We start from the raw sequence: 72,089 nt of genomic DNA on the forward strand, positions 1-72,089 counted from the left end.
CAGCACAAGCTTTTCAACAAATCCAGGGTAGTATTTAATAAAATTCTACACACATTTATAATTAAAATAATCTTTGAAAAGCAGGAATAGAAGAAAGCTTTCTTAAGATGATAAGGTCTATAAAATAGATTTTTATAGCAAATATCAAACAAAATGGAGACATTTCAGTCTTTAAAATCAGAAAGAAAACAAGAATTCCAACTACCATAGTAACCTTCAACATTGTACTGAAAAATCTGAGCAACATAAGACAAGAAAAACAAATAAAAAGAAAAAGAATAAGAACGGATGAGACAAAATTATCATTATTTGTAGATGATATGATTATCTACATACAAATTCAATGAAATCAAAAGACAAGCTCTACGAACTGAGGAATTCAGCAAGCTTGATGAACAATATCAACTTTACAAAAACCAGTATCATGTGTCTACACTAATAATTACCAAGTATGAAACATGACAAGATATAGTTCACAATAGTAACAAAAACTGTGAAATTTTCAAAAGTTAACTCAGTATATGATACTTGTATGAAAAAAATTAAACTCTATTAAAAGATAAAAAGAAAGACTTGAATAAATGGAGAAATCTAACATTGTAAAGATGTAAGTTCTTCCTAAATTGATTTATATATTGGATACAATGCTACTGAAATTTAAGCAAGATATTTAAAGAAACTTGACGAACTTATTTTAAAATTTATAGGGAAGAATAAAGTCTGTGAATAAATAAATCAGTTGGAAAAAATATCAAAAAGCAAAGACCTATACCACCAGATTCTATGAATAACACAAAGAAATAATGATACAAAGTGTTAAAGTCTTGGTGCAGAAATGGAAGGCACAGACTAGATCTATTGATACGTGGGAATCTGTCATTTGCTGGAGGTGGCTTCACGAAGTATTAGAGAAAGTATATGCTATTTAACAGATGATGTCAAGGAAGAATGGCTCACTATATGGAGATAAAGTTGGACTTCTATCTCACTCACATTGCATGTATACTTACATATGTGTGAGTGTAAATACCTGAGGGATTGAAGATACTTGCTGTGAACAGTACACTTACGAAGTTAATAAAAAGAAAATATTATATAATGTCCTTGTCCTTGTAAACCGAGGACAGGTGGAATTTTCTTTTAAAAAGACCCAAAAAGCACGAATTTTAAAATGGCTGAATTTGACAACATCGAAATTTAGGATTTTGGTTAAAGCATTTCATAGTAAAAATTAACAAGTGATAGATAGGAAGTAGATATTTGCATATTTGCAATTTTTTTAAAAAAAGTTTTCTTCCAAATCACAAAGATGAGACACTCAACTTTAAAAATGGGCAACGGATACGACAGGCAATTTGCAGAATGGAAAACTCCAAAACTATCACATGTATGAAAAGGTACTTACCCTCATCGGTGAGCAGAAAATACAAACTGAAAAAAAAATTATTGTTTGATGCCACCCAATACACATAAGATTGGTAAAAATGAAAAAGCTGGATAATGCCAAATTTGGGGGTGGGGGTGGAAGTAATGGGAAGAAAAAGGAAGTCCTGCACAGGCCCACGTGCTCGCGCCAACCCCTACGCCCCAGCGCGCCTTCTCCACCCACGCACGGGCCCCGGACGCATTTCCAGCCCCTGCGTCGGTTGTGGATGCTGGACATCCACCGCCTGCAGGCAGTTTCGCCGTCACACCGTCGCCATCTGTAGCCAAAGCAAAACATATCCTAACTGAGACTTTGCAGCTCTTGTGGCCACTCTGGGCTCACCGGGAACATGAGTGGAAGGGCCCGAGTGAAGGCCAGAGGCATCGCCCGCAGCCCCAGGGCCACAGAAGTGGGGCGCATCCAAGCCTCGCCATTGGTGTGTAGAATGCTTATTGCGCATGGTTTCGTTTTCTCCTACCTCTGTCTCTAGCCTGAACAATGCCTTCCTCTGCATGTATCTCCTCCTCTCTGTTACGAAGTAGTGCGTTATCTTTTCTCTCAAGTTTGAGTCTTTCCAAGGTTTCTTCTAACAGTTTTCTCCTTCTAGGGATCTTGTCTGAGTAAGATATTAACGTAGGTATATTAGCCAGTAAAGAGGACTGAAGATTGGGGACAAATATGTCATTCTCTTCTACTTTCTGAGTTTTAATTTCATGATTTCGTTTTAAATTGCCTTGTAAAAAGTGATGTGCTTTCATAACATTACACGGCATATAATCTAATGCAGTTTTTCTGGCTAATTAGTATATAAAAATAAGTACTCTCACACATGTGGTTTAGATTAAACTACTGTTTCTTGAGCAACCACTATAGAGAAAGCTCCTTGCTGGATTTAGGCAACTAGATTGACCTGCCAATAAGCAAGTTTGGAGTGATGTTATTAATACAACTACATATTCTTAGCATTTGGAGCAAGTATCCAAATGAATAGTTTGTGGTCCTTATGCCTTTATTCTCATGAAGTGGTCTTCTCTGGACTTTGTTCATTTTTTAGCAGGCCAAGATAGAGTAACTTCTTGAACAAAGAGAAGTAGTTACTATGAAAAGAGAAAATACTAATGGTTCCCTTGGCCTATTTTGTGAACCTGTTTTGGCCCTGTTTATTCATGCAGAGTCATGATCTGAGCTGCTGACCCGGGGCCTCTGTTCATTTTATGTCCGTGGGCCATGGAAGCATGAGGTCCATGTGCATCTGTGCGGCATGCCCTCTGGTGAGCTCCCTGGGCAGAAGGATCTCATCTCTGCTTCTTTACACCTCCAGCTATATCTGGCGACAGTTGGTACTAAAATCAAAGTTTGACGAGTGAGGAAAACTATAGCGTGTCCTTATCCTCTTTTCTAGAATGGGCAGTCTGTTCTCATCTCTCAAGGGTTTTACCTGTTAACATTTTCTTTGCCTAGTTCATGGTAATCTAAAGACCTGACACTGTTCTTAGGATAATCTTTTGGTTTGTGACTTACCATTGTAAATCTGAACAAAACTTTTTTTTGCCATTTTAGCCTAGATCTGTTGATCTTAGTAACAATGAAGCATCCTCTAGCAGTGGCTTCTTGGGAACAAGCAGGCTCTCAACCAATGGTAAGTGCAGCTCAGCCTGTTCATTTAGTACCATTCAACCTGAATGGAGCAAGAGGAGCCCTGCCAGGCCTTACAGCAGTAGGCTTACCTCTTGCACATCCTGATTTCCTTTCCTTGAAGGATCCCCTTTGTCATGTTCCTTTGGGACTCTTTAACATAGAAGCACGTGCTGAATTTCCTGACAGTGTTTGGTAGACGGGACTCCATAGATATTAGGAAGCCAGTTTCTGTTTCTTTCTATTCACTGAAGGATTTTGAAAAAATGCTTTAAAAATCTTTATGGTGTTATATACGAATACCATTTGATCCAGCAACCCCACTGCTGGGTATCTACCCAAAGGAAAATAAATCATTATATCAAAAATTTATCAGCACTTGTATGTTTATTGCAGCACTATTCACAATAGCAAAGATATAAAATCAACTTAAGCATCCATCGATGGATAATTAGATAAAGAAAATGTGGTAACATATATAAGAGAATACTACTCAGCCATAAAAAGAATGAAAGCATGTCTTGTAGCAACATGGATGGAATTGGAGGCCATTATCTTTTGTTTTTTTTGTTTTTTTTTTTTTTTTTGAGATGGAGTTTTGCTCTTGTTGTCCAGGCTGGAGTGCAATGGCGCAATCTCAGCTCACCACAACCTCCACCTCCCAGGTTCAAGTGATTCTCCTGCCTCGACCTCCCAAGTAGCTGGGATTACAGGCATGTGCCACCACGCCCAGCTAATTTTGTATTTTTAGTAGAGACGGGGTTTCTCCATGTTGGTCAGGCTGGTCTTGAACTCCTGACCTCAGGCGATCTGCCCACCTTGGCTTCCCAAAGTGCTGGGATTACAGGTATGAGCCACCGCCCCCGGGCGGCGGCCATTATCTTAACTGAAATAACTCAGAAACAGAAAGTCAAATCCTGCATGTTCTTACTTATAAGTGGAAGCTAAATAATGTGTACACATGGACATAGAGTGTGGAATAATAGACATTGGAGACTCGGAAGGTTGGGAGGGTGGGAGGGGAGTGAGAAATTGCTTAATGGCTGCAATGTACATTATTCAGATGATGGTTACACTAAAAGCCCAGACTTCACACTATGCAATATATCCATGTAACAAAACTATGCTCTTATGCCTTAAATGTATACGCATTTTTAAAAAAGCAGAAAAAAAAATCTGAACGGCATATAAATGCCAATGCCATTGCTTGGAAGGATGGTAGAAACCTGGTATGCATGTAGCCACTGCTCTCTTTCTTCCCCTCCTGTGGTAAACATCACCATTCAATGGTAGCTCTCTTCACAGCAAAGCCAGATTTGGTCTCAGGATACTTGTCAACATGCTACTCCAAGTCACCACAATCACACGCTGTGAGTTGGCATGCCCCATGTGTTAGTCTGCTAGGGCTGCCCTGACAAAGTAGTACTAACTAGGAGGCTTAATCAGCAGAAATTTATTTTCTCACAAATCTGGATGCTTAAAGTCTGAGATAAGGTGGGGACAGGGCTGGTTTCTTCTGAGGACCCTCTCCTTAGTTTATACATGGCCGTCTTCTCCTTGTGTTCACATGATCTTTCCTTTGCATTTCTATGTCCTGATTCCTCTTCTTATGACAACAGTCATACTGGATTAGGAACCACCATAATGACCTCACTTTAACTTAATCACCTATTTAAAGACCCTGTCACCAAATATGATCACATTCTGAGGCACTGGGGGTTAAGACATCAGCATATGAATTTTGGGGGAACACAGAATAGCCTGTGACCCTGAATAAAACCAGTTAGCCAGGCCGGGCGTGATGGCTCACGCCTGTAATCCCAGCACTTTGAGAGGCCAAGGCGGGCGGATCACCTGAGGTCAGGAGTTCGAGACCAGCCTGGCTAACATGGTGAAACCCTGTTCCTACTAAAAATACAAAAAATTAGCCAGGCATGGTGGCGCACACCTGTAATCCCAGCTGCTTGGGAGGCTGAGGCAGAAGAATCGCTTGAACCTGGGAAGTGGCGGTTGCAGTAAACTGAGATTGCGCCATTGCACTCCAGCTTGGGCAACAAGAGGGAAATTTCATCTCAAAAACAAAAACAAAAACAAACAAACAAAAAAACCAATTTAGCCATCTCTTTTGTTCTGACCCTGGTGTTTTTTATTTTCACAAGCAATTGATTTCTAATAAATGTGGAAGCTCTAAGCATTAGGTTCTCCCAGACTCTGAGGGTCTGGTCCCCCGACCCATCTCATGTCTGACTCTGCTGTTCCTCACTGGGAGTTTTCCAGTCCTGTGTATGTACCCCTGTGATCCAGACACACGAATGTGCAGCCTCTGAGCACAGAAGCCCTACTCTGACCGGCCCAGTGCCCTCCATTATTTTCAAACATTATTCTATCCTTGCAAATGTTTTTTCACATCTGCCACACATTTTTTTTGTTATTAGTTTTTTCTATTTAAAAAATTTTTATTATCATTTATTTTTTATTATACTTTAAGTTCAAGGGTACATATGCACAACGTGCGGGTTTGTTACATATGTATACATGTGCCATGTTGGTGTGCTGCACCCATTAACTCGTCATTTACATTAGGTATATCTCCTAATACTATCCCTCCCCCCTTCCCCCACCCCACGACAGGCCCCGGTGTGTGATGTTCCCCACCCTGCGTCCAAGTGTTCTCATTGTTTAATTCCCACCTATAAGTGAGAACATGCGGTGTTTGGTTTTCTGTCCTTGGGATAGTTTGCTCAGAATGACGGTTTCTAGCTTCATCCATGTCTCTACAAAGGACATGAACTCATCCTTTTTTATGGCAGCATGGTATTCCATGGTGTATATGTGCCACATTTTCTTAATCCAGTCTATCATTGTTGGACATTTGGGTTGGTTCCAAGTCTTTGCTATTGTGAATAGTGCCACAATAAACATACGCGTGCATGTGTCTTTATAGTAGGATGACTTATAATCTTTTGGGTATATATCCAGTAATGGGATGGCTGGGTCAAATGGTATTTCTAGTTCGAGATCCTTGAGGAATTGCCACACTGTCTTCCACAATGGTTGAACTAGTGTACAGTCCCACCAACAGTGTAAAAGTGTTCCTATATTTCCCCACATCCTCTCCAGCACCTGTGGTTTCCTGACTTTTTAATGATTGCCATTCTAACTGGTGTGAGATGGTATCTCATTGTGGTTTTGATTTGCATTTCTCTGATGGCCAGTGATGATGAGCATTTTTTCATGTGCCTGTTGGCTGCATAAATGTCTTCTTTTGAGAAGTCTCTGTTCATATCCTTTGCCCACTTTTTGATGGGGTTGATTTTTTCTTGTAAATTTGTTTAAGTTCTTTGTAGATTCTGGATAGTAGCCCTTTGTCAGATGGGTAGATTGCAAAAATTTTCTCCCATTCTGTAGGTTGCCTGTTCACTCTGATGGTAGTTTCTTTTGCTGTGCAGAAGCTCTTTAGTTTAATTAGATCCCATTTGTCAATTTTGGCTTTTGTTGCCATTGCTTTTGGTGTTTTAGACATGAAGTCCTTGCCCATGCCTATGTCCTGAATGGTATTGCCTGGGTTTCCTTCTAGGGTTTTTATGGTTTTAGGTCTAACATTTAAGTCTTTAATCCATCTTGAATTAATTTTTGTGTGAGGTGTAAGGAAGGGATCCAGTTTCAGCTTTCTACATATGGCTAGCCAGTTTTCCCAGCACCACTTATTAAATAGGGAATCCTTTCCCCATTTCTTGTTAATGTCAGGTTTGTCAAAGATCAGATGGTTGTAGATGTGTGGTGTTATTTCTGAGGACTCTGTTCTGTTCCATTGATCTATATCTCTGTTTTGGTACCAGTACCATGCTGTTTTGGTTACTGTAGACTTGTAGTATAATTTGAAGTCAGGTAGCGTGATGCTGCCAGCTTTGTTCTTTTGGCTTAGGATTGTCTTGGCAATGTGGGTTCTTTTTTGGTTCCATATGAGCTATAAAGTAGTTTTTTCCAATTCTGTGAAGAAAGTCATTGGTAGCTTGATGGGGATGGCATTGAATCTATAAATTACTTTGGGCAGTATGGCCATTTTCACGATATTGATTCTTCCTATCCATGAGCGTGGAATGTTCTTCCATTTGTTTGTATCCTCTTTTATTTCGTTGAGCAGTGGTTTGTAGTTCTCCTTGAAGAGGTCAGTCACATCTCTGTAAGTTGGATTCCTAGGTATTTTATTCCCTTTGAAGGAATTGTGAATGGGAGTTCACTCATGATTTGGCTCTCTGTTATTGGTGTGTAGGAATGCTTGTGATTTTTGCACATTGGTTTTGTGTCCTGAGACTTTGCTGAAGTTGCTTATCAGCTTAAGGAGATTTTGGGCTGAGACGATGCGGTGTTCTAGATATACAGTCATGTCATCTGCAAACAGAGACAATTTGACTTCCTCTTTTCCTAATTGAATACCCTTTATTTCTTTCTCCTGCCTGATTGCCCTGGCCAGAACTTCCAACACTAGGTTGAATAGGATTGGTGAGAGAGGGCATCCCTGTCTTGTGCCAGTTTTCAAAGGGAATGCTTCCAGTTTTTGCCCCTTCAATATGATATTGGCTGTGGGTTTGTCATAGATAGCTCTTATTATTTTGAGATATGTTCCATCAATACCTAATTTATTGAGAGTTTTTAGCATGAAGGGCTGTTGAATTTTGTTGAAGGCCTTTTCTGCATCTACTGAGATAATCATGTGGTTTTTGCCTTTGGTTCTGTTTATGTGATGGATTACGTTTATTGATTTGCGTGTGTTGAACCAGCCTTGCATCCCAGGAATGAAGCCAACTTGATCGTGGTGGATAAGCTTTTTGATATGCACACATTGTTATGAACAGTGAATGATGAAAATCCTTCATCCTTGGAGGGAAAATTGGAGTTTTATTTATTTATCTTAAAATATATATAACATAAAATTTACCATTTAAATTACTTTTAAATGTGCAGTCTTGGGAGATGAACTTCATTTATGTTGTTGTGCAATCATCACCACCATCCAACTGTAGATCTTTTTTCACCGTGCAAAATGGAAACTCTGTACTCATTAATTAATAACTCCCATTCCCCCCTCCCTCCAGCTCCTGGTAACTGCCATACTATGGTAGCTTGAATTTTCAGAAACCACCTAACATCTTTTGAAACCACGAGCAATGGCTTATATGGACAATTTAGTGAGGGTAATAGAATTAAGGATTAAATACATTTTGTGATTGTCCTTGGAAACTTAGACTCCCCTGAGCAGGGGATGGACAGCATTTGAGCCGGTAGCAGTTCCATGTAGGGTGGTTTCATACAGTGACTATGTCAAAGGCAGTGGTCATATAGAGTTCTGGAAATTCATATTACTTTGCAGTAACATTTTGTATTTTTATAAAGTTATTTTCAACATGCCAGAAAGTCAGCATCTCCCGTACTAATTTAAACAGAAAATACTCATTTGGAAACAGATTTTAATTTCATGTTTTCTAGAAGCTGTCAGTAAGTGATATGCCCTGAGGTGAAACACTGGCTTTTATTCTTATGGGGAATGACCTAGAATAAAAACTGATGGCAATGTTCTGGGCAATTTCTCTTCTTTTCTTTGGGAAATGTCAGATTCATCTTCTTTCTGGGCAGAAGTTGCTGAGGACAGAAGTTAGTCTGTAATCCTTCAGGCTGTTACACAAGAGCTAACGGCAGGAGAGCTGCCCTCCCTAAATAGGTATGGAGAAGGGAATGGGGAGGGAGGGCTTTCTCCTTAGCCAAGAAGTGAAAGTCTACAATATTACAAGGGCAAGAACTAACTCAAGATCTGTTTTTGTTTTCGTGAGACAGGGTCTCGCCCTGTCGCCCAGGCTGGAGTGCGGGCGTGAGTATGGCTCACTGCTACCCCCACCTTCTGGGCTTAAGTGATCCTCCCACCTCAGCCTAGGCACATGTCACCATGCCCAGCTGATTTTTTGTGTTTTTGGTAGAGACAGGGTTTCAACACGTTGACCAGGCTGGTCTCTAACTCCTGAGCTCAAGCGATCCGCCCGCCATGACCTCCTAAAGTGCTGGGACTACAAGCATGAGTCACAACATCTGGCCAAGATCTGTTATTTTTAACAAAACGTTCTGTGTTTTCTTCACGATTTTCCGTTTTTAGGCTGAAGACTTCTGTAATAGTCATGAATGGTTTCAGCAATATGGGCAAACTGTATTCAAAACCACAAGTTTGGATTGCAATGCATTTTTGACATAGTAGTTGCAAACAGTATCACTAGAATGAAATATTAGCTGTTACCACATTCTCTTCATGTTTTAGATAAATATGGGATATCTTCTGGTGATGCTGGAAGTACCTTCATGGAAAGAGGTGTGAAAAACAAACAGGACTTTATGGATTTGAGTATCTGTACCAGAGAAAAATTGGCACATGTGAGAAATTGTAAAACAGGTACCCAGTTTTATGTTACTTACTTTTTTAATGTTACCAAATCTTGCTTAAGGACTTCCAAATTCTAGGTCTAAAATAAATAAGTTCATATGTTTGCTTAACAGATATTTACTGATTGTCTTCTATGTTCAAGGCACTGTTAGACGCTTTAATTTTCTAGCCTTCATTTTCTCTTTTATTAATAGAAATAATATCTTCCCCCAAATGACATCTCACTTTTGGAAAAGATTTTCTTCATATACTGGGGTAGGAGTTAAAAAGATGTTTCTTCTCTTTCCCAACATGGGAAGTAATAATCTTTCTGGACTTCAGCTGTAAAAAGAAAGACATAACCTATTTGGGGGATTCTTTACCCAGATTCCAGGCTCACCCATAAAATTGCATGCAAATTGTCAGTATATGTATCTTCTGGGAAGTAGGTCTGTTGTTTTCATTGGATTCTCAAAAGTCTTTGTGGCCACCTCACGAAAGTTAAAACTCACTGATGCAGATCAGTGTTTTCCAAACTTTTTAAACCAAAATAAGAAATATATTATTATCCAGCATACACACACTGTCCACACACAATTAAAGCAAAAGTTTCATGAAACAATGCATCTCTTCCTTTCTGTTTTATTCTGGACTTTTCATTAAACATGCGATTCACCTCACCTGATTTCATAACTGCAGCACTAATGGGACCCAGCTGCCGTTTGAAAACTATCATATGTAGACGATCTTGAAGGGTCTTTCCGGCTCTGACAGTCTAGGTTGACTACTCTTTATTTATATGAGCAGCTAAAATATGTTGCTTTCTTATTTCCTCAGGATCTGGGAGAACAAAAGAGATCTGTTATTTAACTAAAATAGCACAGAGATTTCTTGCTCCTACCAGATATATACCCCAGGTTGAAGCTGAGGAAATACTGAAGCACAGCTGATACCTTGCATTCCTTACCACCTTGGAGTCTCTGGGTTGCTTTCCTCCATGAGAAAAGCAAAATAGCATCTATTCTATATCATTCTTTTCTTTTCTTTTTTTGGAGACAGCGTCTCACTCTGTTGCCCAGGCTGGAGTGTAATGGTGCGATCTTGGTTCACTGCAGCCTCTGCCTTCCAGGTTCAAGCGATTCTTGTGCCTTAGCCTCCCGAGTAGCTGGAATTACAGGCGTGGGCCACCATGCCCAGTTAATTTTTGTATTTTTTGTAGAGACAGGGTCTTGCCAGGTTGGCCAGGCTGGTCTTGAACTCCTGGCCTCAAGCAATCCACCTGCCTTGGCCTCCCAAACTGCTGAGATTACAGGTGTGAGCCACCGTGCCCAGCCTCTATATCATTCTTTTCTATAAGACCAAAACTGGATGATTCTCTGTAAGGGGAAGTGAGAAGAACCTCCTTTGTACCTTCCTGGATTCTACCCTGGGGGGAGCTTACACCATCCTGATCACTAACTATATTGTGGCCATCTCTGATTTTGTCCTATAGACTTTTAAGATGTGAATAAAAATGTCTGTAAGGGGCTGGAAGTCCCGGAAGCACACATGGCCTCCATGTGTCTGCAGAAAACAGAAGCCCAGAAACCCTGTCTGTTTTAACGTCGGAAAAATGACAGTTCCTTCCTCTCTCCCCAGCCTTCCCCTTAATCTCTGAGGGTCTTCTCTGAGATTGTTTGGTCTAACCACTGATATAACTTTTTCAGAATTTTCAGAAATATGATTAACTTTTGATTATCTGGATTTCCCAGAGGTTGGGGGTTGTATATTCATAGTAAGAACCAGACTGTTTCTTTATAATATGAGAGCAGTATAATTTCAGAGCAACATCTGAAAATATTACTTGAGCCGATTTGAATTGCAGAGAATGAGAGCAGGAAGGCAAACTTTGAAAGGTGTCCTGGAATGGTTGAGTTCAGATGCTTCTCGTCTCACAAGGACAGGAATGTCAGTGTCTGCTCGTATGTTCTTAAGAGGCCTGTTTCATGCATGATCCCATTTTAGCTCCCAAAGGTGTTATTAGGCTGCAAGTTTTAGGATTTATCCTGTGTCACTGTGCAAAAATCCTTGCTTTAAAGCAACTACTATGCATAGGCAAATACATTTTTAAATGGTGTGATTAATATTAACATGATGTGATTTCCTGATTAAAAAATTGTTTTTTGTTTGTCTTCTTCAGGTTCCAGTGGAATACCTGTGAAACTGGTTACAAACCTCTTTAACTTAGATTTTCCCCAAGACTGGCAGCTATACCAGTACCATGTGACATATATTCCAGATTTAGCATCTAGAAGGCTGAGAATTGCTTTACTTTATAGTCATAGTGAACTTTCCAACAAAGCAAAAGCATTCGACGGTGCCATCCTTTTTCTGTCACAAAAGCTAGAAGAAAAGGTATAGTATGATTAGTTTTTTTACTGTATATGTGGGTGTGTGTTTATTATATGTGTATACACACACACACACACATATATATGCATATGCAAGGAGATTCCAAAAGGTTTGTGGAAAAATAGAATTAAAAGGTAAGAATTTAAAAAACTACCTTTATTTCTTACCAAGAGTTTTACCAAGGTCAAGACACTTTTATAAGCAATGATATCAGCCATTTAGTCCATCCCTAGAGAACTAAGGGTCCTGGGAATTTAACCACATCAGTGCAGTCTTTTTTAGCTTATTAACGAAAGAAAAATGGGTGCCCTTTACAGATATTTTAAGATTATAAAACAAAAAAGTCAGAAGGAGCCAAATCAGCAGTAAAGTGTATGCCTAATGATTTCCCATTGAAACTTTTGCAAACTTACCCTTGTTTGTTGAGAAGAATGAGTAGAAGCATTGTTGTGGTGCTCTCCAGGGAAGCTTTCCTGGCCATTTTTCTGCTCAAGCTTTGGCAAAATTTCTCAAAACACTTTCATAATAAGCAGATGTTACCATTCTTTGGCCCTCCAGAAAGTCAACAAGCAGAATGCCTTGAGCATCTCAAGAAACTATTGCCATGACCTTTGCTCTTGATGGGTTGGCTTTTCCTTTGACTGGACTACTTCCACCTCTCGGTAGCGATTGCTCTGATTGTGCTTTGTCTTCAGGATCGTACTGGTAAAGCCAGGTTTCATCTCCTCTTACAATTTTTTGAAGAAATGCTTCAGGATCTTAATACCATTTATTTAAAATTTTTATTGACGGCTCTGCTCTTATCTGCAGCTGATCTGAATGCAATGAATTTGGCAAGTGTTGAATGGAAAGTTTGCTCAACTTTAATTTTTTAGTCAGAATTGTATAAGCTAAACAAATTGAGATGTCTGTGGTGTTGGCTATTGTTTCTGCTATTAATCTTTGGTCTTCTCAATTAGGGCATGAACAAGATGAATTTTTTTTCCTTGCAAATCTGTATAGATGGTCTGCAGCAGGCTTCATCTTCAACATTGTCTCATCCCTTCTTAAGATGAGTTATCCATTCGTAAACTGCTGATTTCTTTGGGGCATTGTTCCCATAAACTTTTCATTATACATCAGTTATTTTGCCATTCTTCTACCCAAGTATCGCCAAAAATTTGATGTCTGTTCTGGCTTCAATCTTAGCAGAATTCATATTGCTCTGACAGGGGCTCTTTTCAAATTGAGGTCTTATTCTTAGTGTCTCACACTGGATCCTGTTAGTATGAGTTTATTTTGGTGCAAAATTTTTGAAATCCATGCATAGTTTTTTCATAATATATATTTTCCATGAACTTTTTGAGGTCTCCTCATATATACTTATATATTTAAGAGATTAGTTGATTTTCATGACAATTGGAATGAGTGAATCACTCCTTTCCTTTTTCCTGTTCCCTTGCCTGAGAGCTAAAAAAAGACTTCCTAATTAAGATTTCACTAGCAATTGATTTCTTAATTATGAAGCTGGTGGTCTGGTATTTTTAAAATAAGAGCTGTAAGTGTCCTTGAAATTGGCACCTTAAAAAATAATTCCCAAAGTAGGCAAGACTAAGAAACACCATTTGGCCTATGGCTTCAGAACTTTAAATTAATTCTACCTTTTTTTGCTCCTGCACCCTTGTGCCTGTATGTCCAAATAATTTTACATCAATTTTTGATTCTAGAATTGCCATTTATTTAACTACTTGCTCGATCATAAGAAATTATGAGTTATTTATATCAATTTTTAAAGTTTTTTTAATGCAACCATTGGAAATAGCTATTGTGTATTTCATATTCCTGTATCCACCTTTTTACACATTTGACATCTTCAGTCCTAAAATAAAGATGGTATGGATGTTTTTAACATATGTTTTGTTCTAAAACAATGTTACAATTACTACAAGAAAAAAAGAACCAATTTCTGTGTGAAAAATTAAAACAGAGCATTGGATTAAAATTTTATGCTCCTATCCCTTAGAAATCTTAGTCCCTTAGTTCAGCTGTTTTTTTGCACAGTATGGTACCAATAGCTTAGATTTAAATTTTTAGACTCTAGGTAAGTCTTTGTGAATTTCCCCATGAAATGTGTTTCTTAGCACTCTTGGGCCTTTTGCCTTTTATGAGACCCTGAGATCTATAGGAGCTGCTTGAGTGATTGTTGCATTGGATATGGAACATTAAAATTATACCATATGATTAAATTTAATGGCTTAGAAAATATAGATCTGTAAATTAAGAAACATTTTTATTCACCATAATTTTTTATTGATCCTTCAATTCTTTGTCCTATGACCAGATGTTGATAGCACGCTAATATGGCTTCTCATACTTAAATGATATATTTCAAGTCTGTTGTTACCATTAAAAATGTTCTTGTAGATACATTTCTAGCACTAGTTTAGAAATTTAGATACGTTGAAATTATTAAATACTACCCTTGAAGTGTCCAGCTTACTTCCATTGTACCTAAACAGAATGAAGAACGTATACGCTACAAATGCTAAGAATATGTTACTGCTACTCATTTCTCATTCAAAATGAGCATGTAGTATGTGTCAAACACCTTTCTGTTGCTGGGAATGGAGCCTAATAAGGGGACAAGTGAGAAAATAGACCATAAAAACATGGTGTGACAAATCAGCCCTGTTTATTTTATTTCCCAGATATAGGGGATACTAGGTTTAAACAGAATAGTGTTGTCTTATTTCTTATAAACATATGACCTGTCACCCAGTTACAGTGCAACAGAAAGTGTCCTAATGAAGATACTGCTACTCTCACCATTTTATTCTGATCTTGGTATTGACTGAAGCTTAATTCTGCATCCTCATCATCCCCTACACATGCCCTAGGATGCTTATTTAAGTTGAAACATCTCAGCCACTAGTTGACGCAATGAACTCCTAGGAGTTCCAGGATTCCTGTTCAGCTGCCTCCTAGCTGTCCACTGTCCAGGCCCTATCTGTGCACCTGCAGCCAGACTGGTGTTGCTATTCATGTCCACATCTATTTGCCACTCTCATATACTTATAAAGAGCCTACTCTGAACCTGGCAGGGTGTTGCGACCATGGAGCAAACAAAGATAAATAAAACAGAGTACTTGTTCTCCAAAATTTCAATTACGAATAAAAGTTCTTTACAAATAAATACTATGTAAGGTAGAATGAAATAAGTGTCATAATAATTAGTATCTTTATTATGCTAGCATTTATTGAGCACTTACTAGGTGTTAAGTACTGTCCTTCTTTGTTCTCCAGGTTATCCTCAACATCTCTCTCTTGAGCAGATCTATACTTTGTGTCCCACAAGTAGCTGCTACCACCACTGCTACTACCAGTTACACCTATCAGATTACATGTGTTGATCACTTACTCTGCCAGGCTCTTTTTTTTTTTTTTTTTTTTTGAGAAGGAGTTTTTTGCTCTTGTCGCCCAGGCTGGAGTGCAATGGCATGATCTTGGTTCACTGCAACCTCCACCTCCTGGGTTTCAAGCAATTCTCCTGCCTCAGCCTCCTGAGTAGCTGGGATTATAGGCACCTGCCACCACACCCGGCTAATTTTTGTATTTTTAGTAGAGACACGGTTTCACCACATTGGACAGGCTGGGCTCAAACTTCTGACCTCAGGTGATCCACCCGCCTCAGCCTCCCAAAGTGCTGGGATTACAGGTGTGAGCCACCACGCCCGGCCTGCCAGGCTCTTTATAGCATGATCTCATTTAATCCTGTCATCACCCTTGGGGCCTAGTGAGGCTAAATATATTGCCCAAGGTTGTCAGAGAGAGCTTGATGAAAGGCAAGATTATTTCTAGCAGGACACCTGAGCGAGAGTGATAGTTCCTTGTTTAGGATTTTGATCAGTGAGGTGTACAATGGGAGATTTGGGATTCCTAGGCAGAAGAGGCAAACATGCAATGATGGGAAGTGAGGGCCATATTTTAGAAACTTTTGCTCATTCAGGTTTAGCTAGGAAGGTGTGGAAGTTGTGATTTCAAAGGTAAAGAGAACTTTAAATGTCCTGCCAAGGAACAGAGACTCTTCCATGGATCACTGAAGACGTTGGAGAGCATTTCCATGGCAGCTGTGTTAAATTACGGTTACTCTGATCACATCCTATTGAATGGTTTACAGAAGGAGGTGGGAAGAGTAGTAAAGTGCCACTGAAAAAGTGTGGGCAGGGTGTCGAAAGGGCTTGAAAAGAGATACAAAGTGCTGCTATTTATTTGAATTCCTGAGTGCCTGTGCAATGGATGGAAATAAAATCAATGCATTATCTCATTTAATCGTCACAACCCTGTGACTTTAGTTAGACTCAGTACCAGAAAGGTGTTCCACATCACAGCAGCTGTAAGAGGCAGAAGACCAGGGTCCATCCAATTCCACATCATGTGCTCTTAAGCACTGTGGTAAATAATGGTATTGGAACAGCTGAGATAGATCAGAGACATTCCTAATGTAGATACAGTAAGACTTGCCATCTGATTAGATTGTGAATTGAGGAGGAGAAGTGAAAGTTTACTCTGAGGTTAGCAGCCTGGGGACTGGAGGGTCTGAGGTCCAATAAGAGATGTAGGAAGTGAAGGAGGAGTGGGTGTTTGGTGGGAGAGGTACAAGGGGGGCTGAAGAGTTTGATCTTAGGTGGTTGTTGAAAATGCAGTTCCTGAGACCATCTGCTGCCACCTCCCCTCAACCACTCACCCCAAAGGATTAAGACATCCTTTGTTGTCTTAATCCTTTGTTCCAAAGCCCCTGCAGCAGTTTGAGAGGTGGGCATCCGTTCTGTCTGCCAGAGTTTTCCCCATGTTGATGAGCTCTTTCTATAGCTGTCCACCTCTGATTTCTGTACAATTTTATCTGAAGCAAGAAATTATCTCGATGAAATCTTACATCCCTGTGAAAAGATCAGTTTCTCTTTGTTTCCATGCAGTGACTGGTTCCTGCCTTACATTCTTGATGCAATCTAAAAGTGGTTAAAACCATACTGTAGCTGTAGAAAGTAGAGGCAGAATACATAAATGCTTGCTAATTAGCTGACTTTATCTAATTGCTTATCACTTTGAAAAATCCATGATCATTGATTGATATTTATTGACTGATTTGTATATTCCTTTATTTCAAGAACCTATTCTGAGTCCTTTCTGGTTCAAGAAGCTTTAAATTTAGTGGGAGCTGTTATAGAATCATATTCATGTGTTCATTATATTGCTAGAACATTGTTCCAGGTTATAAGGACTCTAGGTTTCTCTAGACCTTTCAGCAATTTATAAAATCAGATTTCTGATCTGTTCTAATTTCCACCACTTATTCCTCTCTCTCCCCATGTTTACTTTCCCTCTCATTTATCCTCTCTCCTTTCTTTCCTTCTCTCTTGTTCTCTGCTCTTCTACATTATAAACAGACTTTGGGAGGCTGTCCTCTGGAATCCATGAACTTGGGATGGGCAGGACAGTCCACTAGTGGGCTTCTGAGTATCAGTGAATACCCTGAAAATGGGTACAATTATGTACACTGTTGTGGTGTGTGTATATATATGTGTGTGTGTGTGTGAAATTTTATTGAGAAATATCTGTAACTTTTATCAGACTCTCAGAATAATTTGTGACCCATCTCCCTCCCGCTCCCTAGAAAAATCAAGAACCACTGCTCTGGAACTCTCTTTGGACCAAACTTTGAACCATGAGTCTGGCTTTAATTCTCCCTTAAGAAGTTAGAGAGTAGAGAGATGTGTTGTTTTTTTAGGATTGGCAAGATACAGAGAAAAAAAGCCCTCTGAACATAATGTGATGATTAGATTATTACTCATATACTAACACCTGCAGTTTTGTTTTTGTTAATGCATATTACATTGTGATGGCTTTATAATCTGCATTCTGCACACTTGGGGATAATTTGTAGGGTGCATATTAAGTACCTCTTTTTCCCAGGTCACAGAGTTGTCAAGTGAAACTCAAAGAGGTGAGACTATAAAGATGACTATCACCCTGAAGAGGGAGCTGCCATCAAGTTCTCCCGTGTGCATCCAGGTCTTCAATATCATCTTCAGAAAGTAAGGCACTGGAAATGTGAATTTAATTTGGGCTAATGATACCTTTCAGCATAGAGCCTGGGTATTAAAATAATCGACCATTTTGTAGGCAGTGTGCCAGCAGTGACGCCACCGTTAGGGCAATTTCTCGAGTACCTTCTCCTACATGAACCGTAATGTGCAATGCAGCCCATTACAGCCACTCAGTGGCACAGACTGTTAATATCCAGTATTGTCCTAAGTTGAGACAAATAATACGGGGATTATTGCTGTCTCACTGGTAGCAGGGAGGGTACCCTTTTCCTTTTCTTCTTTTTCTGTGTCTTTTCCCAGACTTAAAAGTTCATTTAGCAAACTTAGTTGAGTTTGGCTTAATAAACTGAAGAATTTGTTTTTCTCCTAGCCGATTGATTTAGGAAAGAAGATCACTGTCTGCTTTCTGCCCTGGCTCCACCCCCAGCCCATTTCTTTCCCCCACATCTACATGGTTGTAGCTCAGCTCTTCAGTGTTCTGCAGATTGGTCTAAGGATCACATACTCCAGTGTCTTCTTAGGGGTGGAGTGGAGCTCCATAAAAGGCATATTCCCTGGACTTTCACTGAATCTAGTTAGTAAACAGAAGTTCACAGATAGGCCTGAAAATTCACATTTTTAGGATACACTGAAGCTTGAGAACCACTGTTTTACATGCTGCTAGTGTGGATCATTAAGATGATCTGTTAGAAACCTTACAGGCAAGTCCTTTGTTCAACAGTGACCTCTGGAAGGCATGAAGATGGGGAAGTTTGGGGATTTCCTGAGTCGTATGAGCACATCAGGAACTTCCCCCACCCAGATGTCCTAATTCCTAATTCCAGTCAGACGTCTTGTCCAGCACCTTTTGGTCATATTTGAGCCTCAGCTTACTGCATATCAGCTCTTCAGAAGCCAGTCTTGCATGCTGACATTTGGAATATGCTTTCAGTGAGAAAGTTCTTTCACTTGTCTTTTATCTTACTTTACCCTCACTAGAGCACCCCGAGGCAAGTGCTATTAAAATCTTTATTTTTAAGAGAAAGGGGCTTAGGCTCAGTGACATTTGGCAGCCCAAATCACAGTTGGAACTCTTGTTTCCTGACTTGAAACCCCCCATGTAGGTCAAATTCCTAAGGTGACCAGGATTACTTGCTGAAGACACAGTCTTGGTCATTTGGCGGTACCTGGGGAGCCTGAACAGCCTCATTAGAAATAAGATCCTCGGCTGGGCCGGTGGCTCACACCTGTAATCCCAGCACTTTGGGAGGCAGAGGCGGGCAGATCACCTGAGGTCAGGAGTTCGAGACCAGCCTGACCAACATGGAGAAACCTCGTCTCTACCAAAAATACAAAATTAGCCCGGCGTGGTGGCGCTCTTGCCTGTAATCCCAGCTACTGCAGAGGCAGAGGTGGGCAGATCACCTGAGGTCAGGAGTTCGAGACCAGCCTGACCAACATGAAGAAACCTCGTCTCTACCAAAAATACAAAATTAGCCGGGCGTGGTGGCGCTCTTGCCTGTAATCCCAGCTACTGCGGAGGCTGAGGCAAGAGAATCGCTTAACCCGGGAGGCGGAGGTTGCAGTGAGCTGAGATCACGCCATTGCACTCCAGCCTAGGCAACAAGAGTGAAACTCCATTTCAAAAAAAGAAAAAGAAATAAGGTCCTCATCCCCAAGTAGGGAAGAGGTCAAAAAGGCCTGCAGGCATGGCTTATCTCACCCCATCCAAGCTAACCAGAATGTTACTACTGCAGCCATCCATAATGGCTAATTGACCACGTATTTGTCACTGCAGCTAAACCCAGACAGATAAAAATAATTTCAGTTTTAGTATTCTCAAATATGAAGAAGTGATATTTCTTTATAGACATTCATATGTATATTTAGTATCTAAACCTTGCAGTCCTGTGAGAATGAGAGGTCTGTATTTCCTATATATTTTTAACATTATGTTCAGTAAGGGTATGAACTTAGAATTACACTGTTACTGACTGATATTTACCAAAAATTCCAAAAAATATACTTGCAGGATCCTCAAAAAGTTGTCCATGTACCAAATTGGACGGAACTTCTATAATCCTTCAGAGCCAATGGAAATTCCCCAGCACAAGTAGGTTTATTTATATTTTCTATTACTCCGAAATTATTATAATGTGAGCAACATAATTTATGATGCAATATTATACCATTATGCCTCCTGTGAGAGACTCTGTGATATGAAATGTAATGAATTTTTTATAATTTTCAAGTTTTTTTAATAAAATGGTGCATGTGAACGTGAAGCTAGCAGCTTTGTTTTCTTATATTAGTGTGATAGATAATTATCACAAATCCTAGAAGGAATTCAGAAACTGAATTTTCTGTGTGTAATAAGTAATAATGAAAGCAGGATGAGCTGTATTTTGTTGTTGAAAGGTTGTTAGCACAGCCAGAGTGGTTGACATGAAATCGTCAGGGCAGTGCGGGTCAGAAAGAGAAGCCAACCAAATAACTCTGGTGAAGGATAGAATCCTTATGAACACCTGCAGAATTTCTACCTAAACTGGGAATTCGAGGCTTCAGGGAAAGTGGTCAGCTATGTCTTGAACTGGTTGTTACTTAGCTCTCAAAAATACTGTGGTCAAACTATAGACAGAGAGGCAACTGGTAGCCCAAACGTAGATTCATAAAGGGAGAAGTGCATAAAAGATAGAAAATGGGAGTGGGGTGTTTGGCCTTCTGCCTGGTGGAGGAAAAATGACGGAGTTTCCATATGTTCATTCAGAGTGTCAGCGTGCTCTCTATAAAGCACCCAATTCGTCCTTGTCACTAATCTGTCCACCCGGATTAGAAAATCTCATAGGTGCTGATTGTACTAAACTGCCCTAGGTGCTCAGCACATATGCCTGTCCTGGAGGCTGGCTTAGTATCACAGTGACTACTTAATAGTCCACAAAATATAAACTGGAATTATCTTTTAAAATAGTAGTCTATTATTTCATGCCATTTCTGTAACTTCTTATTCAAGATTTTTAAGTTTATGTGGGAAGAAACTGTAGGCTGTGTTCCGGTTTCTCTTGTATATCTGTTTGTGGTATCACTTTTGTATTTTTTAATCTCGTCATTAAATCTATCCACTGCCCTCACCTTTGAATTGGGGTGCTTTTCTGAACCTAGATGTTTTCCTGCGGGGACAGATCACTCCATAAATGTATTATTCCTATAGTTACGGTTTTCAGGCAGGGACATTTCCCCCCCTCTTCAGGGAACATTTTGTATTGTCTGGAGGCGTTTTTGGTTGTCACAGCTGGGAGGCTGCTACTGGCATCTAGTGGGTAGAGGCCAGGGAAATGCTGCTAAACATCCTACAGTACACAGGACGGTCCCTAACAAAGAATTACCCAGTTCAAAATGTCAGTGGTGCCAAAGCTGAGAAACTGCTTTACAGTAAGGTATTTTATCCTAAATGTATGCTTAAAGACACTGCAGCTGAAAAAAAGTTTTCAGTCAACAACTGGAAGAAATCAGACTAAAGAAAAAAATTATCTTGTTAAGATCTCGAGAATTAGAACAGAAAATCACCATTTAAAAATCTTTATTGTGTTTCCGGTATAACATTGACAATATTCCTTTTTTTCTTTTTTGTTTTTAAAGATTATCCCTTTGGCCTGGGTTTGCCATTTCTGTATCATATTTTGAAAGGAAGCTCCTGTTTAGTGCTGATGTGAGTTACAAAGTCCTCCGGAATGAGACGGTTCTGGAATTCATGACTGCTCTCTGTGAAAGAACTGGCTTGTCCTGTTTCACCCAGACGTGTGAGAAGCAGCTAATAGGGCTCATTGTCCTTACAAGGTACAAGCCTGCGTCTAAATAAACTTTTCTTCAGAAATCAATCATTGATGGTATTTGGGAATAGGAATAGTGTTGGAGTATTGGCCCAATATCACAGATCTAATCCGTTTACTCATCTGTTTAGAAGACCTGGTTGTTTTGCTGTCTGGAGTTCACATGTCCTTGTGTGGCATTCTGGACTGTCCACAAGCTCCAAATTCTCGCTTGCTGTACCCTCCTTTCCCCTAATGCCACTCTCTATTCTAACCCCCAGCGGTCTGCACTTTTCATGCTTCAGTTCAGTTCAATTCAGTTCACTTCAGTTGCCTGGATTCCCTACCCCAAATTCTGCCTTTTAAACTTCAGTTTTCACAAAGCTCAATTCTAATGTCCTGGCTTTTCTGACACCTCCATTTGCCTACTTAGTTGGAATTATTCAGTTTCTTCCCCTGGGCGGCGCCCATAGCACTTTGCTTATGGCTACCTTGTTGTGGCCATCTTATTTCATTTTACAGGACAGAAGGTTAGTTCCATGTCTCACCTTCTTTATTAGATTCAGGAGTCTTTTAAGTTGAGACCACATTTTACTTCTTTGCAACCTCTAGGTTTATGTATATAAAATTTGCCCTCATTGCACATTGAGCTGAGTTAAACATGGAAAATTTAGATGACTTCCTGAGTACTAAAAAGCTCACCATATACTGCTACTAGTCCAAGAATACTTTTTAAAAATTTTTTATTTTAAGTTTTGGGATATATGTGCAGGATGTGCAGGTTTGTTACGTAGGTAAAAGTGTGCCATGGTGGTTTGCTGCAGCTATCAACCATCACCTAGGTATTAAATCCAGCATGCATTAGCTATTTTTCAGAATGCTCTCCCTCCCCCCGACCCTATCACCTGAGAGGCCCCAGCGTGTGTTTTTCCCCTCCTCGTGTCCATTTGTTCTCATTGTTCAGCTCCCACTTATAAGTGAGAACATGCGGTGTTTGGTTTTCTGTTCCTGCCTTGGTTTGCTGAGGATAATGGCTTCCAGCACCATCCATGTCCCTGCAAAGCACATGATCCTGCTCCTTTTTATGGCTGCAAAAATACTTCTTTTAGGGGACTTGTTAGCCTTCTATTCTGGCTTAGAATTTCCACTTAAACTTGTTTTTCTGGGATATATAGCAGAGGGGTGGGACTGGCTGGATTCCACACTACTCGGTATGAGAAGGCTACCCTCTTATCCTCCTGTCATGATGTTGATGGATTAGCTTATCACATTTCAAAGTCATCTTGGAAAGAATCAAAAGCTCTAGAGAAACCTGCTGTGGTAGTTTCTGCCCCTAGGCTAGGTCATCCTGAGAGGACAGTCCAGGCTACACAGTGCTGAAGGGGAGAAGGAGCTTAGAGTAATCTTAGCTAACCTGTTTTGTAGTTTTGCCAAGGGCCAGCCCTAGCGGGGAGGTTAAGCAAGACGCCAGCATTGTGGGTTGATTGGCCTTCTTTTGGTGCTTTTTTTAATCAGAAAAACTACCTGCGAGGTCAGAAACTCTTGAGTGACACCAGAAGATAATGGGAAAGTTTTGAGCAATGCTTCAGCCTCTGAACAGTTAAGAATGATTTACCTGAAGTTAGAGTATCTATCAGTGAGAAAACTAGACTGTGGTCTAAGGACTTTCCCACAGGTTTTGTTGGAATGTGGACAGAAGTCTTCCTGTATATGAAATTATTAAGGAATGCCCTTTTCAGATAAGAGCTGAGTATTTTTTAAAAAGTGAATATTCTTGTTTTATTGTTTTCATAATTTCTGACATTCTGGAGTCTATCTTATGTGTTGAATTAAAAGTGTGGTGAAGTAGCTGCTTATGTTAGATGATTAAAAAACAATTTAAAGACTTTTTATATTTGGCAGATACAATAACAGAACCTACTCCATTGATGACATTGACTGGTCAGTGAAGCCCACACACACCTTTCAGAAGCGGGATGGCACCGAGATCACCTATGTGGATTACTACAAGCAGGTAGGACTTTTCTTCATGCATCTCTATCTCCTTTCCTTTTACCTCAGAGAAGTCTCCTTATTCCAAGTCTCAGAGGTCCCCCAGATTGTAGGCTGAGTCTGCCTCCGACCTGATTCTCTGACTTGTCTCTCTCCTTCATCCCCACCCTCCCAGTCTCCTGTTGACCCTCATCCTATCTCCTGTTTCCTTCTTCCTGTAGTCTGAGTAATCTCCCTTTAAAGCATATCTGATCACACTGCTCGCAACGCTAATACATTTCCATGTCTCCTTATTGCCTTAGGACCACACGTAAGCCCCTTAGCAGAGTTTCCAAGTCTCCTTATGATGTGGCCAATTCCTGCCTTTAAAGCCTCATCTCTTCCCATTCCCCTGCTCCCTTACCTGGCTCTGATGTAATTGCCTCTTGTGATTCCATGACTCAGTTTCTCCCCTGTGCATTTTCACACGTTGCTTCCTTTTCCTGGATACCCCTTAACAGCCAGACGAACACTAGACACCCTTGCATACTCAGCTCAGCCATCAAGTCTCAAGGGAGCCCCAAAGCATTCCCCCAGAATCCCCTCCCTGTCTCAGGTCATCACAGGCACCACACGAATGGTATGAGCCCCATCCTAGACATTGAGCTCTGGGAAGGGGGCTCCTTATTTTTGGATTCCCAGGACTAGCTCAGTGCTTTGCGCATATTAGATACTCAAGAAACTATTGATGGAATCTGTTGCTGCCTCTAGAAGCTCTAGTCACATTTGCAACAGTTATCCTTACCCCTCATCTTCCATGTTCAATTCTTTTTGAAAGCACCTTCTCTTTAATGTATAGTAATATTCAGGTTAAAACAAACAAACAACAACAAAAATCCTTTCTTGATCATTGTACACTTTCAGGAAAAGCTTTCTCCTTAGCTAACTTTAGAAAGTCATTTACACTAGCTCCAAGCACCTTTTCTGTTCTTCCTTTCTGAAACCTCAGCAGTCTGGTATCCAGTTATGCTGCTTTAGAAGTAGTTCTAGAAAGGTCAAGTTCAGTTACTGTTCATATCCTAAAGGGCTTTCAGTGCATTTGATACCTGTGACCTCTCCCACCAGCTGGAACTGATCTCTTCCTTCCTTGACTCCTGGGACACATCCCTGCTGTTCTCTGCTACTTTCAGGTTGTTCTATCTTAGTCTCCTTTGACATTTTCCTCCTTCCTTCCTCACAAAGGAACCATTATTCACCATGGTTCCCTCATATAGAACCTTTTCATTGTATTTTGAGATGGCTCAAATATAGTGTTTTTGCCTAGCCCTCATTCCCAAATTACATATTCATCTACATTTCCAGAACATATTTGCATGAATACCCTGCAGGCATCTCAAACTAATATAATTCAGACTGAATTCATTGTCTTTCCCATTCCTGTTTCTCCTTGGAAATTCTGTAGCTCAGATAGGAATGATTTTGCTTTCTTCCTCTTCTTCACCTTAACCTCCTCATTCACTTGTCACCAAGACGAGTTCTGTATCCTTTATCCGTGAATTTTCTTTTTGCCAGCCCTGTTCCCACTGCATTAATGCAGGCCATCTCGTGGATCCCCTCCCTCTACCATCACTCTTTATGCCCTAGCTCTCTCCTCACTGTGATCCCTTATCCTCACAGCCATCAGAGAGATCTTTCCGAAGTGCTGCCCAGAAATCTGATTACAAGCATAAGCTCTGGAGTAAGATGGTCCTGGCTCCAGCTGTGTAACCCTGGGTAAATCACTAAACCCAGAGTGTCATGTGTAAAGGAAGTTTATCTGTCTACCTTCATGGTGTAGTGTAAGAACCGAGTAAGATAATTATGCACACAGAGCATTGACGTGTGCCTGCACTTTGTGAGCACTGGGAGAACAGTGGAGACCATGCTCCTCCTTTTCTATCCTCTGCTTCTTCCTCTCTAGCACTGCATAGTTTGGCCCCCTCTTTCTTTCTTATATTTCTCAGCATCCCTCCTATGCACCCCATGCCTTTATCACCCCATCCACTCACTGGCCTACACCTTCCTCAGCCTTTGTGTGTGTTCAGTAGGCATCTGCAGAAAGCCACGCTGTACCTTTCTCCTTTACCCCTAGGTCAAATCCTAGCTTCAAGGCCAAGAGTGAAGTCCTCTCTGACTTTGCTTTCTGTCACACACGTAGAAGAGCAAGCTGTTCTCCTAAGTACCTGTGCATTCATCACATTGCTTCTTGAACACATATTCCTTGGAGAGCAAGGATGGTGTTTGGCTAATCCTTGATGCATAGTATCTAGCAAAACATCTTGTGCATAAAATGTGTTCTGTGTTTATTAAACCAACAGTTTGTTAAACATTTGGGTTTCTTTCTTGCATGATTAAATTTGTTCATATTTAAACAGAAGTATTTTAGGACCTGTGACATTCTGAAACGGGAATCATGGTAAAAATCCCAGTCAATGTTTTTTTGAAATGAGTTGTGCTTCACTGCATATATATTGTAATTAGGGAGGAAAAGAAAGAAAACTGTGACAGCTTCTAGTATGCCCTCCTCCCTGTCCCAGGAAAGAAAGACTGATTATTATGTAGTCAGTTTTCAAAGTGGAAGACATCCTGATATTGACCTTTATATTTCTCTATTTTATCTTATCATACAAAGTATTTTCAAATGCTAAGAAAATTGGGGCAAGGGAGAGGGTCACATTTACCTTGTGAGAGCAGGTTAGGGGCTAGAGTTCTTGACCATGTTCCAGCTAGAGTCCTTCTTCCTGGAAGATGCCTTTCTTTTGCTGGAGCTGTTACCTGAGACTATTCATACTCCCATGTTTTCTTCAAGGTCCTCTCTTGGTCTCCACCTGCATGGAGGCTTCCCTGATGTGCCAGCCGTAATTGTGTCACTACCACCATCTCCTCTTCCTCCCCACCCCTCCCACTCCAGCCCAAGGATCCAGTACTGAGTGGTATAATAAGCAGAGTCTTAACAGATCAATCCTAGCTGTGCTAATTTCCAGTTATGGAGCCTTGGGAAGATTGCTTAATGTTTCACAGTGTTTTCTCATCTGCAAAGGGGACAATAATAGTATCTCTTTCATCGGTTTGTTGTGCTTTATCGTGCTTTGTTAAGCATTGTCTGTGCTTCTTGTGGACCTCGCTTTGTAGATAATGTATTGATGCAGAAAGGCAGGGACTGTGCCTCTTTTATTTTCTTATCCACTGCCGTTCCTGGAACACAGTAAGCATGCCATGTGTTCTAAATTAATGGAGTCATGCATACAAACTCACTTGATAAAGGCTTCTCCGAACTTTTTAGCCATAGCATCAGTTGCACCTGCTACTTTCAAATGAGATTCTTGACTTGGTTTTTATTTTAATGACAAAGTTTTTCTTGAAATATAGAAATGCTCACATTTGACTTAATTGTGATTATTGACCTCAGTGTCACAGTACCCAGGCATTTTATAAATTATAATTCCAGTTGTTCTGTCACTAATGTGGATTAAATTATAATGGAAATGAGTGTTCATTGTAACCTTTGTCATTAGAGGGTAAATGAGCTTTTGCCAAGGTGAGACTGCTGAAACTGAAGTTTAGGATGGCAAAGGGAGAGGAATATGAACTAACAGTTGCCGGGGATTCATTATAAACCAGACCCCATGCTAGTGGTTTACACAGGATACCTGTGAGCTACTGTTATCCTTATTTCATAGATGAGGAAAGTTAAGTCACTTCCCCAGTGTCACAGCCCAAGCAAATAGAGGAGCTGGGGATCAGATTCACATTTGTCAGACTTCAGGGCTGCTTCCCTGTAACATCCTACTATCCTAGAAGGTAAGGACAGTCATGCTCTTTTGGGAAATCTGAGATTGTCTCAATATAACTCGCCTCCAGCTTGTGTATAGACATTTTCAAAATGAATATAGATGTTTAGAGCCAGATAGTTAAGCATGGAGCAGTCTGCCTCAGTCATCAGTAGTGGAAATGCTGGCTCTGAGTCAGTCCCAGTGATGTCATTGAACTATGTGTAGAACCAGCTGGAGTCTATTCTGAATCTGGCTGAAACCGAGAGACAGCAGGGAAACGATATTTTTAATGGTGTTGCATTAGAAAAGATAATTAAAATAATAAAACTGGCCCTCAGATATAAAAGATAGGTCCTGGGAAGAAAGTAGCAATAAGTAGGTAACTATGGGATTGGTTAGATGTATTTATATATTAATGTTAGGATCACCTTGTTGAATGTAAGGATGCTCACCTGGCAGTGCTTCCATGTTAACTTTTCACTTATTAATCTTGCATTTTATAGCAGTATGATATTACTGTATCTGACCTAAATCAGCCCATGCTTGTTAGTCTGTTAAAGAAGAAGAGAAATGACAACAGTGAGGCTCAGCTCGCCCACCTGATACCTGAGCTCTGCTTTCTAACAGGTAATGTTTGTGTTTTATACCTCTGTCAGGCTCCTGGATACAGGCCCCTGATGCTTGGCAGTGGGCAGACCCTCTTTAAGTTACATGAATGCCAGGACATCGATTTAACCCATGGAGGATGGTCCTTTTAAGTAATTTATTCAATAATAGAGACATGTTGGGGGAATCGATTTCCTTTATCTCATATATTCCATGTATTACTTTGATGTAAAATAGACCCCCTGATATCATCTTAAAACCAAGTTTCTCTTTGCCATTATTTGAATTTACTAGTATAGGAAGGAATGTGACTCAGATTTTCTTCAGGTGTATCAGTAGAGTGCTGCCAGAATGATCCATACTTTCTTTTTGCATGGATTTTCAGAATATAATCCTCATTATACAGTAAAATCTGAATAACTGCCTCGAGTACTTTTAACAATGTTCTTTTGACTAAGAGGTAGGCCTAGGAAGTGAAGACTTTCTACATTTTGCATTTGTGTGTTCCTTGAGTCAGTTATGATGTGTATATATCTATTTTGCCATTAGAAAAATTAATAAGAAGGGCCGGCGTGGTGGCTCACGCCTGTAATCCTAGCATTTTGGGAGGCCAAGGCAGGCGGATCACCTGAAGTCAGGAGTTCGAGACCAGCCTGGCCAACATGGTGAAACCCCATCTCTATTAAAAATAAAAAACTAGCTGGGCATGGTGGCACGTGTCTGTAATCCCAGCTACTCAGGAGGCTGAGGCAGAAGAATCACTTGAACCCAAGAGGCGGAGGTTGCAGTGAGCCGCGATCACGCCAGTGCACTCCAGCCTGAGTGACAGAGCAAGACTCTGTCTCAAAAAAAAAAAAAAAGGAAAAGAAAGAAAGAAAAATTAATGAGGATATAATCCTTGAAGGGAAGGGTGTTCATTCTTTTTATTTTTTTTGAGATGGAGTTTCACTCTTGTTGCCCAGGCTAGAGTGCAATGGTGCGATCTTGGCTCACTGCAACCTCTGCCTCCCGGGTTCAAGCGATTCTCCTGCCTCTGCCTCCTGAGTAGCTGGGATTACAAGCAAGCACTGCCACGCCCGGCTAATTTTGTATTTTTAGTAGAGACGGGGTTTCTCCATGTTGGTCAGGCTGGTCTCAAACTCCCAAGCTCAGGTGATCCACCCGCCTCGGCCTCCCAAAGCGCTGGGATTACAGGCATGAGCCACAGCGCCCGGCCTAAGGGTGCTCATTCTTAATGGTGTTCTGATATTGTAGGTCTGCAGGACCCAATACAGTAGCCAGTAGCACATGAGTTTTTGAACACTTGAATTGGGACTAGCTCTACTAAAAGACTGAGAGGAGGTGTGCTTTAGGTGTAAAACACAGCCCAGATTTGAAAGGCTTAGTATGAAAAAAAAGAAGGAAACTACCTCAACAATAAATGTTTTATGTTGATTGCATGTTGGAATGATAATATGTTGGATATACTGGGCTAAATAATATACACTATTCAAAGTAATTTCATCTGTTTCTTTTTTGCCTTTTCTTAACGTGGCTACCAGAAAACTTAAAATGACATACGTGGTTTTCATTTCTATTGGATGTGCTATACAGATGGTGAATGCATTCAAGTGGAAAGGTTTAAACTGGGCCTTTGATGGGCTGAGTTGCTTATGTTCATTTTCTCACTTTGTCTTCATTTGCATTTAATAGGGCTGACTGACCAGGCAACATCTGATTTCCAGCTGATGAAGGCTGTGGCTGAAAAGACACGTCTCAGTCCTTCAGGCCGGCAGCAGCGCCTGGCCAGGCTTGTGGACAACATCCAGAGGTACTGGATCACCGCATGCATCCTTCCTGGGGCTGAGTTTTTAGTATTAGATGGCCTATGTAACACTGATATATTCCTTGAAGGAAATGTGTCATTCATATTGATTCAGAGCAAGGAGCTTTTGAATTGTGCTGTCCACAGCCCTTCATCTGAGATGTCTCAGGACTAAGGGGTTGAAGGGAGTTGGAAGCCATGCTGATAGGAATAACACTTGCTTTACCTCCATGCCCTGCTTTCATCTATTTCATACATTGAAGTCTGGATAAAATGTTGAATAAAGAAAAAGGTTATAATCTAAACAACAACAACCTTCAAGCAAACAAAGCAACCAGAGAAACACCAGGCCCCCAGTATTCAGGGTCAGGAATGCTCAGCTCTTAATACAATGGCCTCAGCAGACTGAACTTTAGGAAAACCCCACTATGTGCCTTTTAAATTTGAGATATACCTTGTGCCATCTGGTTCTGCCCATCTGATTATCAGACTATGTTTCCGTTCTTATTTACGACAGTTTGCTATAACATGTGATTGGAAAATTGAGCTTCTCCTTGGTTTTCCTTTCTGACCCTCTAAAACTGGACTATCTAGGGTGGCTGCTGCGCACTTGAAATGTGGCTAGTGACACATCTAGAAATGACAGTTTTTTAATCTATTGGGTTAAATAACATATTTAAAACGTAATTTCACACTTGTCATTTTTTTACTTTCTTAAGGTGGTTACTGGAAAATTTAAAATTATATATGTAGCTTGCTTTATATTCCTATTGGGCTATATTGTTGATCAACAGTCTTTTTTTTTTTTAATCTTTTTTAAAGTAGTACTAGCTCATGGAGGATTTGGAAACTTACGTAGCACAAAGAAAGGAGAGAGAAAAGAGTGTGTATGTGTGTTTACTCAGTAAATATTTAACAAATGAATCACAATTGAATTAATAATTAATTCAATTAATATTAGTAATATTCTTTCAGACTCTGCAAACGCATATAATCCTATTTTTTAAAAGAGAAATGGTATAATACTGTACATCATGTTTTGTAGCTTGCTCTTTTCACTTCAGGGTTTTTCTCAAACATTTCCATATGATAAACATGATCTCTATTATCATGCTAGTGTTTTCATAGTTTTTTAATTTCATGGATATATTTTACGTCATTTACCCTGGACGTCCCTCAGACTTATGCCGAATTGAGAAGGAATTCCTGGTTCGTTTCCCGTATAGTGACTGTGGATTAATCTTCCTGATGCATCTATCTGCCACCTTTCAGTAATACCACCCACCTCACCCCATTTCCTGACCAATGATGGCCTCACTCATCTCATCTTGGGCAGTTGGTATCTGAAGCAAAATAATTAACTCAAAGGAATTTGTGTGACCAGAGAAGACATAATCTGAATAGGTGGAAATAGTGAGCTATTGCAGAGAGACAGTGGTGAAGAGGTTTGAGCTTCCCTAAAAAAATTGGTAGAGCTTTAATAGGGAAACAAAAGCATGGGGATCTCCTCCATGTCCTGCAAATGCCTGGCTTACTGTGTGCTGAGTCCTATATATGGTTGTCACTTTCAAAGAGCTTATGGCTCAGTGGAAGTTATCATATATCATACGCCCATGAGCTAAAACATCAACTGTGATTAAAGCTTATTAAGTTATAAATGGAAAGTACTACACAATAGAAAGTAGTGTTATTATTGCTGATATTAATATTCTCCTCATAGGATAGACAGGGTAATAGGAAGATCCTGAATCTTCTGAAGCTTACATTCTTATGTTCCCTTCTTTTATCATCCTTCTTCGACTCTCAACCCAAGAAATTCAGATATTCACAAAAGACATCTCCACATCCACTGGCTCCAGAATATCTCCTTATTAACAAGTGTGTTATCAGGAATGATAATATCTCATAGGTTTTGAGCACATGCCATGTGCCAGGGACTGTGGTGAGCACTTTCTGTGCATTATCATATTTCATCTTTATATCAATCCTACGAAGTAGGTGCTTTTATTATCCTTACATTTTGCCAGTAAGGAAACCAAGGCCTTAAAGATGAATAGTTTGCTCAAGATCATATATTATTAAATGTTAGAGCTAGGAGTTAAACCCAGGTCTGTCTGGCTCGAAAGCTTATTTTTCTAACCACTGTACTCCCACTGGAATCCTTTTCCCATTCCTGAACATCCCAAATGAGCACAGTTGTCCCGTAATTCTTTTAAGCAGGGAAAAAATATGCTGAGTAGAATTAGAAGCCAGGAATCCTGAAGACACAGAAAATCAGCCCCTGACTAATTCAGTAAGTTATAATTATATCTCTCTTTAATGATTTAAAACAACTTTATCAACAGGAATACCAATGCTCGCTTTGAACTAGAGACCTGGGGACTGCATTTTGGAAGCCAGATATCTCTGACTGGCCGGATTGTGCCTTCAGAAAAAATATTAATGCAAGACCACATAGTAAGTGCTGTGATTTTATTTTCATTTAAAAGTATTTACTTGAATATGTGTAAGTTTGTGCATTGGCCAGAGTGGCTTGTGTGCTTATAATATTTGATTTGGCCATATACTTCCATCTCTTTATCCTAAGACTTCAGATCCCCTGTGCTTTCCTTTTCAATCTGAATTTACTTGCACGGACTTAGCGGCACCCAGTGGACATGATTTAGGTTAGTCAGAAGACAGTATTTCAAATCATTGCAATTAAAACATACCCATCTTCTGTTGGGTGGTGCATTGCTCTTAAAAAAAAGCCATAGTCATCTGAGGAAATTCTATTAGCTGGTGGACATTAGTTCTAATAGATTGTTTTCTGATACCAAAACTGAGCCCAGGAGGTTAAGGCTGCAATGAGCTTTTGCAATGACTTTTAGTTGCCATGTCAGTTATGTATGTTAATCTTTCAAAATAAAACACTGCTCAATGGACATTAAAATCAAGAAGTATGCACAGAACCCAGCCCCAGACATAGTACTTGGGGAGAGAGGCATTCTGAAACCTGAAGAGACAAATCATCGCCACTTCCAGACTTCGGCTGAAGAAATGAACCTATTAATGTTTTACGCAAAAATTATACATTATCTTTCTCCCCTCCCCCTCAGTTTTGCCCACTTTAAAACACCAGTCACATTTCATGTTTAAAGGCTCTCTTCTTGCCTTTATTGGGTATAATAAACCAGTATGTCTAACTGATATAACTGAACAATGAATGTATCATGTTGGTAGAATGGGGGGAATTTTTTTCATCTTTTTTTTTCTTTTTTTGAGACAGGTCTCATTCTGTTGCCCAGGCTGGAACACAGTGGCATGATCACAGCTCATTGCAGCCTTAACCTCCTGGGCTCAAGTGATCCTGCCATTTCAGCCTCCCAAGAAGCTGGGACTATAGGCGTGCGCCACCATGCTCAGCTAATTTTTGTATTTTTTGTAGAAACCAGGTCTCCCTGTGTTGCCCAGGCTGGCCTTGAACTCCTGGGCTCAAGCCATCCTCCCACCTCAGCCTCTCAAAGTGCTGAGATTACAGACACGAGCACCATGCCTGGCCTTGTCATATCTTTACAATAATCTATCCAAGTCACAAAAACTCTCATTGGAGAAGATAAGGAAGTACTATTTTTCAACACAAAACAAAACAAAACTTTATGGTAAAGTACTAAAATGTAGACTCCCATTAGGATCTTGGCGAGAGTTCAGTAAAGAGAAGCTCAGTTTCAGATCCACATGTGAAGAAGGACTTATGTACTTAAAATGATCCATCTCATAATTTCTATAAGTAAAATCGTATTTCCCAGAGCCTTTCATTTTTATGTATTTGTTTGCATTTTTTTGGTGTAGAAACTGGTGTCCATAGGAGAAAGGGCATTAAAACAGGAGAACTCATGCACTGGAGGTAGCAGGTGTCTAAGATGACAATGTCATCAACTTCTTGGCCCATTCTGCTTTTCTGAAATTAGGTCCTAGGAACTGAATGAACTAAAAGTTCACATGTCTCAGGGTACATTGTCCTGGGTCTCATCCCAGCCCCATAAAACAATAGCAGGAAGAAGTGTTGTGGGCAGAAGGAGTACAGCTCTCCTCATGCCCTAATGGACAGGAATGAACTTTGACTCCAGAGAGAGCCATTGATGGAAAGCTAGCCCTTCTCCTTTGCTCTCAGGCCGAGGTAGGTGGACTCCTGAGGCTGAATCCAGCCCAGCCAGTGGAAGGCATCATGAGAATGGCTGATGGTTGGAGGTCAGAGAAGTCAGAGTGCTTGGTCACAAGTGCCCTGGCTGCCATGTCAGGAGACCAGCATTCTAAACCTGTCGCTGCTGCCAAGTGGTTTCGTAACCTCTCTGTCACAGCTTTCTAGTTTGTAAAACAAGAGGATTGGGATGTTTCTTAAATATTAATGTACATGTGAATCACTTGGGGGACATGTTAACATGCAGATTCTGATTCAGTGGGTCTGGGGTGGTGCACAGGAGTCTGCATTTCTAACTGGCTTCTAGGCAATGCTCAAGCTGCTGGTCAAGTAACGCTTGACAGCACTTCAAGTAGCAGGAGATTAGCATACAATGTGGTCCCTTTTAGTTCTAACAGTGGATCTTCCCCACTTGCTGTGCCAAAGGCATCATTCAATTACAGTCTAAGGATATAAGCAGAGATCTGGGAAGCAGGCTAACATTCCCCCTCTTCAGCGCAGGAAACCTGTTTTTCCTGGTCACATGAGAGACCTTTTGAGAGTGAGAAAGGAGCCTCCATCCTGGCTTCATCTTTGCTTCTAAGCATACCTACTCCTAGCTTAATATATAATCTTAACTATCAGGGAACCTGCCCCGATAGTCACATAGGTTTTTTTCTATTTTCCTTAAGCGTTGGCTGGTTTGAGAAATAAAGGGACAGAGTACAAAAGAGAGAAATTTTAAAGCTGGGCGTCCAGGGGAGACATCACATGTCGGTAGGTTCCATGATGCCCCACAAGCTGTAAAACCAGCAAGTTTTTATTAGGGATTTTCAAAAGGGGAGGGAGTGTACGAATAGGGTGTCGGTCACAAAGATCACGTACTTCACGAGGTAATAGAACATCACAAGGCAAATGGAGGCAGGGTGAGATCACAGGACCACAGGACCGGGCGAAATTAAAATTGCTAATAAAGTTTCGGGCACCATTGTCACTGATAACATCTTATCAGGAGACAAGGTTTTGAGAGCAACCGGTCTGACCAAAATTTATTAGGCAGGAATTTCCTCTTCCTAATAAGCCTAGGAGCGCTATAGGAGACTGGGTCTATTTCACCTCTATAGTCTACAGACCATAAAAGACAGCCACGCCCAGGGGTGCCAGTTCAGAGACCTACTCCCAGGCGTGCATTCTCTTTCTCAGGGATGTTCCTTGCTGAGAAAAAGAATTCAGCAATATTTCTCCTATTTGCTTTTGAAAGAAGAGAAATATGGCTCTGTTCCACCCGGCTCACCGGTGGTCAGAGTTTAAGATTATCTCTCTTGTTCCTTAAACATTGCTGTTATCCTGTTCTTTTTTCAAGGTGCCCAGATTTCATACTGTTCAAACACACATGCTCTACAATTTGTGCAGTTAATGCAATTATCACAAGGTCCTGAGGCGACATGCATCCTCCTCAGCTTACGAGATGACAGGATTAAGAGATTAAAGTAAAGACAGGCATAAGAAATCACAAAGGTATTGATTGAGGAAGTGATAAGTGTCCATGAAATCTTCACAATTTATGTTTAAAGACTGCAGTAAAGACAGGCATAAGAAATTATAAAAGTATTAATTTGAGGAACTAATAAATGTCCATGAAATCTTCACAATCCACGTTCTTCTGCCATGGCTTCAGCCAGTCCCTCCGTTTGGGGTCCCTGACTTCCTGCAACACTTAACTGTTCTGTAGGGTGTGTTAGTTTTATTATGATGACCTAGAGTATTGATAATCAGCATTCTCTGAGATATTTAGATGCTTAAAGTAAAAGATAAAATGATACAGGCTGTTTGCCTGAGTCATTCATAATAAAGGCATAGATACTCAGAGCTGGAAGGGAACCTCAGAGATCTTTGAATCAGACACCATTCTCTGCGCACCGCCAGAGAATCATGAGGTTAAAGGGACCTCCAAGGGCCACCAGTGCCTGGAAGACCTGGGATGATGCCCAGATGCTTCCACTCCCAGAAAGCACATGTATTCTGTTCGGATGTGCAGTGCCTGCATCTGTGTTTTAAGACTGAATAGCAAACTGTGTTAAACAGTTATAACAAAAGTTGGCCATCTTCACACTGTCTTTATTTAGCTGCTCTCTGAATAAATTTGTTCAATCCCTTCATGATCATTATTTTTCTCAGTGTCAACCTGTGTCTGCTGCTGACTGGTCCAAGGATATTCGAACTTGCAAGATTTTAAATGCACAGTCTTTGAATACCTGGTTGATTTTATGTAGTGACAGAACTGAATATGTTGCCGAGAGCTTTCTGAACTGCTTGAGAAGAGTTGCAGGTTCCATGGGATTTAATGTGGACTGCCCCAAAATGTGAGAATACACTGAATTTTGTTCATATATTAATTTGGTTTGGTTAGAAGGTAGGGAATAATGGCAGATGTATCAACAAAAGCTTCTTTATCCCAGTAGTTTCCCAATGTAAAGTGCCAAGAAAGTAGTCATAAGTAGATAGATTTTGTAATGACTAAACTTTTATAAAGTTAGAATATATTTTATGTTGGCCTTTGTAAAACTTGTACCCAGTTCTTAAGCAGTAGTGTCATTACCTGAAAATCTTTCCAGTACCAGTTGGGATATAAATCTTTAATAAGTCCATATATTGTCTTCTCAACTGTTTTTCCTTCTTTCAGATCAGTTTTTCATATCAGTTATTTACTTAATAGGAAATGGATATTAAAAAACAAAAGTTGCATGTCCTGACTTTTACTTGATTTTATGCTTTAAAATTTAATATGAAAATAGATCTCAAATAAGCTTTTCTGATTCTGTTACTGTAGCATACTATTAGTCATTCAGAGAGTTTTCTGATAAGACTAAGGTCAACCATTTATTCTTAGAATGTTTATTGAGTACTAATGTGTGTAGATACTATGCCAGTTGCTGGGAATGAGAAAGATAAATAAATTGTTTTTCATTGAGTAAGAGATACATATACAATCACACTGAAAATAAATACTGTTTTGCTTTAGAAAAGCCATAAAGTTGGTCATGCCTCACTTTACTGAAACTGATATGCTTAGAAAAGAGGAACAGATACTTATTTTTCTTTGTTATAATGGAGTTATTCTTTAAACACATAGTTACTAATTAATTGCATCAGCAGCACAAGTATTAATCCCAAAGTCTCATTTAACACCATTGTTTAGAACTCTCCTCTTATCAAATCTGTTAATAAATAGCCTGGATTGAGTTTCACCCGCTCTACTTTCTCTAAACCCATGAGCTAATAAAGCAGGAAATGATTATGAAAGAAGCCACAGTCCGCAGATCCTGGGGTGACGTCACAGGCTCTTTCTCACTTGAATTCTGGAACAAGCCCATTGCTATGTTCTGTCCTTGGCCTGTTTTATTTGAAAGCTCATATTTTATTTCAACCTTCTTTTTTCCATAAAGTATCCATTTACCTGTTAGATTTATATGCATAGCTTCTGTCTTCTAAAACATTCACCTGATGATTTTAGAAGGAGTGGACTGTAAGTGCAGCAGAGTCAGAGTGCGAGAGTTTGAATTGGATGAGTCAGGACCATCTAGTTGCTGAGATGGTTCTGCCAGCCAGTCACATAGGTCTGTTAGTATCTGCAGTCATGGGGTTGATGGTCCTGCCACCTGCTGGGCGAGTTTTAAAAAGCCACTGGGCATTGGGACAGTTCACTTATATACACATAAAAGAGGCTGATTCTACATAAAGAAACTAGTTTTACAAATTCCTATGTGTGTGAGAATTACTTTTGGAGCTGCTGGCCCCTAACATAATGTAAGCACAGAACAGATAATTGTTAAGCACTTGTGCGCTGATTAAGGCTAGACATTCCAGGCTCCAGACAAGCAACCACTAAGGAAAATAAAGATATTTTTGTCTAAATCATGCAAATTAGCTGAATATCTTGGTCTCATTAACCTGATGTTTTCTGAAACATTCGTTTTTAGATTCCTATAGCAATTCACTCTTACAGAAATCTTAATCCTGGTTGAGCTTGAACACTCTTTCAGACATTTGATACTGTGAGACTTGGGATTTCAAAAGTTCACTTTCAACCCCATTTTGAACAACAGAATTATTGATTATAGGGATTCTGGACAACTGAGAAGATCTGATTTTCTACCAAACCATTTTTTACACTGTAAAAATTATTGCGAAATGTTTTTGTCATATTTTGTAGTTTAAGAAACAATTTTAGACTCAAAAGGTTATTTTCTCTAATAATTTTTCCTAAAACTACTAGTTTGTTATGAAAATTTATTTGTATTATTTCTAATGCCATATAAGTATGTGCTACTAAGAAGGAAGTTACATAGCTTCAAAATTAATCTTTTTATGTAGCATAAAAGTACAAGAAAATCCAGCTGCATTTGTTAGAGCTATACAGCAATATGTTGATCCTGATGTTCAGTTGGTAAGTACAGGATACTTTTTGAACTCCTTTAATCTATAATTTTAGTTCTGCTTTATATCTACAGTCTGAACATACCCTCCCATGATATATTTGCAAATTGCCATGCATTTCTCCAAAGCACCGAAGAAAATATTAATCTTAGTATTTTAATCAATATTTTATTTCCTTTCCACATTTCTAATATTAATTTTAAAATACAGTACTTCTTGTTACCCCTATAACAGCCATTGGTGTCTGCATATTTTGCAACTCATTGGGGTCATCTTTTCCTTAAGATTTAAGATAAACTGACCCCCACCTCATCACATAAATGTTGGTATCCAGTGTTCCCTATATTTCAGGGGATTCTTGGAGGGTTAGGTTTTTCCAAGTGACCTATGGCCCCAAATTCCTGCTTCCTGTGAATTCTTGCCACCTTCTGTGCATTTCAGAGAGGACCACTTCCTCCTGTGCTGCATCACCTGGTGGGACATCCACAGTTGCCTCATTTCCCAAAGGGCATGTGTGTGTAGCTGACTTTGCAGACTGTTTGGGGCCAAGGCATGATTACATCACATCCCAACATTCCAGACAAATTAGAATTGACATCCCTGTTCTTAAAAATCTTTCAACGATTCCTATTTCCCAGGAATGTTTACTCTTCTACCAGACCTCAGCACCCCCAGGCTATTGTAGGGCTTTTCCTGTCCATTCCATCTACCCTTCTTACCTCCCTCGCTCACTCAGCTCAACTTCCAACATTCTTGTTCTTATGTCATGCAAACTAACTGAACTAGCTAAGTGCTATCTCTGCTTTTCTTCTAGTGAGTTTCTCTTTTACTCTATAGGATCTTATATGAAACAGAGAATTCTCACCCTAAGAGCATTTATTTTTTACTTAAATCAAATCGAACTTACAGAAAAGCGACAAGAACAGTACAAACAACTCTCTCATATACCCTTCACCCAGAATCCCAAATTATTGACCTTTTACCATATTTGCTTTATTATTTTCTATCTTTTTTGCTGAACTATTTGAGCATAAGTTACAGGCATGATGCCCCAGTGCCCTTGACTATTTCAGTGCATATTTTCTATAAACAAGGTCTCTATCTTACAGAAGCATATGACAATCATCAAAATTAAGAAACAGTTTAGTTCATTTGTCTCAATTGTCACCTCTGTAGGAAAAGGCTCTACTGTCCTGCACTTAGTTGTCCAGTCTCTATAGTCTCTCCTTCAATCTGGAACAGCTCTTTAATTTTCCTTGACTCTGATGACCTTTCAATTTTGAAGAGTACAGACTAGTTATTTTGTATAACGTCCCTCGATGTGGGTTTGTCTGATGTCTCCTCATGATTAAATCCACGTTATGCACTTTTGGCAAGAGTAGCACAGCAATGATCCTATATTCTAAGTGCATCCTACCAGGTGGCACTCCACTGATTATGGTGATATCTGCCCGATTTCTCCACTGTAAAGTTAAGCTTTATCAGTTGCATGTGTACATATGTAGATATTTTGAGACTATATAAATAATCCTGTTCCTCATCACACTTTTACCCATTTGTCTTAGCATCTATTATAATTCTTGCCTGAATCCATCATTATTATGATGGTTAACAAATGATGGTATTCCATTCCATCAGTCCTTCTACAGTTATTAGGTGGCATAGGAAGAACTTTCTCTTCTCCTCATTTATTCGTTTCTTTATATCTGCATAGACTCATAGATTCCTATTTTGTTATAGTCCATTACTCTTATTATTTATTTTGTTGCTCTTAATATTGTACCTGATTTTGCCAGTGGGATTCCCCTTCAAGCTGGCTTCTGTGTGTTTTTCATGTGTCTCCATCTTTCTTGGAACACTTTCTTATTTTCTGGCAAAATAAGATATTCCAGGCTCATCTTACAGTGTTGCTTCCCCACCCTGGAATCAGATATCTTTCCCAGGAGTCCTGATTCCTTTTAGCAGAGAATAGTATTTAGATACAAAGATTTGGCACTTGGTGTGCTTCATTGCTACTGGGTTGTTGCTATCCCCAGGCTTTCTCAATGGACGTAGCTAGGAAATGTATCTTGCATGGCTCCTGTTATTCCCCCACATACCTGCTTCCTTGTCCAGCCCCTGGTGTGGAACCAGTCTCACTCGGCTCCCATCTTCTCTCAGCCCATTGGGCCACTGCCTTGTTCTACCACTTTTCTTGCTTGGAGCCAAACTCATGAATTGGAAGGAAGGAAGGCCTCTAAGAGCCTTTTGCTGATAATTTAAAAATATTTTTCTTCACTTTATATAATTAAATGTAAATAATTTTAGCTTTTGACATTGTGACTTTAAATAATTCTATAGGTGGAAAAATTACTTTGTTTTCTTCTGCTAATCATGACAGTGCATGTCTTTTCTACAATTTGGGGGCTTTTGAAAGTGGAGAATAAAAGATGAGAAGGAGGTGGAGGTAGGCCCTTCAGTGCGGAAAGCATCTGATAAGAAGTAGGAGTAGGCCAGGGGCGGTGGCTCACGCCTGTAATCCCAGCACTTTGGGAGGCCGGGGTGAGTGGATCACAAGGTCAGGCATTCGAGTCCAGCCTGGCCAACATAGTGAAACCCCATCTCTACTAAAATTAGAAAAAATTAGCCGGGCGTGGTGGCAGGCGCCTGTAATCCCAGCTACTCAGGAGGCTGAGGCACAAGAATCGCTTGAACCCAGGAAGTGGAGGTTGCAGTGAGCCAAGATCGTGCCACTGCACTCCAGCCTGGGTGACAGTGTGAGACTCTGTCTCAAAAAAAAAAAAAAAAAGCCAGGGGACTTGAAACTTCTCTATCCCCCCCACACTCATATCCATACTCTCAACTTCAGTTTTTCTTTAAAAAAGTGTATTTTTGTGTCCTTTATTTTGGTTATCTTGTACCTAATGGGAAAAGCACCATAGTTTAAGCTAATTCTCAACTTTGCTTATCTTTGGGTGGGGTCAGGGAGGGACCAATGGGAATGATAACTCGAAAACCACAGGAAAGGATCACTGCAAAGTTGGGGATGAGGGAGTGGAGATAGCTGGAGAAGCAGCTCTGTGAGAAGGGAATTTGAGGGAATTGACAGAATCAAATCAGGAGAGAAATTAGGAGAAAGGAAAAGCCAAGGGAGATGGGTAGGAGTGGGTGGGGCTTTGCAGAGTGAATGGCTAATGAGAAGGCATTTCAAATGGATTGATTAATTCACCAGTGGTTTAATGGCCATTTAAGAGAACTGTAGGCATGTTAGTGTTGCTTCTTGGGTACTTAAGGGTAAAAGATGTTTGGAGAATAATTCATGAATTCATTTCTTTAAAAAGCAACTTCTTAGCAGAAGTAAATTAACTTCCAAAATCTTTTGCTGTTTTTGCTTTTAGGTAATGTGCATTCTGCCTTCTAATCAGAAGACCTATTATGATTCCATTAAAAAATATTTGAGCTCAGACTGCCCAGTCCCAAGCCAATGTGTGCTTGCTCGGACCTTGAATAAACAGGGCATGATGATGAGTATCGCCACCAAGATCGCTATGCAGATGACTTGCAAGCTCGGAGGCGAGCTGTGGGCTGTGGAAATACCTGTAAGGACCCTGTCACATTTTTTCTATTAGTAATTAATAAATTTGAAAGATTAAAGTAGGAGATGTTATCACATGATCCCAGAATTATTTGGTTTGCTTGTTTCTTGAGCCTCTGCCCTGGGTTCTGGCATTCCATAAGCCATTGTGAATCTCCAAAAGAGGCTCCATACTTCTCACAGAGCTTCAGTTAAGCTGCTAACTCAGCATAGGGACCTGATTTGAATCCTCTTGGCTGCTATTTTAAAATCTGTGTTCCATTGCCTCCACATTTACTTGCTTTCATCAGGGTGCTAACTCTGAAAATAGCCTTGCACCCTGGATGGGGCCTCCCCAGAGCCTGGGGAGCTGGCATAGCCTATGATCTGAACCTCCAAACTGTGGTAGGTACTGAGAAAATCCTCTTCTCTTCCCTGAACTGTAGCCACCATGGGAGTAAGTGAGGAGAATGAGAAGCGAGGGAGTGTTGCCCATTTCCTTACATGTCCATAACCAGAATGAACATGGTTACCCTCAGCCTCCCTCTCTCCCACTCCCCACAAAGGTGCATAGCCAAGTGAGGATTCCTTAGAGATCTGAAGAATGAAGAATGGAATTCCTCTTCAGATTCCTCCAGACCAGAGGCAAGCGATAAATGCATTGACCACACTCCCAGAATCTCTTTAGCCACTGGTGCCCCTTCCCCACCCCACAAAGGATGATGGTTATCTTGGACGGTAGTGTTTCTCTTAAGATAAGTGTGTACCATATTCTTCCTGCCATCTTTAAGTCTCTCTCATTTCTGGTTTAATAATCTGGCTCAAGGATCTCAATCTCCCTTACACATAGCTTAACTTTAAGAATTCAGTAACTGGAGTCTGTTTTTAAAAACTTTCCTATTAAACCATTGGTAGGGGAAATGATACCTCATCCCATTAAATCATGACAAATTTAATTTTATAGTTAAAGTCCCTGATGGTGGTCGGTATTGACGTCTGTAAAGATGCACTCAGCAAGGACGTGATGGTTGTTGGATGCGTGGCCAGTATTAACCCCAGAATCACCAGGTACTGCTAAAACTACCTGAACACATGCTTCATTTAGTTAGACTATTAATTGTGGTTTCACTAAAGAATGTAACAGCAAGGAATATTTTGTATTATTCACTCATTTTAAACACCAACATTTATGTTCATAAATTACACTTACATATAAAAATGTGATTGATAATATTGGGGTACTATGTAGCCTCATTAAAAAATCTTTTATATATTCATTAGGGTGAGCTATTGCTCATCTTCCCCAAATGATAGATGTGTACAAATTCTTGTGCATTATTTTCTGAGTGTCTGCACCATATTGGGAACTGAACTAGGTACTTTACATATATCATGTCGAGCAGTTGATCTTTGAAATCAGATTGCCTGGATTTATACCCTGGTCTGCCACTTACTTACTCTGTGACTGAGGTCTAGTTATTTAACTTTGCTGTGCCTCACTATGGTAATCTGTAAAATAGAAATAATAATGATGCCTATTTCATAGGGCATTTATGGGAATTATCTAAAATAAGGTGCATTGAACATCTCCACCCATAGTAAATACTCAATACATACTTCTTGTTATAATTATTAATATTTGCAGACATTTGATGTGGCTGTTGTTCACACAGCTATTAAAAACAGGCAAAATCAGGGATAATGCCTTAAACATTGGCTAATAGTACTCATTGAATTATGGTTCTTAGAATTGTTTCCACCTTTGTAATTGAACAATGTGTTTTGAGGCTATAGCAGCCCTTTGCAAAATGTTTTCTTCCTGGCTTAAGCTATTTTATTTACTCCATTAAATTCATGGTTAGGTATGTATTTTGGATTGTGGGAAACAGAAAAAGGAACACCATAATAACACCATACTTGCATGCCTACAACTTCATTCCAGGTTGTATGAGGTGCTTCTTATATATGCCACATCATTAATCAAGTTGATAAAGGACTTTCATTTTTTTCTTTGTATATCTAAAATTTATTTTGATATAGGGAGTGAGGTAGGGATCCACTTTAGTTTTTTCCTGAAATGGTCACCATTTATCAGAAAATTGATTACAATTTTTATCAGTTTTGATAATTGATGCATACATTATATATATTTTGAATGTACAGTGTGATGTTTTGATATATGTATACATTGTGAAATAATTACCAGTCAAGGTAACTAACATATCCATTACCTCACATAGTTACCATTTGTGTGTGTGTGTGGTGAGACTACTTAAGATCTACTCTCTTAGCAAATTTCAACTATACAATAGTACATGATAATTAACTATACTCAACATGCTGTACATTGTGTCCAAAACATCTTCATCTTATAACTGAAAGTTTGTACCCTTCGAACAACATCAAATATTCCCATCCTCTGCCCCCGATAACTATCTTCTACTCTCTGTTTCTATGAGTTTGACATTCTTAGATTCCACATATAAGTGATCGTACAGTATGTCTTTTTGTGTCTGGCTTATTTTACTTAATATAATGTCCTGTAGGTTCATTCATGTTGTTGCAAATGGCAGGATTTTGTTAAGGCTGAATAATATTCTATTGTGTGTGTGTGTGTATCTCACAATTTCTTTACCTAATCATCCATCAGTTGTCACAGGTTGATTCTATATCTTGGCTATTGAACATGGGAATGTAGATATCTGACATACTGATTTCTTTTCCTTTGGATATATAGCCAGAGTGGGATTTCTGGATCATATAGTAGCTCTCCTTGAAATTTTTTGAGGAACTTCTTTACTGGTTTCCATAATGGCTATGCTAATTTACATTCCCACCAACAATGTATAAAGGTTCCCATTTTTCCACATTCTCCCTAATATTTATCTTCTGACTTTTTGGTCATAGCCATCCTACAGGTGTAAGGTGATATCTCATTGTGGTTTTGATTTGCATTTCCTTGATGATTAGTGATGTTGAGCACCTTTTCATGTATCTGTTGGCCATTTATGTGTCATCTTTGGAAAAATGTCTATTTAATTGGATTTTTTTTTTCTATTGAATTGTATGGGTTCTTCATATATTTTGGATATCATCCCCGTATCAGATATGTGATTGCAAATGTTTTCTCCCATTATGTAAGTTGCTTTTCATTTTGTTAATTATTTCCTTTGCTATGCAGAAACTTTTATTATTTTGTTGTATTTTTGGTGTCATATTCAGAAAATCATTGCCAAGATCAATGTCATGGAGCTTTATGTTTTCTTCTAGAAGTTTTGCAGTGTAAGATCTTTTGTTTAAGTCTTTAATCCATTTAGAGTTAATATTTGTGTATGGTATAAGGGTCCAATTTCGTTTTTTTACATGTGAATATCTAGTTATTTCAACACCATTTATTGAAGACACTTTCTTTATCCCATTGTGTATTGCTGGTGTTTTTGTCAAAGATTAATTGACTGTATACGTGTGGATTTATTTCTGGGCTTCTTATCCTGTTCCATTTGCGTATGTGTCTGTTTTTATGGCAGTATCAGGCTGTTTTGATTATTATGGCTTTGTAATATAATTTGAAATCAGGAAGTGTGATGCATCTAGCTGTTGATTTGCATATGTTGAACCATCCATTCTTACATCCCAGGTATAAATCCCATTTTCTCATCATTTGTGAAACTTTTAATATACTGTTGAATTTAGTTTTTAGTATTTTGTTGAGGATTTTTACATTTATGTTTATCAGGGCTTTCCTTTTTTTTCACGTAGGCGTTTATTGCCATAAACTTCCATCTTAAACTACTTTTGCTGCATCCCATAAGTTTTAGTATGTTGTGTTTCTATATTTCAATTTTGCAGTTTTCCTCCATTATTAATTCTAGTGTCATACTATGATGGTCAGACAATAGTAAGCTTGATTGATATAGTTTGTTCAAATATTGATATAGTTTGTCCCCTCCAAAAAATGTGATCCCCAATGTTGAAGGTAGGGCCTGGTGGGAGGTGTTTTGGTCATGGGGGTAGATTGCCCTCCCCATGGTAATGAGTGAGTTCTTGTTCTGTTAGTTCATGCAACAGCTGGCGGTTTAAAAGAGCCTGGCATGTTTCTTGATCTCTCTCTTTTGCTCCCTCTTTCACCATGTGACACCCTGGCCCCCCTTTGCCTTTCATGATGATTATAAGCTTCCTGAGGCCCTCGCCAGAAGCAGATGCTGGCACTATGCTTTATGTACAGCTTGTAAGACCATGCGTCAAATAAACCTTTTTTTTAAATAAATTGCCCAGTCTAAAGTGTTTCTTTATAGCAATACAAAACTAACAGATTGATATAATTTCAGTCTTCTTAAAGTTGTAAATACTGGCTATGATTTGTCTTGGAGAATGTTCCATGTGTGCTTGAGCAGAATATGTATTCTGTGGTTGTTGGCTGAAACATTTTATATATCTATTAGATTCATTTGGTCTAAAGTATAATTCAAGTCCAATGTTTCCTTATTAATTTTCTGTCAGGATGATCTATCTATTGTTAAAAGTGGAGTATTGAAGCTCCCTACTATTATTGTATTGCTATTTCTCTCTTCAGATGTTAATATTTGATTTATATATTTAGATGCTCAACTATTAGGTGCATACATACGTAAAATTGATGTATTCTCTTAATGAATTGATTCTTTTATCATTATCCAACGACTTTGATTTTTGTGAGGTATTTTTTTTTTTACAAAAGTCTATTTTGCCTAAGTTTAGCTACCCCTGCTCTCTATTGGTTTCCATTTGCATGGAATATTTTTTCTATCCTTTTACTTTCAATCTATGTGTGTCCTTACAGCTGAAGTGAATCTCTTTGTAGGTGGCATTTAGTTAGGTCTTCTTTTTTATCCATTTAGCCACACTGTGTCATTTGATTGGAGAATTTAATCCATTTACATTTAAAATATTGATAAGTAATGACTCACTATTGTGATTTTATTCATTGTTTTCTGGCTTTTTTGTAGATTATTTGTTTCTTTATTCCTCTCTCACTGTCTTCCTTTGTGATTTGATGATTTTCTGCAATAGTATGCTTTACTCCTTTCTCTTTTTTGTTTTGAGTATCTACTATGGATTTTTGCTTCATAATTAACCATGAGGCTTACATAAAACATCTATGGTTATAACAGTATATTTTAAGCTGATAACTTTATCACATACAAAAACTCCTCACTTTTACTTTCTCCCCTACATTTTATGTTTTAGATGTCATGATTTGCATCTTCTTATATTGTGTATATATGCATTAATTATATTGTGTAGCTATTTTAATTATATTGTTATTTTCTAATATTATGTAGCTATATTTTAAAATACTTTGATCTTTTATCCCTACAACTAGAGTTATAAGTAGTTTATAAACAACTATTACAGTATTAGAGTATTTTGAATTTGATGATATACTTACCTATATTAGTGAGTTTTATGCTTTTATATGTTTTTATGTTACTTATTACATCCTTTCATTTCAGCTTGAAGAACTCCCTTTGTTATTTCTTATATGGCAGGTCTAATGGTGATGAACTTCCTCAGTTTGTTGTTTGAAAAATTCTTTATCTATTTTTCATTTCTGAAGGACAGCTTTTCAAGGAAAAGTATTCTTGATTGATCAGTAGTTTTTTCTTTCAAAACTTGGAATATATCATCTCATTCTCCTGGCCTGTAAGGTTTCTGCTGAGAAATCTGCTGATAGCCTATGAGGGTTCCTTTGTATGTAATAAGCCTCTCTTCTTGCTGCTTTCAACATTCTCTGTCTTTGATTTTTGACAGTTTGATCGTAATATGTCTTGGTGAATTCTTCTTTGGGTTGAACCTGCTTCAGAACCTTTGAGCTACATGTACCTGGATGTTCCTATCTCTTTCCAGATTCAAGAACATTTTAGCCATTATTTCTTGAAATAAGCTTTCCACCTATCTCTGTTCTCCTTTTGAAACTTTCGTAATGCAAATGTTAGCCCTCTTTATGGTATCCCAAAAACTCCATAGGCTTCCTTCCATCCTTTTATTTTTTCTCCTTTGTGTATTTTCAAATGACCTATCTTCAAATTCACAGATTCTTCTACCTGATCAAGTCTGCTATTGATACTTTCTATTGCTTTTATTTAATTAATTGTATTCTTCAGCTCCAGAATTTCTGCTTGGTTCTTTGAGATGGAGTCTCACACTCGCCCAGGGCTGGAGTGCAGTGGCACGATCTTGGCTCACTGCAACCTCCGCCTCCTGGGTTCAAGTGATTCTCCTGCCTCAGCCTCCCAAGTAGCTGAGATTACAGGCACCTGCCACAATGCCCAGCTAATTTTTTGTATTTTTAGTAGAGAGAGGGTTTCACTGTGTTGGTCAGGCTAGTCTCAAACTCCTAACCTCCTGATCCACCTGCCTCAGCCTCCCAAAGTGCTGGGATTATAGGTGTGAACCACCAGGCCCAGCTTGCTTGGTTCTTTTTTAATGATTTCTATCTCTATATTGAAGTTATTGTTTTGTTTCTGTATTTTTTTTTGAATGTCATTGAGTGGTCTGTCTGCATTCCCTTGTAGCTTGCTGAGCTTCCTTAAACAATTATTTTGAATCCTTTCTCAGGCAATTCACAAATCTCCATTTCTTTGAGGTCAGTCACTGGAATATTATTGTGTTCCTTTGGTTGTGTCATAGTTCCTGATTTTTCTTTTCTTTTCTTTTTTTTTTTTTTTCCTTTTTGAGATGGAGTTTCGGTCTTGTCATGCAGGCTGGAGTGTGGTGGTGCGATCTCAGCTCACTGAAACCTCTGCCTCCCAGGTTCAAGTGATTCTCCTGCCTCAGCCTCCCTAGTAGCTGGCATTACAGGTGCCTGCCACCATGCCCAGCTAATTTTGTGTATTTTTAGTAGAGTCAGGATTTCGCCATGTTGGGCAGGCTGGTCTTGAACTCCTGACTTCAGGTGATCCTCCCTCCTCGGCCTCTAAAAGTGCTAGGGTTACAGGCATGAACCACTGCACCCGGTCAGTTCCTGATTTTTCATGTTTCTTGAAGTTTTGCATTGCTGTCTGTGCATTTGAAGAATCAGTCATTTCTTCCAGTCTTTATTGGCTATCTTTGGGAGAGAAAAACCTTTAACAGTCAGTCCAGCTAGGGTTTCTGAGGCTCTCTTACACGTTTTCTATTTATGTGCCCACTCCACACTTCTGGTTCTCACTTGGTGGGGGGATCCTTAAATATGCATGCACTTTCTCAATCCCACAAAGCCAGGCCAGCTGTCAAGAGGCTCTCATCTGTTTTCCCTAGGGTGGTGCCCTGAAATGCTCATTTGTGTACCTTCTCCAAATCCTGAAGAGTCAAGCTGTTTGTGTGAAATGCTTGCACTCAACATCTGAACAAATGTGGTTGGGGAGCCAGCCTGATCAGGGGTGGTGGTGAGATACATGTAGCATTTGGGGTGCCTGCGAGTCAGTTGAGGTGCTCCATAGGCAAGGTATCCTAAGAAACCCACAGGAGGGCCTCTTGATGAAGCTCATAGAGCAGTCAGTAGGGTTTGCAGCCACTCTTTTCTGCCCCCAGACTCTCCTAACCTCCGAGCTGTGCTGATAATCTTGTTGTTCTGATTGAGGCAAGAAAAAAGTGGGCATCCTAGGCAGTATCCTGAATGGGTGAGGGAGCTGAGTGCTCACTCACTACACTCTAATTTTCACCCTGTAAGAGAAATCATGGGCTGATGTGATCTGTCATGGCACTGAGCTGTGCCCTCCCTAGGGGAGGAGCAATGCAGGTAAAGTGAATCTCTTTGTGTTACCCTCTTTAATGCATCCATTCTCTGATGTTTTACTCCAGTGATGTGCTGGAACGTCACCATTGGAGTTAGTCTCATCCATGGGTAATTGTCAAAATTGATGCTTCTGGAAGGGAAATGATGGTAGAAAGCTCCTTTTCTTCCACCTTGCTAATATCACTCAGGACTTCTCGTTTGTTGGCAGCATTCCTAATTGTGTTCTGTTTTTTTTGTTTTTTTGTTGTTGTTTTTTACAAAAAAACAAAATGTTTAGAGATGGGGTCTTGCTTTGTTGCCCAGGCTGGAGTGCAGTGGCTATTCACAGGCACAGTGATAGCACAATACAGCCTTGAACTCATGGGCTCAAGCAGTCCTCCTACCTCAGCCTCCCAAGTAGCTGTGACTATAGGCATGTGCCACCACACGTAGCTGTATTACTCTTGTTGCATGTATTTAGAGAGGTATAATAATGCTGGAACATACCTAACACGAAGTCATGATCTTCATTTCCAAGTGCTTTAAGTTAATTAATGGTGGTAGTAAGAGAACTTGTTTCTGAAATCTACACAATAATGTTAAGATTTCTAATCCAAAAGGATCACCTATAGAAATGAAAGTTTATGCTTCAGAAATCTTTGAATATTTTGACAGTAGAAGCTCTATTGCTAAATTAATACATTAATTTATAACAATAATAGTGGCCTCTATTACTCTTTACTATATGCAAAGTACTGTGCTAAATATTTTACAAATATTATGTGATTTAATTTTTACCACAACCCTATGAGGTAGTAACTAATCTACTTACCTTGTAAATCTCCTTGGTACAGATGAGGAAACTGAGACTTAGGTTCACATAGCAAAGTTACACAGCTGGTGAGTATATTGACTAGGATTTGAAGCTCGATATGGCTGATGCCAACACTATGTTTAGCTTCTCTTCTCAATAAATTCTTTTTGGGTAAAGGGGCTCTTTGATATAATTGTGAACACATAACACATACAAAATTGTGAACATTGATTTTTACTCATAATGTCTGTTTCTTAATTTAATATTAATGAATATTTACGGTAGAAAAATTGAAGTTGAATTTTACTTTTTTTTTTTTTTTTTAACTTTAGGTGGTTTTCCCGCTGTATCCTTCAGAGAACAATGACTGATGTTGCAGATTGCTTGAAAGTTTTCATGACTGGTACTAAAAATATAGCAATGTGGGTGGGCTCCAAGGACTGTTCCTTCAGACCTCAAATCCACATGCTTATAGAAGACCACATAGGTCAAAGCAAACTCTCTACACCTGTCTTTGTCAACTGTCACCCAGTTGAAGATCTCTGAAGCTGCATGCCGATTTAGGCCAACAATCAGACTATGTAGCATTTACATTTACATTTGTCTGTGTGTGATAACATGAAGCCAGAAGGAAGGAAAATTTGTGGCTGCTGGTTTCCCTGACAAGCAGTTTGAAGGTCAAAAGAAACCAACCCTGGAGGAACTCGAGTTATGACAGAGCAATGTTAAGTGTAGACCTAGGAGGGAAGCCTATAGGGCTAGGATAGGGGTGCTAACAGATAAAGTGGCAAAGCAAGAGAAGAAGGGAAAGACAGCAGATGAGGAAAGGTGCCCTATCCATAGCAGGATGCAATGCAAAGACAAATCTAGGGTTTCTGTTTCTTCACCAGTCCTGGCCTAGGTCTGGCTTTGCTATTTCCTAGCAGTGTGACTTGTACAAACCCTTCCCTCTCCTGATCTGCATTTTCCCATCTGTAAATTTGGGGGTATTGTAATATTTTTTCTTAAAAAATGAATTTGCTTATACATGTTGGTAATGGACTTATATATATGATTACCTTCTATCAAACTAAAATGAATTTCCTAAACAATAAACTCTTAAAATAACTATGCGATATATACATGAAAATAATTATTGCATTCTATTATATTCCCCTCACATCGAAACCTGGTAAATTTTTTTAGCAGGTAATTTTTTTTTTAGCAGTTATTAAAGGTTTTCGTTGGGTAGCAGTTACTCTATGGTCCCTGTTCTTTAGGAAATTCATAGTTACAGTGAGTAGAAATGTTTTCAGAGTTCATTTCCTCAGTGAGAATTGGAATCAATTGGGTGAGTCATTGTGAAGATATGTTTTCAGAGGAACAGCAAAGCCATTTCCTTAGATTTTCATATTTATTCTCATTAGGAAAGAAAATGACATAAAATTAGTTTATATCTAATTAGAGGATTTAAAGACTTGAAGACACTAATATTAATTTGATTTTAGGCATTTGTCTATTGCATTAAATTTTAATTTATTGCTTAAATATTAAAATTTTATTTAAAGAGATAGGCCAAGTTTAAGAATATATCATGCCATAGAAACCATTGTGATTCCTTGAATAGCAGAGACAGAGGAATGCTCCCTAAAGTTATCCATTGTTATATTATTGCAAATATAACCCAAATTATGTATTGCCCTATTTTACAGTGGTCTGAAATAGCAAACCCATTTAAACACTGCAATATATGGGAATGTTATTTTTTGTTGGCATTAGAAAAGTAATTCTTTTCTTACTGACACCAAATTCTGCAGGAGCACTCAACAAATGGTACAAGTACAATCATGATTTGCCAGCACGGATAATTGTGTACCGTGCTGGTGTGGGGGATGGTCAGCTGAAAACACTTATTGAATATGAAGTCCCACAGCTGCTGAGCAGTGTGGCAGAATCCAGCTCAAATACCAGGTATTCAATTATTGTTCTTTCCTCCATACTCCCAATTATAGCATATTCAGCTGTAGCTATTACACACAAGGTATTCAAGCATAAGTTTTGTTTTTTATGCAGTTAAGTTTTGCTGTGTTTCTGTATCATGCCAGTAGAGCTCTATCATTTCCTTCAGATTGGAGGGTAGTTGGGATGGTCTAACATAAATAGCTTGGGTGGTATAAGCTTTGGGGGCCCTGGGAGGGGAAACCTAGACAAAGAAAGGTACCCTCAGAGCAGCTGACACAGATTCAGCATGAATCCTGCAGGGCTGCTGGCAGTGAAAATACTTCATACATATTAATATCACATGGAAGAAAACAAACCGTGATTTCGAATTCAAGGCCCTAATACACACAGAACCAAAGCCTCTGAGTTGCAGGCACTGATGTGCACTTAAGGTCTATGGAAGGTTCTCAAAGGGTTTGAGTGCCATGAAAGCTGAGCTGCAGATGGAAATCAGACCATCCTGAACACCAGGCATCTTGCTCCACTGTTACATTTCTAGATTCTGTGTTTCAGTACAAAATTTTCTGCAGTGATTATGTGAAATGGCAAGTTCAAGAAAATGTTGGAAATGGAAAATAGGAGAGGACAATAATCTTAAGTCAGCTTCTTAAAATATTTGGAAAGCATCTTATTCCAAGCAGGACACATAGCCCTATCTGTAGGGTTACGTCATCATCATCACCATCAACCAAAGGGTCACAGCCACAAGTCACAAAGGAGCTGAGTCTTGACCTCAGTCGGTTATTGTTAGAGTGGAGGGGAAGCCTGAAAGTTTGGTGGCAGTATCATCTGCAGCTTTATCCCAACTGTTAGGGCCAAAAGACCTCGCCCTCCACTGATCTCAGGTGCATGTGTTTATTAAGCATCACAGGTATGCAACTGAGGGATGCAGGAGTAAATTTAGCAGCTGACAGTGCTAAGGAGTTACTTTTCTTGCACTATAACATCAACTTTTGATAGTTTCAATATTGAAAACATTCGTGATAAATTTTAAAAATAATTATAATGCTTAAAATGAAACGCCACAGTGATCCTTACATCCCAGAGGATGTAAGGATGCCTTTTGTAATGACAAATATTAGGATTTCGCCTTGGCTTTACCAAATACACATTAACACTTCACCATTCAGCATTTGGCCAGAACATATATTTGGTCCATCCATCCATCCACCCAGGCATGAGTTTTGTGTAATACAGAAGGGATGACAAGAGGAATAGGAAGAACTTGTGGTTCTTCCTTTGCTACTTAGAAATAAAATTGAGAGGAAGAGCGAAGGGGAAAATAGGTTGAGTCACTAATCACACACACACATCTTGTCTCCATGGATAATTCTGGAAAATCTTTCGCAAAAGTGCCAGTTGAAGTTCAGCATTCCTTCCTGCCCCCTTTGAGTGGTATAAACTAGGCAAATGACTTGGGATAGCATCCTTTTGCAACAAATACGGACAATCCCTAATTTAAAAAATTGTATGTATCTCTAGGGAAGGAGGGATTGTAGGTAATTTTTATTTTCTGTTTTGCAGTGTTTTTCAAATGGAATTTTTATTTCATTTTTTAAATTACACAAAAATAGAAAGCTGTATAGATTGGATTGAGTTCTTTTCATATTTTGCCTCTCTAATTTTTAGCTCAAGACTGTCGGTGATTGTGGTCAGGAAGAAGTGCATGCCACGATTCTTTACCGAAATGAACCGCACTGTACAGAACCCCCCACTTGGCACTGTTGTGGATTCAGAAGCAACACGTAACGAATGGCAAGTGCCACTGGAAAATCAATTTTTAACAAAACATTCATTGCGTCCAGTTTATGTTTGACCTTATTCTATTTGCCTTCTTTCCTACATTCATTCCATTTTCCCCCTCAGGTATGACTTTTATCTGATCAGCCAGGTGGCCTGCCGGGGAACTGTTAGTCCTACCTACTATAATGTCATCTATGATGACAACGGCTTGAAGCCCGACCATATGCAGAGACTTACATTCAAATTGTGCCACCTGTACTACAACTGGCCGGTGAGTGAAAGCTGTTTACTTAATGTAAATATGATACTCAAGAGTCCCACCTAAGAATTGTCATACACTTCATCTTTGTATCCCTAGATATAGCACAATACCTGATATTTCCTAAAGAAGGAATGAATGAATGAATCAATGAATGTATCACTTCTTGAGTCCACAGTGGGAGGAAACCAGTCTATCATAGAAACAAAATAACAATAACTATTATAATACATTAATAGTTACAGTTTCTAGACGACTTTGTTATATACATTATCTTATGCAAACCTGGGAGGAAATCAGGGTATTGTTATTTACGTGTTACAGATGAAGAAATGGAAGCCAACTCAGATGTGCCTGGTGGGGAAGTGTTAACAGGCCTGGGTCTGCCCTTTGTTCCTGTGCATTAGACCAAGAGCTGTTCCCAAAGGCCAAGCCCAAGGTTTGCACGAAGCTCCTCCAGGGAGTTCCAAACTTGAGATCACAGGAACAAAGACTAGTCTAAAGTGTGATGGCTCCCTACTCCCAGCACCATGAAGCCAGAGTGACTTTTCACTCCATCCTCCCCAGTAAGCTTAAGTTCCCAGTAAGTTAGGTTACCTTTTGTTGGTTGAGGTTACCTGTTGTTTACCCAGAAACCCATTCTATTATCTGTGTAACCAGTAGACAAAGAAAAATCAGAAAAAATCTCTTTGAAGAACAAGGTAATCTCTTATCAATACTTTTTTCTCCTCAGGGCATAGTCAGTGTCCCAGCACCATGTCAGTATGCTCACAAGCTGACCTTTCTGGTGGCACAAAGCATTCATAAAGAACCCAGTCTGGAATTAGCCAACCATCTCTTCTACCTGTGATGGCATGAACCACTGGCATCACTAGATGAACAATCCAAGAAGAAATTGGTATACTTTGTGCAAATCTGCCATAAGCTCAAGGCTGTGACTGGGGAAAAAGATTGAGCTTAGTTTTCATGTCTAGGAAAAAAAGCAAAACAACTTAATCTGAAACAGTTTTTAAAAATGTGTGTTATTTTGTTTTAAAGAGTTGTATGCTTGGGGTAAATTTTCATTGTCGTATGTGGAATTTAAATATACCATCATCTATAAAGAATTCCACAGAGTTAAATATCTTAAGTTAAACACTTAAAATAAGTGTTTGCATGATATTTTGATGATAGATAAACAGAGTCTAATTCCCACCCCAAATTTTGCTGAGGTTTTCTTAATGTTGTAGAGCATTTTGTAGAGTGGTTTAAATAGTTGAAAATAAAGTTCAGAACATCATATGTTTATTGTTATTTGAATTTTACATTGATATTACATGTGAACCTCATAATTTAAGTATTTTCAGCAAAACCTCTTACCCACTAGAGCACATCACCATTAATCTTTGAGTTCTATTTCGGAAACTGAGCTGATCACTTGCTCTCTTGATGGGACTTTATTTCACTTAATAGCAGCTTCTCCCAGTGATGACCTTGCTTCCTATTTACTGATAAAAAGGAAGCTATCAGAAGAGAACTTTTGCAAGCCTCTCGTTATCTCTACCTTCACCTAACGGCATCTGTACCCATAGACTCTGCCTGCCCTTCCCTTTATTATGAGTGCAGCATATCTGTTCCTATAAGGCGCTCCACCTCTGTACTAAATCTCATTCCCTCTGACCTATGAAGGATGCTGCTCTAGCAGTTCTCCCTTCTCCTTTCTGCATCATCAGTTTTCTCTCTCACTACTGGATCATTCTCATTGGCATTATAAATATGCTGTTATTTCTCTCATCTTAAAAAGCCATTTCCTCTAGCTTCCACCCCATTGCCTGGCACTTCTTTACAGGAAAAACATCGCAAAAGAAGAAAGAGTCTGTGCTTGATGTATCCAATTCTGTATTCCAATCACAATTTCACCACAACCACTACAGCACACTTGCCTTAGTCAACACCACCAATAACCTCCACTTTGCTAAATCCAATGGTCACCTCTTGGTCCTTGTCTTGCTTGACCCAGTCAATCATTTCCTCCCTCTGAGACATTCTTTATTTGGCCTGTAGAATAACACTCTCCTGGTTTCTCTCCTACTGCATATTGATCACTCATGCTGTCTCCTTTTGTGGCTTTTCCTCATCTTCTCACCCTTTTCATGTTGGAATGCCCCAGGAATGAGAATACAGCTACATGCAAAAGATATTTTGACAAGGGATAGATCAGAGTTCAAATTCTTACCACGGGAAGGTCTGTGGAAGTCTGCAACAAAGGGTGGCGGGAGAGTGGCAAGGGCTCTCTGGGGACAAGGGAAGCAGGCCACAGGAGGGATGCCAATGCACAGGTTACATCACTTTGCACTGAAAATATTCTTTTCCTATTTGAGAGTTTTGTCCAGCCATAGTAGAAATGCACCCAACATGGGTCTACCAATAATAGGATAACCATTTTGTGAAGCATGAGGGTGGAGGGGACTTAATAAGTTTCAGGGCCAGTGCCACGCCTACATATACACATTTAATCTCCACAAGAACTGTATAAATTAGGTTATAATGACCATTTCAGATGGTAAAGCTGGGGATTAAAGATACCACGTGACTCACTGAAGTTTATGAGATTAATAAATTGTGGAGCTAGAATTTGTCCTCAGGTTTGTTTGCAAAACCCGTAAGATGAACCAAAAGAGTCTACGCCCTTGATAAAAGATACTCTAAGATTTAAAAAATTTCTCCCAGAGCACTAATGTGAGGTAGTGCCTTATGGGATTTAAAGATGGCATTATATGGTGGGCGCCTGTAGTCCCAGCTACTTGGGAGGCTGAGGCAGGAGAATGGCGTGAACCCGGGAGGCAGAGCTTGCAGTGAGCTGAGATTGCACCACTGCACTCTAGCCTGGGGCGACAGAGCAAATCTCTGTCTCAAAAAAAAAAAAAAAAAAAGATGGCATTATATAGCAAGTCTTTGGAGACAAGGCACTGAACCAATTCAGGGTGGTGGGTTTTGTTTTTGTGTTTATCTTGTTGTTTTCCTTCAAAGTAGAATGGTGATATAAATCCCCACTACCTAACCAGCCAGCTTGTATAAATCCACATGGAACATTTTGATTAGGCAATACAACCTTCTGCAGAGCACCCAACCACCCTTTTAAGTACTGCCCCAGGAAATGACTTCTTACCCCTTTAACCCACCAGAGGGCACACAAGGACTGCTGTGTGAATAGAGGCCTTCATCATGGCAGTGTCATAGGCTTCAACAAACAATTTCAGGTAAACTCCTAGAGGGCAACATGGGACTAAGAAATCTTCATATGAGCTCTGGTTCCAGCACGTTTGGTTGTCTGATGTGATAACTTCACTTTCTGGGACTCAGTTACCCAATCTGTAATATGAGAGGGCTTGGACAAGACCAGTGGTGCCTAATCTTGAGAAGATTAGAAGTTCCCATGTCTAAAAGCTTTAGAACAAAAAAATAGAGGTGCCTGGGTCTACCTCTCAAAATAGTGATTTAACTGGTCTGAGATGGGGCCTGATCATCCGAATATTTTAAAAGTTCTTGAAATGGTTCTGATGTTCAGCCAGGGCTGAGGAATACTGGTTTAGATAATATATGAGACCTATTTCAGCTTCACGTTATGTGATTGCCACCTCTCACATGCATTAATTAGTTTTCCTTAGGCTACCAAGGACAAAGAGGAAAGGGAGCCTGTGCCAGGCTTCAGAGCAGCACTGGATTTGAATCCTAGAACCACCACTTATAGTCGTGTGACATTGGGCAAGTTACTTAACCTCTCTGAGCCTCAGTGTATCTACTTGTAAAAATGTCTAACAATGTCTGCAGTGTAGAGTTATTGTAAGGATTAGAAATGTCAAATCTGAAGTATCTGGCCTTAATAAAGGGTATCATATTATTAGACCTGAGGAGAGGAAATGAATCAAATGGCACAATTTAGTTAACAAATAGTTATGGGTTTCTATTATGTGCCAGGCACTGTACTAGATTCTGAATTCTACAATTCTAGTTAAGGGAAAGCTTAATATTGTCTCTAGAAATAAACAATCTACCAGTTCCTATTTTATAGAAAGGATTTTGTAGTTTTTCTTTTGAGAGCTGAGGGAGAGACTCTGGAAGAAAGTATACTTTAAATACATTTCTGTGGCCACCATGGAGTGGCCCATCAGATTATCCTTTAAAAGAACCTTCTGCAAGGAGGATAGTTGGCTGACAGCCTCTAAATGCTACAGCTTCAGGATCTACCACAGGGGTGATGTTGAGACCATACCCTCCCCAGACTGATTCTAGCCCGTTACTGAGCACAGGAGAGGTAATAGATCTGGGTTGTTTCTGCCCAACATGGGACTCCACTATTAGTCTCTGATAGGTAATATGCTGTGTTTAGCTCTGTGTCCCCACCCAAAGCTTATGTTGAATTGTAATCCCCATGTGTTGGAGGAGTGGCATGGTGAGAGGTGATTAAACCATGAGGGTGGATTGCCCCCTTGCTGTTTTCATGATAGTGAGTGTGTTCTTACGATATCTCGTTGTTTGAAAATGTGTAGCACTTCCCCCTTCTCTCTCTCTCTCTCTCTCCTGCTGCCATGTGAAGATGTCCTTGCTCCCTTTTTGGCCTTCTGCCATGATTGTAAGTTTTTTGAGGCCTCCCCAGCCATGCCTCCTGCACAGCCTGTGGAACTGTGAGTCAATTAAATCTCTTTTCTTTTTCTTCATAAATTACCCAGTCTCAGGTAGTTCTTTACAGCAGTGTGAGAATAGACTAACACAGTAGGGGAACCCACTTTGTCTTGACAAAGGTTTTCTAAGAACCGCACTAAAGTTTTGAGCTTTTTCTACTGATCCTCTTTCCTTCCCACTCCGTTTCATGTATTTCAGATTACCACTGAGGTCTTAAGGCCCTCCCTAGTCACTCCTACTTCCTCTCACCAGTATTCTTCACAGGTGTTTCTCCCAGTAAATCTTCTGAATGCTTAATTCTGTCTTGGTGTGTGCTTCTTAAGGGACCCAAACTGACACAACTTTCTTCCCTATTAAATGACTCTTTACCTTTTAATAAAAATAAGCCTATTTTTAATCTTAAGCACTTTATCAACCACAACATAAAACATTTTTAAAAACCTTTTACCTAGAGATATCATAGCTTTTTAAATACTAGGTGTATTAGTCTGTTTTCACACTGCTGATAAAGACATACCTGAGACTGGGCAATTTACAGAAGAAAGAGGTTTAATTGGACTTACAGTTCCATGTGGCTGGGGAAGCCTCACAATCATGGTGGAAGGCAAGGAGAAGCATGTCACCTTACATGGATGGCAGCAGGCAAAGAGAGAGCTTGTGCAGGGGAACCCCTCTTTTTAAAACCATCAGATCTCATGAGACTTTTTCACTGTCACAAGAACAGCATGGGAAAGACTTGCCCCCATGATTCAATTACCTTCTATTGGGTGCCTCCCACAACATGTGGGAATTCAAGATAAGATTTGGGTGGGAACACAGCCAAACCATATCATTCCGCCCCTGGCCCCTCCCAAATTTGATATCTTCACATTTCAAAACCAATCATGCCCTCCCAACAGTTCCCCAAAGTCTCAACTCAATTCAGCATTAACTCAAAAGTCCTCAGTCCAAAGTGTCATACAAGACAAGGCAAGTCCCTTCCACCTATGAGCCAGTAAAATCAAAGGCAAGTTAGTTACTTCCTAGATACAATGGGGATATAGGCATTGGATAAATAACAGCCTTTCCAAATGGGAGAAATTGGCCAAAACAAAGGGGCTACAGGCCCCATGCCAGTCCAGAAATCCGGTGGGGCAGTCAGATCTTAAAGCTCCAAAATGATCTCCTTTGACTCCATGTCTCACATCCAGGTCATGTTGATGCAAGAGGTAGGTTCCCACAGTCTTCAGCAGCTCCACCCCTGTGGCTTTGCAGGGTAAATCCCCGCTCCTGTTGCTTGCACAGGCTGGCATTGTCTGCAGCTTTTCCAGGTGCACAGTGCAAGCTGTGGTGGATCTACAATTCTAGGGTCTGGAGGATAGGATAGTGGCCCTCTTCTCACAACTCCACTAGGCAGTGCCCCAGTAGGGACCCTGTGTCAGGGCTCCAATCCCACATTTTCCTTCTGCACTGCCCTAGCAGAGGTTCTCTGAGAGCCTTAGCCCTGCATACAACTTCTGCCTGGGCATCCAGGCGTTTCAATACAACTTCTGAAATCTAGGCAGAGGTTCCCAAACCTCAATTTTTGACTTCTATGCACTCACAGGCTCAATACCACGTGAAAGCTGCCAAGGCTTGAGGCTTGCACTCCCTGAAGCCATGGCCTGAGCTCTACGTTGGCTCCTTTCAGGCACAGCTGGAGTGACTGGGACACAGGGCACCAAGTCCCTAGGCTGCAGACAGCACAGGGACCCTGGGCCTCACCCACAAAACCACTTTTTCCTTCTAGGCCTCCAGGACTGTGCTAGGAGGGGCTGTGGCAAAGATCTCTGGCGTGTCCTGGAGACATTTTCCCCGTTGTCTTGGTGATTAACATTCAGCTTCTCATTATTTACACAAATTTCTGTAGCCGGCTTGAATTTTTCTTCAGAAAATGGGATTTTCTTTTCTATTGCATTGTCAAGCTGCAAATTTTTCAAATGTTTATTCTGTTTCCCTTTCAAAACTGAATGCCTTTAGCAGCACCCAACTAACCTCTTGAATGCTTTGCTGCTTAGAAATTTCTTCCACCAGATACCCTAAATCATCTCTCTCAAGTTCAAAGTTCCACAAATCTCTAGGGCAGGGATAAAATGCCGCCAGTCTCTTTGCTAAATCATAACAAGAGTCACCTTTGTTCTAGTTCCCAACAAGTTCCTCATCTCCATCTGAGACCACCTCAGCCTGGACCTTATTGTCCATATCACTATGAGCATTTTGGGCAGAGCCATTCAACAAGTCTCTAGGGGGTTCCAAACCTTCTCACCTTCTCACATTTTCTTGTCTTCTTCTGACCCTTCCAAACTGTTCCAACCTCTGCCTGTTATGCAGTTCCAAAGTTGCTTCCACATTTTTGGGTATCTTTTCATCAGCACCCCACTTCTGATACCAATTTACTGTATTAGTCCATTTTCACACTGCTGATAAAGACATACTTGAGACTGGGCAATTCACAAAAGAAAGAGGTTTAATTGGACTTACAGTTTCCATGTGGCTGGGGAAGCCTCACAATCATGGTGGAAGGCAAGGAGAAGCAAGTCACATCTTACATGGATGGCAGCACACAAAGAGAGAGAGCTTGTACAGGGGAACTTCTCCTTTTATAACTGTCAGATCTCATGAGACTCATTCACTGTCACAAGAACAGCACGGGAAAGACTTACACCCATGATTCAATTACTCCCACCAGGTCCCTCTCACAACATGTGGGAATTCAAGATAAGATTTGGGTGGGGACAAAGGCAAACCATATCACTGGGTTTTGAGTTAACAATTTCCTTTGGAAAAATTCTCTCTTAAATCTTTCTAACACACTTCAAGATCTCAGACATGAAATGTAAACAACTTTTGAGAGCTGTTGTCAAAAGCTGTATGTTCACTGTTAACCTGTATGTTGCACTTTCATCTGACCCAGGGCCCACTGGCCAAGAATAATCCAACAGCTCATACTGGAAGATAAGGAAAGAACTTATTTTGAAGGGACAGAGGATGAGGAGGACTAAAGAATTTATGACTGAATCAATATCCTTCTAATTTATTGGGAAAGCTTTTTTCAAAAAATCATTGACTTTAAAATTATAAAAATAATAGATGTATAGTATGGAATATTTGAAAAGCACAGAAAAGTATAAAGAGATAAAGAAAAATATCGGGAGGGAGGAGCCAAGATGGCCGAATAGGAACAGCTCCGGTCTACAGCTCCCAGCGTGAGCGACGCAGAAGACGGGTGATTTCTGCATTTCCATCTGAGGTACCGGGTTCATCTCACTAGAGAGTGCCAGACAGTGGGCGCAGGTCAGTGGGTGCGTGCACCGTGCGCGAGCCGAAGCAGGGCGAGGCATTGCCTCACCTGGGAAGCGCAAGGGGTCAGGGAGTTCCCTTTCCCAGTCAAAGAAAGGGGTAACGGACGCACCTGGAAAATCGGGTCACTCCTACCCAAATATTGCGCTTTTCAGACCGGCTTAAAAAACGGCGCACCACGAGACTATATCCCACACCTGGCTCGGAGGGTCCTACGCCCATGGAATCTCGCTGATTGCTAGCGCAGCAGTCTGAGATCAAACTGCAAGGCGGCAGCGAGGCTGGGGGAGGGGCGCCCGCCATTGCCCAGGCTTGCTTAGGTAAACAAAGCAGCCGGGAAGCTCGAACTGGGTGGAGCCCACCACAGCTCAAGGAGGCTTGCCTGCCTCTGTAGGCTCCACCTCTGGGGGCAGGGCACAGACAAACAAAAAGACAGCAGTAACCTCTGCAGACTTAAATGTCCCTGTCTGACAGCTTTGAAGAGAGCAGTGGTTCTCCCAGCACGCAGCTGGAGATCTGAGAACGGGCAGACTGCCTCCTCAAGTGGGTGCCTGACCCCTGACCCCCGAGCAGCCTAACTGGGAGGCACCCCCCAGCAGGGGCACACTGACACCTCACACGGCAGGGTATTCCAACAGACCTGCAGCTGAGGGTCCTGTCTGTTAGAAGGAAAACTAACAAACAGAAAGGACATCCACACCGAAAACCCATCTGTACATCACCATCATCAAAGACCAAAAGTAGATAAAACCACAAAGATGGGGAAAAAACAGAACAGAAAAACTGGAAACTCTAAAACGCAGAGCACCTCTCCTCCTCCAAAGGAACGCAGTTCCTCACCAGCAACGGAACAAAGCTGGATGGAGAATGATTGTGACGAGCTGAGAGAAGAAGGCTTCAGACGATCAAATTACTCTGAGCTACGGGAGGACATTCAAACCAAAGGCAAAGAAGTTGAAAACTTTGAAAAAAATTTAGAAGAATGTATAACTAGAATAACCAATACAGAGAAGTGCTTAAAGGAGCTGATGGAGCTGAAAACCAAGGCTCGAGAACTACGTGAAGAATGCAGAAGCCTCAGGAGCCGATGCGATCAACTGGAAGAAAGGGTATCAGCAATGGAAGATGAAATGAATGAAATGAAGCGAGAAGGGAAGTCTAGAGAAAAAAGAATAAAAAGAAATGAGCAAAGCCTCCAAGAAATATGGCACTATGTGAAAAGACCAAATCTACGTCTGATTGGTGTACCTGAAAGTGATGCGGAGAATGGAACCAAGTTGGAAAACACTCTGCAGGATATTATCCAGGAGAACTTCCCCAATCTAGCAAGGCAGGCCAACATTCAGATTCAGGAAATACAGAGAACACCACAAAGATACTCCTCGAGAAGAGCAACTCCAAGACACATAATTGTCAGATTCACCAAAGGTGAAATGAAGGAAAAAATGTTAAGGGCAGCCAGAGAGAAAGGTCGGGTTACCCTCAAAGGGAAGCCCATCAGACTAACAGCGGATTTCTCGGCAGAAACTCTACAAGCCAGAAGAGAGTGGGGGCCAATATTCAACATTCTTAAAGAAAAGAATTTTCAACCCAGAATTTCATATCCAGCCAAACTAAGCTTCATAAGTGAAGGAGGAATAAAATACTTTACAGACAAGCAAATGCTGAGAGATTTTGTCACCACCAGGCCTGCCCTAAAAGAGCTCCTGAAGGAAGCGCTAAACATGGAAAGGAACAACCGGTACCAGCCGCTGCAAAATCATGCCAAAATGTAAAGACCATTGAGACTAGGAAGAAACTGCATCAACTAATGAGCAAAATCACCAGCTAACATCATAATGACAGGATCAAATTCAGACATAACAATATTAACTTTAAATGTAAATGGACTAAATTCTCCAATTAAAAGACACAGACTGGCAAGTTGGATAAAGAGTCAAGACCCAGCAGTGTGCTGTATTCAGGAAACCCATCTCACGTGCAGAGACACACATAGGCTCAAAATAAAAGGATGGAGGAAGATCTACCAAGCAAATGGAAAACAAAAAAAGGCAGGGGTTGCAATCCTAGTCTCTGATAAAACAGACTTTAAACCAACAAAGATCAAAAGAGACAAAGAAGGCCATTACATAATGGTAAAGGGGTCAATTCAACAAGAGGAGCTAACTATCCTAAATATATATGCACCCAATACAGGAGCACCCAGATTCATAAAGCAAGTCCTGAGTGACCTACAAAGAGACTTAGACTCCCACACATTAATAATGGGAGACTTTAACACCCCACTGTCAACATTAGACAGATCAACGAGACAGAAAGTCAACAAGGATACCCAGGAATTGAACTCAGCTCTGCACCAAGCGGACCTAATAGACATCTACAGAACTCTCCACCCCAAATCAACAGAATATACATTTTTTTCAGCACCACACCACACCTATTCCAAAATTGACCACATAGTTGGAAGTAAAGCTCTCCTCAGCAAATGTAAAAGAACAGAAATTATAACAAACTATCTCTCAGACCACAGTGCAATCAAACTAGAACTCAGGATTAAAAATCTCACTCAAAGCCACTCAACTACATGGAAACTGAACAACCTGCTCCTGAATGACTACTGGGTACATAACGAAATGAAGGCAGAAATAAAGATGTTCTTTGAAGCCAACGAGAACAAAGACACAACATACCAGAATCTCTGGGATGCATTCAAAACAGTGTGTAGAGGGAAATTTATAGCACTAAATGCCCACAAGAGAAAGCAGGAAAGATCCAAAATTGACACCCTAACATCACAATTAAAAGAACTAGAAAAGCAAGAGCAAACACATTCAAAAGCTAGCAGAAGGCAAGAAATAACTAAAATCAGAGCAGAACTGAAGGAAATAGAGACACAAAAAACCCTTCAAAAAATCAATGAATCCAGGAGCTGGTTTTTTGAAAGGATCAACAAAATTGATAGACCGCTAGCAAGACTAATAAAGAAAAAAAGAGAGAAGAATCAAATAGACACAATAAAAAATGATAAAGGGGATATCACCACCGATCCCACAGAAATACAAACTACCATCAGAGAATACTACAAACACCTCTACGCAAATAAACTAGAAAATCTAGAAGAAATGGATACATTCCTTGACACATACACTCTCCCAAGACTAAACCAGGAAGAAGTTGAATCTCTGAATAGACCAATAACAGGAGCTGAAATTGTGGCAATAATCAATAGTTTACCAACCAAAAAGAGTCCAGGACCAGATGGATTCACAGCCGAATTCTACCAGAGGTATAAGGAGGAACTGGTACCATTCCTTCTGAAACTATTCCAATCAATAGAAAAAGAGGGAATCCTCCCTAACTCATTTTATGAGGCCAGCATCATTCTGATACCAAAGCCGGGCAGAGACACAACCAAAAAAGAGAATTTTAGACCAATATCCTTGATGAACATTGATGCAAAAATCCTCAATAAAATACTGGCAAAACGAATCCAGCAGCACATCAAAAAGCTTATCCACCACGATCAAGTGGGCTTCATCCCTGGGATGCAAGGCTGGTTCAATATACGCAAATCAATAAATGTAATCCAGCATATAAACAGAGCCAAAGACAAAAACCACATGATTATCTCAATAGATGCAGAAAAAGCCTTTGACAAAATTCAACAACCCTTCATGCTAAAAACTCTCAATAAATTAGGTATTGATGGGACGTATTTCAAAATAATAAGAGCTATCTATGACAAACCCACAGCCAATATCATACTGAATGGGCAAAAACTGGAAGCATTCCCTTTGAAAACTGGCACAAGACAGGGATGCCCTCTCTCACCACTCCTATTCAACATAGTGTTGGAAGTTCTGGCCAGGGCAATTAGGCAGGAGAAGGAAATAAAGGGTATTCAATTAGGAAAAGAGGAAGTCAAATTGTCCCTGTTTGCAGACGACATGATTGTTTATCTAGAAAACCCCATTGTCTCAGCCCAAAATCTCCTTAAGCTGATAAGCAACTTCAGCAAAGTCTCAGGATACAAAATCAATGTACAAAAATCACAAGCATTCTTATACACCAACAACAGACAAACAGAGAGCCAAATCATGAGTGAACTCCCATTCACAATTGCTTCAAAGAGAATAAAATACCTAGGAATCCAACTTACAAGGGATGTGAAGGACCTCTTCAAGGAGAACTACAAACCACTGCTCAAGGAAATAAAAGAGGATACAAACAATTGGAAGAACATTCCATGCTCATGGGTAGGAAGAATCAATATCGTGAAAATGGCCATACTGCCCAAGGTCATTTACAGATTCAATGCCATCCCCATCAAGCTATCAATGACTTTCTTCACAGAATTGGAAAAAACTACTTTAAAGTTCATATGGAACCAAAAAAGAGCCCGCATCGCCAAGTCAATCCTAAGCCAAAAGAACAAAGCTGGAGGCATCACACTACCTGACTTCAAACTATACTACAAGGCTACAGTAACCAAAACAGCATGGTACTGGTACCAAAACAGAGATATAGATCAATGGAACAGAACAGAGCCCTCAGAAATAACGCCGCATACCTACAACTATCTGATCTTTGACAAACCTGAGAAAAACATGCAATGGGGAAAGGATTCCCTATTTAATAAATGGTGCTGGGAAAACTGGCTAGCCATATGTAGAAAGCTGAAACTGGATCCCTTCCTTACACCTTATACAAAAATCAATTCAAGATGGATTAAAGATTTAAACGTTAGACCTAAAAGCATAAAAACCCTAGAAGAAAACCTAGGCATTACCATTCAGGACATAGGCGTGGGCAAGGACTTCATGTCCAAAACACCAAAAGCAATGGCAACAAAAGACAAAATTGACAAATGGGATCTAATTAAACTAAAGAGCTTCTGCACAGCAAAAGAAACTACCATCAGAGTGAACAGGCAACCTACAACATGGGAGAAAATTTTCGCAACCTACTCATCTGACAAAGGGCTAATATCCAGAATCTACAATGAACTCAAACAAATTTACAAGAAAAAAACAAACAACCCCATCAAAAAGTGGGCGAAGGACATGAACAGACACTTCACAAAAGAAGACATTTATGCAGCCAAAAAACACATGAAAAAATGCTCATCATCACTGGCCATCAGAGAAATGCAAATCAAAACCACTATGAGATATCATCTCACACCAGTTAGAATGGCAATCATTAAAAAGTCAGGAAACAACAGGTGCTGGAGAGGATGTGGAGAAATAGGAACACTTTTACACTGTTGGTGGGACTGTAAACTAGTTCAACCATTGTGGAAGTCGGTGTGGCGATTCCTCAGGGATCTAGAACTAGAAATACCATTTGACCCAGCCATCCCATTACTGGGTATATACCCAAAGGACTATAAATCATGCTGCTATAAAGACACATGCACACGTATGTTTATTGCGGCATTATTCACAATAGCAAAGACTTGGAACCAACCCAAATGTCCAACAATGATAGACTGGATTAAGAAAATGTGGCACATATACACCATGGAATACTATGCAGCCATAAAAAATGATGAGTTCATGTCCTTTGTAGGGACATGGATGAAATTGGAAACCATCATTCTCAGTAAACTATCACAAGAACAAAAAACCAAACACCGCATATTCTCACTCATAGGTGGGAATTGAACAATGAGATCACATGGACACAGGAAGGGGAATATCACACTCTGGGGACTGTTGTGGGGTGGGGGGAGGGGGGAGGGATAGCATTGGGAGATATACCTAATGCTAGATGACGAGTTAGTGGGTGCAGCACACCAGAATGGCACATGTATACATATGTAACTAACCTGCACAATGTGCACATGTACCCTAAAACTTAAAGTATAATAAAAAAAATTAAAAAAAAAAAAAAAAAAAAAAAAAAAGAAAAATATCACCAACACAGCTGCTACATAGAAGTATATACTGTCAACACTTTAATATGTATTTTTCTACTAGTCTTTTACAGTTGTACGATATATAGTTTTATATACTTTATTTTTCACATAAGATTATGGCATGAGTATTTTCCTATTTTACCAAAAAATTTTATAAGCATAAATTTTAATGACCACATAATATTTTACTGCACAGATGTAACAAGTTACTTTCTCCCCTCTTTATTGTGTCCCCAGGCCATTCCCAATTTTTTTTTTTTTTTTTTTTTTTTTTTTGGCTATAAAAACATGGCACAGTTTTTTTATCCAAGTATTTGGTATTGGGTCCTTGGTTTAGATTCTTAAAGGTAAAATTACTGAGTTGAAAAGTTAGAATTCTTTTAAGGTGCTTGGTATATGTTGCCTTGTTTTCTTTTTATTTTTTTTAAGTCTCATCTTAGGTTCTCGCAGTGGCACCCTAGCAAGTTTTGCACATTCCCATTAAGGTAAATAATCTTTGCTAATATAGTAGATGCTAGTTTTATGTTTTTACAATAATATATTAATAGGGAAAATAATTTCAAAATGTATATTAGCCATTAGCATTTTTTGTTTGTATTTTTAAAATAAGCTTCAATGAGGCCTTTTCGTTTTTAAAATAGTAACTTTGTTATCCTTTTCTAGCTATGTCTCCCAATTTACTGTACTTTCAAATTTTGTTTACGTTGCTTTGTGAGCTACAGACATTTAAACTTTCTATATTCAAATTATTACTATTTCCTTCAAAATTATAAAAGCAGAGCTGGAATTTGAAACCTAGAAAATCTATCTCGATGTAGGGATTTGAGAAATATTAACTATTTATGGTTTTAATTTCCTTTCATTTAACTCTGTAAATCTATCTATATTACATTTTAGTGTAAAGTGAGAATCTAAACTATTTTTTCCAAGTAATTTTGGAAAAAAATTGGTGGACTAAAAAAGAAAGTAGAAATTCTAAAAATGAAAAAAATATTTGAAGTAAAAATTTCAAGAGATTTGTTAAGCAGTAGACTAAAAACAGATGAACAGAAAATTAGTAAATTGGGAGGCAGACTTTAGGAACTCACTTAGAATGCAGTAGATAGACATTGAGTGTAAAAGTAGACAGCCACCACAGATTTGGTAGGTGTTCCTGATACAGAAAATATCAAGAATGAGATAGGAATCAATTCTTAAATAGACAATGCTTGAAAGTGTTCCAACATTGAAATACACATTCTTAGAATGAAAAAAAAAATCACAAGTAGAATAAATAAGAATTTTCATACCTAATACATTGTCATAACATTGCATAACATCAACTATAAATGGAAAAGGTTAAGATTTCAAGGAAGAAATGCAGACTTGCAGACTACCTGCAAAGAAGAAATTACACTGTGTAGGCTTAATGTTACAAGAAAAGATAAGAAAAAATGAAATAATATCTTTAAAGTCCTGAGGGGAAAGAATAATGAAGCTAGAACTTTATGTGAAACTAAATGATGTTTGAAGACTGAGTGATAATTTTTTTTTTTTTTTTTTTGAGACGGAGTCTTGCCCTGTTGCCCAGGCTGGAGTGCAGTAGCGCAATCTGGGCTCACTGCAAGCTCTGCCTCCTGGGTTCACGCCATTCTCCTGCCTCAGCCTCCCAAGTAGCTGGGACTACAGGCGCCTGCCAGCCCGCCCGGCTAATTTTTTTTTTTGTATTTTTAGTAGAGACAGGGTTTCACTGTGTTAGCCAGGATGGTCTCGATTTCCTGACCTCGTGATCCACTTGCCTTGGCCTCCCAAAGTGCTAGGATTACAGGTGTGAGCCATCACACCTGGTCAAGTGAGTGATATATTTAAAAATTCAAATATAATAAGAGTTTACTGCCCACAGCCCTTGCTGAAAGAACTACTAAAGAATGTACCTCAGCAGAACAAAAAATAAACCCATTGAATAAAGGATGGGTGAGCAAAGAAACCACTAAATATGGTGCAAATGTAAATTGTACTGGCTGTTTAAAAAATATTTTTTCAGGCCGGGCATGGTGGCCCACACCTGTAATCCCAGCACTTTGGGAGGCCAAGGCGGGCGGATCACGAGGTCAGGAGATTGAGACCATCCTGGCTAACATGGTGAAACCCTGTCTCTACTAAAAATACAAAAAATTAGCCAGGCGTGGTGGTGGATGCCTGTAGTCCCAGCTACTCGGGAGGCTGAGGCAGGAGAATGGCATGAACCCGGGAGGCGGAGGTTGCAGTGAGCCGAGATCGCGCCATTGCACTCCAGCCTGGGTGACAGAGTGGGACTCCGTCTCAAAAAAAAAAAAAAAAATTTTTTTTTCATGTTAATAAAATTTAGAAATCAGCATGGGCAATACAAGCACATAACACAAGCAAGATGATAGCATTTAGAGGGAAGCTAAAGTGAGCTCAAGTCTTTATGTTGTTAGAAAGGAGATTAGAGATTCTAACTTTACATTTGATTAGAATATAGTAAAGTTAAATATGTAGGTGATTATTTTCTAAAAGAATTAAGGCACCATCTATAACTTTGAATTCAGTGGAAGGAAAATAAAGAGGATAAGGATTGTTGAAAGAATAACTTTAGACAAATTAAATTTAACAAAGTTTGTTTGAACAAAGAATGTATCTGGCAGCACTCAGAACCAGAAGAGATTCACAGAGCTCCACCCAGCAGTTGAGCGGCCAGCTTTTATAGGCCAAATATGAAGCAAAGTTGAGAAATCACCTGATCAGCTAGGCTTTTGCCTTATCTGGCATGAACTGATTCATGATTAGCTGTGATTGGCTGAAGCTCAGCTGCTTATGATTGGCTGAAACTCTGCTATATTTATTACAAAAATATATCGTTGACCCTTGAAAAATGTGGGGTTTGGAGCTTCAGCCTCTCACACAACTGAAAGTTCCCATATAAATTTTGACTCCCCCAAAAGTTAACAGCCTACTCTTGACCAGAAGCCTTATGAATAACAAAGTCTGTTAACACGTACGTTGTTTGCTATACGTACTATCTACTGTATTCTTACAATAAACTAGAGAAGATAAAATGTTATTAAGAAAATCATAAGGAAGAGAAAAATACGGTTACTGTTCATAAAGTGGAAGTGGGTCATTATAAGTTCTTTATCCTTGTCATCTTCATGCTGAGTAGGCTGAGAAGGAAGGAAGAGGAGGGGTTGGTGTTGTTTTTTCAGGGGTGGCGGAAGTGGAAGAAAATCCATGTTTAAGTGGACCCACTCAGTTCAAACCCTTGCTGCTCAAGAGTCAACTGTAGTTAGGTTGTGGTTTCTTACACAGGAACTCGAAGTACACAGCCAGCCTCAGGCTAATGGACTGCTTATTTGATTTACTGGGATACTATCAATTCAATAGAGGAAAAGAGAAGAGGGGGAGCAAAGAAAAAAGAATATGATAAATATGAAATACCAAATAAGATGACATATATACACTTACAAATATAATCAATGTTAATAAATGTAAAATATTAATTTTACTTATTGGAGACTGTGAGAGTGGATCTAAAAATCTATATATTGTATATAAGAGACATCTAAAATGAAAAGCATAGAAAGGTTATAAGT

At 39.7% G+C, this 72,089-nt stretch overlaps 1 protein-coding gene across 4 annotated transcripts; it reads left to right on the top strand.

The window, feature by feature from the left end:
- Positions 1-1,553: 1,553 nt before the first annotated feature.
- PIWIL4 (piwi like RNA-mediated gene silencing 4) lies at positions 1,554-55,878 on the top strand. Of its 4 annotated transcripts, none has more exons than XM_004051987.4 (20): positions 1,554-1,862; positions 2,987-3,065; positions 9,366-9,497; positions 11,647-11,861; positions 17,808-17,929; positions 19,953-20,033; positions 21,557-21,754; positions 23,629-23,740; positions 28,013-28,136; positions 29,808-29,925; positions 32,265-32,376; positions 36,257-36,441; positions 38,453-38,525; positions 41,893-42,093; positions 43,033-43,136; positions 50,950-51,020; positions 52,414-52,567; positions 54,227-54,352; positions 54,464-54,611; positions 55,333-55,878. In XM_004051987.4, the coding sequence occupies exons 1-20, from the start codon at positions 1,776-1,778 to the stop codon at positions 55,447-55,449; spliced, it is 2,559 nt and encodes an 852-aa protein (XP_004052035.2). In that variant the 5' UTR covers positions 1,554-1,775; the 3' UTR covers positions 55,450-55,878. The 4 variants fall into 4 exon arrangements, with proteins under 4 accessions (XP_004052035.2, XP_055212075.2, XP_055212076.2 ...); XM_055356098.2 differs by lacking the exon at positions 1,554-1,862 and adding an exon at positions 2,312-2,697; XM_055356100.2 differs by lacking the exons at positions 36,257-36,441; positions 38,453-38,525 and having other exon boundaries at positions 1,591-1,862.
- The last annotated feature ends 16,211 nt before the right edge of the window (positions 55,879-72,089 follow it).

This window comes from Gorilla gorilla, chromosome 9, assembly GCF_029281585.2.
Source record: "Gorilla gorilla gorilla isolate KB3781 chromosome 9, NHGRI_mGorGor1-v2.1_pri, whole genome shotgun sequence".
In the NCBI taxonomy this organism is placed as follows: domain Eukaryota; kingdom Metazoa; phylum Chordata; class Mammalia; order Primates; family Hominidae; genus Gorilla; species Gorilla gorilla.

Excerpts from the sequence above, each read along its gene's own strand:
- PIWIL4 (XM_004051987.4), top strand. The coding sequence starts at position 1,776 with ATGAGTGGAAGGGCCCGAGTGAAGGCCAGAGGCATCGCCCGCAGCCCC. Across the intron at positions 9,498-11,646 it reads TGTGAGAAATTGTAAAACAG|GTTCCAGTGGAATACCTGTG; the intron begins GTACCCAGTTTT and ends TGTCTTCTTCAG. Across the intron at positions 38,526-41,892 it reads TTGATCCTGATGTTCAGTTG|GTAATGTGCATTCTGCCTTC; the intron begins GTAAGTACAGGA and ends TTTTGCTTTTAG.